Genomic DNA, 72089 nt, shown 5'->3' with positions numbered 1-72089 from the left:
GTGCTGTCGAACCTCCACCCAACCAATTATAGTACACGCGAATGCTTTTAGCTAATGCCACCACGATATATTTCTCAATAAAAGTTTTCATATTTAATATCATTATTAAATTATTTTTTTGATAAAAATGTGAACATGCCATTTTGCCATTCGGTATATTAAAATTACATTAGTTTAACAAAAAATAAGCGAATTCAGTCTTCAGAATCTTATGAATTTCTATAATAAAATCACTTTGGATTTTTTTTTTTGTATGAATGAAAGATTTATGTTGTTATATTAAAATTGTACACAATTTTGCTATAATTTTTGCAAGGATTTGATGGTGAATTTAAGCAACTTTAAATTTAAAAAACTCTTTGTAATTTATCATAATCGTGAAAAGTTGCTACTGAAGTCCCAATAAGACTTAGCTTAAAGTGCTGAAAAAATTATCACATTCATTAAACATTTTAACCAAAATAAAACAATTTTAAAACTGTATGTCAATCTTAAAACATTTGTCAAAATCTTTTCTTGATTTCTTAAGAATTAAATTAGGAAATATAGTTCTGACAAATACTTCATTTCTCATTTGAACATAAAATCAACAAATGTTCATGAAATTAGTCAAACATCTTCTAATCGCTTGAATAGGATCCGGTGAATTTTGAAAAGGCCATAGATTAAATTCTAGCATAATTAGACAAAATTTAGATTTTTTTATGTTCGTTTAAATTGCAGTATGAAAAAAATTTTGCTTAAAAAATCAATTTTTTTTTTTGGAAATTTATCAACAAACGTGTAAAAAATACGAGAATAGATGATTGAGAATAATCGAATAAATAACAAAAAAGTGCTTCACGAATTGCATATTAAAGCGGAAGAAACTTCTGCATAAACTGCTATTCGGTCAATGTTTTTGTTAGTAATGATTTGTTGGCTTGACAAACCGACGTTGTTTTCTGTATACTGCTGAATGAAATTTTTTATATCGGTTTTTCTTACACATATCTGGTATTTTGCATTAAAACTTCTATACACCTTTTCAAATTTGTCGAGAAAAATAGATAAAGCCTTATATCCTTAAATCTAATAATTACCAAACTGTTATTTTTTGTTCCTTCAAAAATAAAAATTCATTCATATGTAAAATCCATGTAAAGGTCAATTAATCTGAGCCTATATAAAGGAAATATCGGTCTACTTCTTGGCTCAACCCTTGAATCTGAAAATTTATATAATTTTAGCTAAACTAATTCTTCTACTCAATTTCTTTATCACAAGATTGGATATAACTCAAAGAAATTAAAAAAAAAAATCTTTCTTTCTTCAATATTTTGTGCGATTTTTTTGTCCCTTTTTACGAAAAAGATAGGAAAAGATTATAACCATTTTCATTTACTCGCCGTAACTTATACGTTAAAAGCCTTTGTATTTTCTTCAGTAGAAAACGTTGCATGTTCAGGTGTCGTTCAAAATAAACTTTATAAGATTACTCTGTAATTAGCTAAATTACATGACCAATAATGGCACTAATTATAGGTAATTATTAGAACTCGTGACACTTGGAGAAAAACCGTTTGATAAATGTTGAGTCAGAATTGATACTTTTTTAGCTTTTGATATGAAATATTTACCTTATGAGGTGAGTAGTATTGTAAACATAATTAGATATTATATGTTTAAGAATGAGAAACCATAACAAAACAAAAATCTTTCTTATTTTCTACAAAGTGTTTAAGATTTCCAATGAAGAACAACAAAATTTTGTAAGCTCTATCTCACTTTAAAAAACAAGCTTACATGGCTTCGAACAGTACAATTGCAAATTTTTATAAAACTTTACCAACTTGGCTTTAATAATTTTGTTAATCATTGTACATCACACATCTGTCTCATATTTTCTTAGGAAAGGAATTTTCTTCTCTAACACAAAATAGGGAAAAATTTAAACTTTCATTTTTCTCGTTTTCAGCGTACTCAAAATAAGAAAACATAATATGTTACTCTGGCACCACACTCGGTTTTCCCGCGATGTCATCTCGCTACAACGACGCTCCAAATCTCTTATTACTCTTTAGCAATGTTGAACATTCGTGACTGTCCGTTGTGCAGATGATTATTTATTAAATTATCCCAACTTGTAATTACAACTTTTTCTACAAAAAAGTAATGTCTCTATCAAACTTAAATAAAATTGTTGTTTTATTTATTTCACAACATTAGGTATTTGTGATTCAAAAGAAAAAGTAATGGGTTGTATTTTTTCGCTTTACAAAAATATTTATATATTTCGTAGTCATGTATTTTGCAACAACTAAGAGTCCGAAATAAATTTTTGCGAAAGGCCACGAAATCTTTTCAGCTTTTTGGCAAGAAGCCTTTCTGTCGGCGCCTAAATTCTAAATCTTGCCGATTATTATTAAAGTCTTTTGAAAAGACCGAGATAAAGTAAAACCATTTTAATAAAAAAATGTGGTTCACTTCGCAAACTTAAGGAAAAAGAAAACAGACATCTGTTAGCTCTGCGGAGTTTAAAGTATATCTTTTCTGCAAAATTGTTTACAAAATATCTGAGAGCAGAGTAAATTTAATTGAAGTTTAATTTTACTCTGATAATATTCTCTTTATCATAAAATGGATGTTTTAAGTTTTAGGTACAGTGAATATGAAATATTTTTAATGTACGAGTGACTGAACGCCCACTCAGCTGAATGTTCTGTATCGCTCTTCGGTTTATGTTCACTTCGATGAATGGGTCCAATGCTGTTTTTAATTAAATGTTCTCAGTACACAAATAGTTATTTTTTGTTACTTACTTTATGATGTAAAACATTTTTCATGACTCGAAATTATTGATAATAAATTAAGGGAAATTGAATTTAATATTTAAATTTAAAAATTGATGTTTACTAACAGTAAAACATTTTTTTTTTATTAAATGTAACATTAAAGAAAAAACTAAATTTGTAGAATACAAAAAAGTTTCCAATAATATTGTTTAAGTTTATCAAACATAGAATAAAACAGTCAAATAAAAAACTAGGACTACTTTTGATGTAAAAACAAGGACACATTAAGATAGCTTTCAAATTTCTTCAGAACTATGTCAAATATTAAATTAAATTTTTACATATAATTTAATCGGTCATGAGTTCCTTTCTTATAAACAAAGTGTATTAAAGACAAAAACATTTAGACTTCTGCACATTTTAATTTTTTACAAATTAAAGAACATAGAGACAAAATAAGGGTTAAAATGTGTTGCAAATATAAAGACATTTACACCTTTGTTATATACAAACCTACTATATATATCTCTCTTTCCATTTATATACATATATGTGTATACATTTATATATGTAGAGAGATGAAGTGAGATGGCGCAACTGTCAGTGTCACCCATCAGGATGCCTTAAAAATGTGAACAGTTAGCGAAGCGTAGTACCATGTATGGAGGTTGGTAAGGGTATTGAACTGGATTTCACTTATTGTGATTTGGATGGCGTCACCCACCGGGCTTGTGTGGAATAGCTTTCAATTTGTGATTTATTACTAATTAATAAGAAGGAATTGTGATTTTTTTATCCACACCTAACTGCACATATATCTTTTACTAAATGAATATTTTCCCGTATAAATATTCGAGTATATACCTATGATAATCATTTATACATTCAAAAGAATAAGTTTACACTCTCGTAACTTCAACTCAATATATAGCTGAGTGAATAAAGCCTGGAGCAAGAAATGAGATGTTATACAAGTTATTCCCGTGCACGACATGTAAGAAGCCGGACGCGGCTTATTGCACCAATTCATATTTCTGGTTTGTGAGGACGAATCTTTTTCTTATTATTATCACAAATAAAAACCAATAGAAATCACCAACAACTTCTACAGTTAGTCATATAAATTATTATTATTATTAGATCCATTGTTGTATTGAAAAATAATTTGCATACTAAAAACAACTTGGACAGAATTTTCTTCAATCTCTTAACTCAATATTTAAGTTATGTTTAAAGACGTCGGACATTTTTAAAGTTAACGTAGAAAATTACAAGGGGTGCGATTGAAGTGCAAAATCTTGCATTGGGTTCAATTTTAATTTGGTATTGAAATAAAATGGCCCATAAATATATCAAAACTTCAAACAAGATTAGTTGTTACTGTATTCAAAATAGAATTTACATACTAAGTTTAATCATGAAACTAAAGTGGACCAGAAACCATAGTGGCATCTGTTCTCAAACATGACTTACGTCCGCCATCGCCTAACCTGAACATATGACAGGGAATATAAGTCGCCCTAGAATGCAATCACCTCAGCGATATTTCACAATATAATCGCTAAGGAGCCAAAGAACAAAAAACAGTTAACTAATGAAAGTGTATTAAAAACGAATCCTTGTAGTATTAATTTAACGGCTTCCAAGATTATTCTTGAAAACTCAATTGCGATAAAACTAAGCACTATTAGAAGTAAATTTTCTATTTTTACAATTTTGTTTTTAGCTGAATGGTCTAATAGACAATCATTCAGTACTTATTTACTATTAAGTGATAAACATGTTATATCATGTATTTACCTTTTCATTTCTGATAAAATAAGTATTTGAATCCATAAGCATCGAGCAATATCTTTTATTATATCCGTACCTAATTGTATTTTCTGCTCCCAGCACCTCAAATATTCCGTTTTTGCTTACCGCTCAAACTTAATAGCATAATGTTACATATACTTTAATATAATATGTAAGTAAATGATCATCAACACTTGAGAAAACACGTTTTCTTTTTAGTCGTAATTATATCCTTTAACATTTACAGAACAGTATGTTAAATTTGAATCATTTTTTTACTTAGAGTCAATATTTTATACATTGAAAATGAAATATTCAATTAATTATTAAAAACAGTGCTAAGAGTTATACTAACGATTTTTTTTCTCGTTTTGAACGAAGATTTCTACCAAATTATAATAATTTTGCCATCTCTTTATTTTTCTGCCGCAGTCTTTATTATCGTCAGATAAAAATGTGTTTTATGTGTTTTCTGAAGCAGAAACGGAACAAACGTATCAGTTCATAATGTATTGTTGGATCAGCTCCACGTGAAGTTCAATGAACCGAATTATTTCCGCATAAAGTCTTTGAGGTTCGATACTAGTTTCGTTACATGTTTCCTAAAAGTTTTTTAATGAAAAATATAAAATATATATAATTTATTTCTCTGGGATTGCTCAATATTTGTTTTAAACTATGTCCACTATTACATTCCATGCTCATAAACATTATTTCCTTTATTTACCTGCTTTTTATTTATTACTTTTACCCGTGTATTATTATTTTTACATATGTATTAGAGGATACAGTACAAAATTTTATTACATAGCAGTGATTGATATAGATGTCAAGCATTGAAATAGTTTTATATAGAAAATGAAGACGAAATAATAGTTAAAGAAAGGTAATAAATACATATAACATTATCGGGATTGTGTCTTATTTTCTGTCTGAATTAAGATGTCACAGTTTGATCTAGGCATTTAATTGAAGAAAAATATAACAATGAGAAACATCACAAAATGTAGGTAGTCGAATATATAGTGAAACGGTCGCAGGTGTAACAATCGCGTTTGTGTACCAAAGTGCTTTATGTTATAAACAAGTGCAGTGCAGTGAGCGATGACTGCAATGAAGCGAAGTGACTGAGATAGAGCAATATTACGTTATACTTTATCGTCTCAATTCATATTATCTACTGTATATTTTGCATGCATTATAAGTATCCTTATAAAATATAATTAACTTCAAAATGATAATATTAATGTTATATTTTTTTTATGTATTCTAACTTTATGTTGTTACACAGAACTGTCTCCAAGTTCAGGTTTTGAATGTTTACATTTTATATGCATTCATATGACATCATCAATATTCTAACTCTCGTAACACAAATTTTAAAGCAAGTTTTTCTTCAGAAGTAAATTAGAATTCCAAACTTAGGGAAATTACCATTTACAATAGGGTTTCCATGTTTGTATATTTAAAAGAAGTGATTATTGTTATAATTGTTATGAATTAAACAGATAAGGCGGTAAAGAAAATAGTTTCTTGTAGTGTAATTAATACCAAGAATATTTTAAATTTGAAATACAAAAAAAACTTCCCTTGATGCTTTATTAGATTACCCGAATACACGGTTTTTTTATTGTAATAAAACTTTTTGTATAACGAAATGTCGAATATAATTAAAACTAACGAATGAACATATTTATAATTTAAATGACCTTTATTTCAAAACAACTTTTATTCGTTTTGTGTTTACAGGTTTCTATTGCAGGAAAAAATTACAAAGCAATTTTTATTCTTATTAAGGAAGTTATTAGAAAACTGCTTTGGTGGTTTCATGTTTTTGGCTATTGGATAAACTAGACAGAATTATTCTGAAATCTTTTCGTACATATGCGATTATTGATAACTACACAAAGTTGGTAGGTAACAAACAAACATATTATACTATGCAACTTTCCGTAGGGATTATTTATACAAAAAATTTAGCCTATCGTATTTGAGAGAAAATTTTAGAAATGTAAAATTGAACAACTTTAAATTAGGCATGATAAATACTTCATTCAACAATTTGAATAAGAATTTGATGAATCTCAGTATTATTGTGACCCTTCCGAAGTATGAACAGAATTTAATTAAATTTAGTATATTACGGAGGTGATATTTCTGACTTCGAATATTTTCTTTTATGTGAATGTAATCTCTTGGTAATGACACTGTTAAAACTCAATACATTTCTTGAATTTGACTCTCATATTTGAAGAAGTTAAACAGAGAGCTGGCAAGTTGGTAAATAGTGATATCCCCCACACGGCGAACTTGGTCAAATAATGCAGTGCAAATTCAGTTTCTAGAGAACTTAAGTGTATGATTTGTAGAACATCTTATAATAATTAAATGTTCTAGTCATTCAAAATTAAATTTCAAAGAACGCTCTTAACAAAATGAGATGTTTGGTTTTTTATGTCGATTATTTTAACATATCGAAACGAATTTGTATTTAGAAAGCTCTTAGTTTAATAAGGATGTTCTCAGTTGTAATGTATGTTTTTAAATTGTATTTTTCTTATTCAAATATTGGCCTAATTATTTTTAAATCAGATATATAGATATCAGTTTGACTCAGGCCACATATAATGTTATTCCTAGGTGTTTGTAAACTTTATGTTCGTTATAAATAATTTAAAGCATCTAATAACGCACAAATTTTTGTGAAGAAATGAACATTTTAGCAGTTTTCATTTTTGAGTTTAAAATATAATGTAAAACACCATGTTAAAGTTATTCCGCACGAAATAAAAGTTATCCACATATTCTTGTAAACACGATTTTCTGTTATAGAATAAGATCGATATAATACATTTTAGTTTTAATTTCATTTGAAAATGAATGAAACTGAAAAAGTACTATATCTTTATTTGGATTCGATGTCAAACCTGGTTAAAACTAGTTCATCCTATATTTACAGGAAAATTTGATTCGAAAATTTTACATTTAACATTAATTTGTTTAAAAACACAACCATTATATAGAAATTTAAATCAAATCATAAGCAAATTTTGATATTTATAATAATATGCCAAATCAGGCCTTTAAAAAGAATACTCATCGATGATTTTGACAGAAAAATACATAAAACATTTTTAAAGAAATTCAATAAATCCATCACTGCCACGATTCATATCTTACAAATGCGATTTAAAAGTGCATGATTTACATTTCGTTAAATAAAAGAGTTTCAGAGCCACGGTATAAGCCTCTGCTCCTTATGTTCGTGTCAGTACCTAACATTTTCTTAACCAAACGACATTGACTTCTAATGTGTTTGAAATATATTTGTCTCTTAATTAGAATTAACAACAGAAAAGAGATATTAAAAAAGTTTGTTATTTATATACTTTGATAAATTAAAATCATAAAACAACGAAGCAAATTGAGTTTAAATTAAAATATAAAAAATTCGATTATTTTTAATTGATTCATAAAAAGATAAAAGAAACAGTGATTTTAATTTACAAATTTATTAAATATTGCTAATTAATAATTAAAAAAATATAGCAAACAAATTCGCTAAAATTACGCTGCTACATTTTTTCTTTTTCTATAAATAAATATACTATAGGTAACCAATAACTAACTAATAAAATTGTGCATTAGGTGTGTGAGTAAAATAAGCTTAAAATTAAAAAGTCCTTTCTATTAACGAGTATTCATATTTCAATTTATAAATATAAAAGCTTTTAAGTTTTGTATGAGGCTTTTAAGACCGTTGCAATATATATCGTACAGTGTCGTGGAATGAATATAAAAGATTGGAGATTAACAATTGGTGCAAGGAACCGTGTCGCTGGCAACCATATCTCCCCTTTTAAGAAAATTGTAATGATTCTATAATGTTCCCCTTCTGTCACCTTTTATATTCTAAGTATTATTTTCATATCGGTTTTGAGGATATTATAGCAAATTTAAATGGAACTATATTTACGAATATAATTTTATTTTAGATTTTACCCGAAGTTTCTATTACTTTACTGAAACTGCAATCATGGACAGACGAGATGAAACTAATGTTAGTTAGTCTTGTTTCTCATCTACCATAAATGATTTCTTAATTTTTATGCGTACTGCCCTGAATAATTATTCGCAACGCAAAGTAAAGTAGATCTGGTGGAGTTGTCAGGGCCGTGGGATTTTATATTTTTGATGAGGTGGTCCCAGGTGTCAGACAATTGCCAGCCATCTTCTCTTCTATATTAATATTAGGATTACATTGTCATTAAAATTCTTAACAATACTACTGTCTATAGGAAATCCATACATACAGACGGGTACCTTTTTTGTAAACCATACTACCATCCTATCCAGTTGAGATGTTGAGAAATCTTTAAATCAAAGAACCTAGCACAATGGAATTCTTAAAACGTTTTTGGAACCTCTCGCCACTGTCTGGTTGGATCTGTATCGATATATCCCCCGAGTAATTACAAGACCCGGGGTGAAAATGTAAAGGTACAAGTCAAGAGAGTTTCCAGTGGTCCAACTCAGCAGATTATGATGAGACACAACATTTCTTTACATCTCATTCTTGGCGGCCGGTTTTCTTCTCTACTGGAGATCTACGAAATACGCGTGGACGCTAAAACTAACATGATACTCCAGGCTATGAAATACTTTATTTCCTTCACCGACCAGTGTTTCTTCATCCTTCTGTTCTAGAACTTTTACGGATACGATCAAAAGGTTACTCTTCATAGTGTCCCATGCAAATAGCAAAGTAACGGAATAGTTTGCCCGCGTTTATGTTCCTTCCTACTTACAATCTAGATATTTTCAAGTAAAGAGTTATTTTTATTTTAATGAGATAGCGCTCTTACCTCTTAGGGTAATATTTTAATTAACCATACAAAATTAAAAGGAAATTTTAAAAATTCAATGTTGCGATAGGAGTACTTTATTAAATACATTTTTAAGTTATATTTTTTTTAATTTCTATCATTAGCTACCACCACGACCTTAAGATGAAGACCACAGATAACAAAAACAAGACAAAAAAAGGCTGCAATGATTTGCAGCTGACCTCTACAACTTAATAGAGACATAATGATAAGAATAAATAGTAATTACTATTAACTTTTTATTATTACAGATAATTCATATGAATATAAATGAAACGATCGTCCTACAAAAGCATATTCTTATAATTACAGTTTTCGTCGTGGAAATAATATCATTATGTGAGATTAAATACTATGAAGTAAATTTTTACAAGATATAAAGATTTTTCTTTGTCACAGTAAATTGTTCTTGAACAACAGACAAAACGTGACCGTACACAGTCTCGTGATATTAAAATGAAGAATTTTATCTAAAATCTTTTCTTAAGTGGAAAATAAATCCCGAGTCCAATAAACTAATAATATGTAAAAAAAAAAGAAAATATTTTTAAAGTATATAAATTTAAGAAGTTTCAAAGGCGATCCAGAGAACAATTTAACGTTATATGCATTCCATACAATATATGAAATACCGCAAACGCTGGAAGTATCATCTATTAAATCGTTCAAAGTATTTCATAAACGGCTGGCAATCGAAGTGGTTTGCTTCGTTGGTAACCACGAAATATGGTTTCACTTTATTGTATGTTTCAACCAGTATGACACATATGAGGGCTTATTTTAATTGATACAAAATAAAGTATTTATTAAAATATTTATTTTAATTATTGCGGCTTTTTGGTTGTGGATTGAAAATTAATAACATTTTTCCCTGAATGTGTAATAAGTTATAAAAACGAATAATGGACGCGTGGATAATTATGGACGCATGTACACATAAGATTGAACATGTTTTAAAACAGTGGTTACTTAGAATAAAGCATTTTACTTTTTAAATATATTACTGATTAACAAAATATGTAGCCGTTTTTACGAGCTCCGAGCTTAAATTACCCTAATTTGTGACTTCAGCCTCTGGAACCCCAGATCCGGATCCTTACCATTAAGTTTATTAGTGTTTTTGTCTACACCTAAATTATTCAGCAAAAATATTAAGACCAGATGTGTCAAAAGCATTAGTGTCTTAAATTGGTATCGGAACTTAGCGTTAACATAATATAAAAGGATACCTGACAACACCAAGTTAAGTTCAATAGGAATTTTATTTAAGTTTTGGTTTATATTCCAAATTAAATAATAACTATATATTTTTTTTATAAATTATTTTATTGATATCTTCATACAGGCTAGAAATCATTAAACACTCTCGTTTCGTCTTCCTGGAAATACGGTTTTTGTACTACTAAAGTCTACTAAACTTTGCGTTAATAACAGTAAAAAGTAAAACAAAAATGCAAGTTATGTCAAATAATAATTTTCGTTAAATATAAATTCTTATTTTTTTTACTTTTTGAAGAAGCCTGGATGCTGTTATTTTTTTAATGCAGGTTGTTTTAGTATTTGTAAAATTTTTATTGACAAAATTTTTACGAGGACTAATCGAGGATATAGTCAGAAGCTACTAAAAATGTCAGTGTCATCGTTCGATGTTACCTTTTGGCCCAAAAATTAAAGCCAAAGTAAAAGTAGAAAGGTCTGTCACCGAGCTTCTGCGAACATCTGATCATCAGTTTTATGGTTCTGCCATTGTATCCTTAAATAGTGTGAAGTACTTCTAACGACTAGGACGTACATACGTCATAAGTGCGTTCTCGTTTCCTACATCACCCTCATAGGGGTGGTAATAATATAGTAGTTTCTGCGAAAGCTATCCCAAACGGCTAAAAATATATTTTTTACATTTTAAATTAGTTTACGTTTATTTTACCAAAGATTAAAAAATATTATTCGTATGAGCTACTCAAGACGAGAATCGTCGTGTGCAGTGGACCAAATCCTATGATAATATATTTATATATAGACTGTTGCAAAACTTTTTCGCAATCAATTAGAACACTACAAGAAAATCAATTTTGTTACGATCGGTAGCCGTTCAAGCAGAAATTTGTACTTAACCAGGAAGTCCGCAAGTACCTAGATAGTAAATAGTTTCACTGAAGCGTACTGGCTAGCTGCATCCTCTTGTCAGGCAGAAGTTTGGGATGTCTAGTAATTTTATAGTAATTTGCCATGGGTTCCGGATAATAAGACTAAAAACTGCGAGCATGTATAAATTTAGGAGTTTAGCCTGACACAAATGACACCTCGTATTTCCTAACCGAAGGTAGGGTACATATATACATACTTAAAGATGAATATGTAAGGACTTCGTCTTTTTTCCTCCATGTCATGGTAGACACATTTGGGGGAGTAGGTTCCAGATAAACTTGATTCAGCATTATACGATCAAACGAAGTCTCTTCACTACTCTGAATTCATTAAAGTTCATTGGTAAACTGTGATGTTGACTTTTTTCCTATGTAGCATATGATTGAAAATTAAAATAGATTTTACTATACAAGTGTAATAGTATTACCGTGTTGTTTAGAAAACTTTTAAATTATTTTAACACTACAAATAACTGTTTTCAAATCTATTATAAACATTTAGGTACTTTAAGTATTTTAAAAATCATAGTTATATAGAACTGAGTTTGTAATACTTTAAAAAAGCACAATATTTACAAATTTTCTGGAATTAAAGCCTAGAGACCCATCATTTGGGCTGAATGGAAATACAGATGAAAAATTATAGATTGAAGTTTAAAACCAAAAAGTTAGTCTTTAAGCTATCCAAAAGATTCTATTTATAATAAAAACTTCACAACGAACGAATTGATATTCTAAAAGTAAGAATGTATTTTTGATCATGATTATCATTAAAACGTTAGCAAAACACAAAAGTTTATATTATTTATTATACAATATTCAGTTACTGCCAACCTGTGATTACGAAAGGAATAAGAATATGCCGCAAAAATATCTAGGCCAAGTAAATACAGATGTATGTCGTGTAAAGAACGCTGAGGACCAGCGCTACAATCAGACGTTTGCATTATGCATGAAACCAAGCTTAGGGCGACAGATGTATACAATATTCCCTTATATTTTTAATATTCAAAGACTTAATTTAATGTTTTTTTTATTAACAGTTATTACCATATGGACTTATTGCTCCTTTATCCGTAAAGCGATTATAAATTTTTTATATTATTTTCTAAGACATGAAAGGAGTTTAACCGTTCCAAATGGCACGTAGTCGTCTCTTATCGTTCCATTGTGTCCGGTGCTGTCGAACCTCCACCCAACCAATTATAGTACACGCGAATGCTTTTAGCTAATGCCACCACGATATATTTCTCAATAAAAGTTTTCATATTTTGTTTTACTATAAATCTTGTATTTCATAAGTGTAACAGAAACATGTATACTATTTGTTATACTAATTAAAGTATAGGTATAGTTATATATGGTAATGGGTTTTAGAAGTTTTTTTTTTTAACTAACTGTATAATGTTTAATTTGAATTAAAAGTTGAACAATTATAACACCAAAATAAGCATGTCTATGTAGCTTAAATGCCATAAAACTTTAAATTTCTTTGGATATATCTACTGCTGTATTTTTCTTAACATTATGTTCGATTTCTTTAAGCCCAGAAAATATTTTTTCATCTCTGCAAACTATTCTTGAACAATAAAAAAACGTGACCATTCACAATCTCGGGATGTTAAAAAATATTAAAATTCAGTAAAGTGTAGAATATTTGTTGAAAATCGATATTTCATTGGACTCTTTGTCACTTGAAATAAGTCTACGTTTCTATTGAAAAATTGCCTCTACATAAAAAATATTCTCTACAATTCAAAACGCGAGTAGACTATATGAAAAAACCATTTAGGATTTAATACTATATTGTGAAATAGTCTTTAAGCGAAATAAGAGTAAAATATATTCAAAATACAATTAGATATCAAAATTAGCACGAAATCTAATTACCCATAAAATAAGTCTTATTTTCAGAGGTTTTGTAAGTACAAAGCTAGTTTTTCTTGTTTATTAATAAACAAAATGTTGAGCAAATTATACAAAAATTAAAACTGAAACTGTGTTATAGGCAAAGAGAAATAGAGAATTCATTATTAGAGAATTGAAATTGCTTTAGTTTCTTTGAGTTGCAAATAATATGTGCTCCGAACGTCTTCTCTGTTCTACTGAGTCTTTTTGCACTTTTTTATCACATAAGCTAAGCTCCGACCGTACCCAAAAATATTGACAGATCTAGATCCAGCGAATCTAAGATTATGGAGCGTGTGACTGATATGAACCTGCTAAGACACCTAGAACGAAATTCTATTTTATCTCATTCGCCGCAAAAGTTCCGCTATTGAGACTTTGGCAGGCAGCCGTGGCGAATGAGTTTGATCGGGTCCCGCATCAAGACCTTTTTTGAATATAATACATAATACAGATTAAGATGCTCAAAGATTCCAAGCCAGCTAGACTTTCGAAGATGTCAAAGCTAAGTGCTGCCGGCAATGAATTTTTACTCCATATCGTGTTGTCTATTGTGTTTAAACGACAGCACCCATGGTAGCTGCTATGAAGTTTATGATAATATCTTTTGTCATTTTGTGAAAAAAAGAAAAAGAAATGTAATCTGAAATCGTGAGTAGCTACTTTCATCGCACTACTTACATTTTGAGACGACTCCGTCCGATTTAACTCCAGCAACTACATACCTTGATCACGGTTGCTGCAAAGTAACCGAGACGACAGGAGTATGTAGTTTATACAATAATAAAATAAGCGTAGTAATCCAAAAAACATTAGTTTCATTTAAAATGATAAATTCCTTTCGTGGCGTATCCGAGTATTCCGATAGGTGTTTGTGTAATAAATAAAAGATTGTATTACTTCAGTCTCTTATTTAATTATGCTAATTATTTTGGAATCCGCAAAAGATTTTTCAGAGATTTTGTCATTTGAAATAGGCTAATACTTTTAAATTGAAATTCACCTTTAAATTCCATGAAATTAGAAGTTGAATCAATTCATAGTAGTTCATTAAATTGAAAAGATTAGAAACTAAATATAGGTAGTAATAATTTTTCTATTTGATATTTGTAATAAATCTTTCTCTTCAAAAAGATTTGTCTACTTTTGCTTATTTAAGGGATGGCTTTCACTAATGCTGTCCAACGAGACTCGGGTTTATCTTCCATTCTTTTTTGCTAGTTGGGAAAGTCGGCTATAGTTTGAAGTATGATAAACTTTATTCACAATTGTTTCATAAATAACGTATGTTTAAAAAAAATTCAAAAAACATTATTTTTTTATAAACCCTCCATAGAACAGGGTACATTTCTAAAAGATAACAAAAGGCAGGCACCCTACGCCTTTTATTTATTTATTTTTTTGAAAATAATGTCATATGCATATATATTTATTTTAACCTAATTTCAATGGTATGTTTATCCACAGCACACACTTGCTAATTATGACTTAATCAATTTTATAATAATATCGAGCACCCCACACGGCTTAACAATCAATTAATTTGTTTTGTTTATCACTCTATCTTTCATTTCAATGATTAAATAAAATCTAATTTTGAGTTTAGAAAAGCTTGTTTTATATCAAGCTATTTTATTTATTTTTAGTGCTTGTTTATAATATGTTATCAAAAAAAAATCTACGTATAAAGACGTTAAGGAATAAATACAATCATACCAGTGCTTATATACAGTGACTAAACGTCACATGATATTTATTTGTATTTTTATCCAGTTCGATTGTTTTAAATATGTAGGAAAATCTGAAATTAATTTGACGAAAAACATATGGCACCAACGCCGTTAATGCTCATCACTAAGTAAATGAATTATTTTGCAGTAAAGATTTTGAAACTATTGCCTATTTTAAGACGGGTGATATAACTATAACTATATTTTTAATAGAATATTGAAACTTCCTACTACTTTTACTAGAATCAAGTTTCAAATAAACAACAGAAAAATTCTTCGACCTCGGCTTGTAGGTCGGCCTACAACCCCTAAACTATGTTCATGTTGCTTTTAAATAATCATGAGATAATTGTAACTACATGTACTTTGTTGACGTTAGAATATGTTACTTCAAAGCAACATGATTGGAACATATTCTAATTATGCAAATAGATAAATAGAATAGATTAATAAATTAGTCCTGATTAGTTTTGTAATTAATATCGTTCAGTGACTGGTGATGACAATGTCCTGTATTCATGACTGGCACATTTATCTCACTCACCGGACGAAAACAAAGGTACGATCTATTTAATGATTATCAAATACAGCACCCAATATACATAATTATCAACTTTTTTCTTTTGAACATTTCTTAACAAATTTAGAGAAATATCTTCCAGTTTCTTTTTCATAAAAAAATAAATTTTTCCTTAATATGATAAGACTCCTTGATTGCATTGTTCAGCCTGGTGCTAGAACATCGGTGGTACGAGGGCAGTGGATGTGTGCCACCTGCAAGAATAAATCTCCTTGTGCGGTACCCGAAAGCAACGACACAAATATATTTAAAAGCACCGAAGAAACTGCGGCAACAAATAGCGATTGGCTATCAGCCATAAGGAGAGAGGTGCAGGAAGTTTTTTCTCGAACAATAAGTGTGGAACTACAAAAAATTCGGGAAGAACTGAGCGTTTTTAAAAATATAACATCCTCATTAGAACACCTATCGGGCCTCATTGAAACTGTTAAACAAGAATTAGACGGTGTAAAGAAGGAAAACCAGTCGTTAATTAAAGAAAACAGTGAACTTAGGGAAACCCTAAAAAATCAAACAAATACAATCAATATTTTAGATAGGGAGTCAAGGGCAAGTAACATTGAATTGCACTGCATTCCGGAAAAAAGAAGCGAAAACCTGCTAAAAACGGTAGAACAGATTGGTAAGATTACCAACGTTAATATACCTGAAGGAAGCGTAGTAAAGTGCACCCGTGTTGCGAAAATAAATAGAAATTCCTTGCGCCCAAGATCTATTATAGTAAAATTTAATTCTCCCCTAATAAGAGATACATTTTTGGCTGGCGTAATAAACTTTAATAAGTTGAATAAAAAAGACAGGTTAAATACATCACATCTTGGAGTACCTGGTGAGAAGAGACCAGTATTTATTTCGGAGCACTTATCCTCCACGGCTAAAGACACCTACGCCGCAGCTCGTATTTTCGCCAAGCAAAAACAATATCGTTTCGTCTGGACGCGTAACGGTAAAATATTCCTGCGAAAAACTGAATCCAGTGACGCAATTGTAGTTAAACCAAAGGACGACTTACTCACTTTAACTTAAAGTTTATTTAATTGTTTTTTTTTTTTTTTTTCTTCTTTGTAGTTGTATTGTAACAGTTAATCTTCTTGTATTATTATTTTTGCTATATTTTTTTTTTAAGTTAAGAAGATATTACGCAGTGCTTTTTTTTGAAAATTAAAATCAAAATGGCTAATGCCATAAAAATATTCTATCAGAATGTTAGGGGACTAAAAACGAAAACCAAAGACGTTTACTTAGCAACGCTTAAGTCTGATTTTGATGTATTAGTTTTCACTGAAACGTGGCTCAATAGCGGAATATCGGACAACGAGTTGTTCGATGCGCGATATAATATATTTCGCAGAGATCGTGAATCATGCGATTCTAAGAAAAAGGAGGGCGGAGGAGTTTTGATAGCAGTATTAAAAAAATATAAATCTTACAGGGTTAATTCTTGGGAAACTAATTGTGAAGATATTTGGGTTAATTTAGTACTGGAGTCGGAAACTATTTCACTATGTGCAGTATATATCCCATCACCACTACAATACGACATTCTTGAACGTTTCACAATAAATGTTGAGAGAATAACAAATAACAAGCAATCACGAACCCTAGTATTAGGGGATTTCAATATTCCGTCCATAGAATGGAGTCTAGATCTTAACAATAATAAAATGTTTCCATGCAATAGTGGTCCAGTTATATCTCTAATTAAGGATTTTATGGGGCTAACGTCTCTTTCGCAATATAACTCTGTAACTAATGCATACGGGAAGATATTAGATCTTATTTTCAGTTCAAATAAAAGGGTTGAAGTAACAGAAAGCAACTTCTCAGCATGCTCGGTTGACAAGTTTCATCCTCCTCTACAGATTAAGCTTGAACTAGAATACAAACCATCGACGCTGGAGGTGAATACTAATGTTAGGTATAACTTTAGAAAGGGTGATTATGAAAAAATTAATGAACTCCTTGCCGGCATTGACTGGGAAACTTTGCTTATTAATTGCGACAACGTAGATGAAATGACCGAAATATTTTATTCACACCTGGGCAACTTAGTCCAGCAATGTATTCCAAAAGGGCAACCGAAGAATAATAGTAATTATCCGGTATGGTACACGAGTAATTTAAAGAAAAGATTAAGAGAGAAGAATAAGTACAGATTGCTGTTTAAGAAATATCACAATCCCATGGATAAAATTGAATACGAAATACTAAGACACAGATGTGAAATTTTAATTGACACTGATTATAGAAATTATTTAAATGAGATGGAAGACAATATTAAATTAAACACTAAACACTTTTACTCGTACGTCAAAAATCTGCGCGGTAACAGATGTGAGTACCCGGCATTGATGACAATGAATGGTTGCTCTTTCACAAATGGGTCTGATATATGTAACCAATTTGCAAAACATTTTTCTAATATTTACGCTACGAACGATTTAAAAACCACTTCATCAACCCCCATTACAAGATCAATGTTTAACACACATTTGAACAATACGCACATCCTTGAGAGTGACATTGTAAAAGAGCTGAAAAGTCTCGATATTGCTAAAGGAACTGGTCCTGATGACATACCTCCATTATTCATTAAAAGATGTGCTGTTTCTTTAGCAAAGCCTTTATATGTAATTTTTAACAAATCGCTATCTCTTGGTGAATTCCCCTCCTTGTGGAAAAAGGCAAGAGTGGTACCAATTTTTAAAAGTGGTGATAAAAATGACATTAAGAATTACAGACCAATCTGTTTACTATCTGTCTTCTCAAAAATTTTTGAATCGTTTATCAGCCCTCTACTTACGTGGCACATGAAGTCTACAATGATAGATAATCAACACGGCTTTACTAAAAAAAGGTCTACTATGTCTAATTTAGCAATTTTTGTGGACGATATATCAAAGGCTATGGACAACTCGGAGAGAATAGATTGCATTTACACGGACCTGGAAAAGGCCTTTGATTTGGTGGACCATCATATTTTACTTCAAAAACTTAGCGACTATGGCATCGATGATTATCTTTTAAGGTGGTTGGAATCTTATTTAACAGGGCGTACTTCGAACGTTGTCGTTGGAGGTTACCAATCAGATGCATTTACTGCGACCTCGGGTGTTCCTCAGGGTTCTATTCTTGGTCCTATTTTATTTGGAATTTTCGTCAATGATATAGCTAAGTGTTTTAAGCATTGTGAGTTTCAATTGTATGCCGATGACCTCAAACTCTATAAGACGATAAACGACATTAAAGACGCTAGGAATATGCAGATGGATGTCGATAGGCTTGGATTATGGTGTGACCAGAATAAATTAAAATTAAACCATTTAAAATGCTACGCTATTACCTTTAGCAGAAAGGAATCAAATTTCATATTTGATTATAATATTAAAGAAAACGTACTGAAGAGGTTACATCAAATATCCGACCTAGGAGTTACACTGGACCACAAACTGACCTTTATTCCGCATATTGATAATATTATTACAAACGCATTCAAAGTATTAGGTTTTATCATAAGAATCACAAAGGAATTTAAAAAATCTTCAACTAAAATTGCACTCTTTAACTCATTGATACGCAGTAAACTGGAATATTGTTCTGTTGTATGGAATCCGCAATATCAAACACATAGAGACAGAATCGAGAGAGTACAGAAGAAGTTCTTACGTCACCTGGCCTACAAAGATAAAGTCTTAAGACAGAATGACAGATACGAAGATTTGTTAAATCTTTACCATACGCCTTCCCTGTGTAATCGTAGAAAATTAATAGATTTATGTTTTCTTCACAGAATTGTGAAGGGTGATCTTGATAGTGCAAATTTGTTAGAGAGAGTTGGATTGGCGATACCAAAATATAACTCAAGGAGCCACATAAGGAATAAACATACGTTCAGGGAAAGGTTTGCTAGGACTAACATCGGCCGTAATGCTCCCATCAACAGAATGATTCTAACTTATAATAACGTATTTAAAGGAGCTGGGTTAGATATTTTCAAGCATTCTCTGTTACCTTTCAAAAGACTAGCAAAAGGCTATCTGACTACTTGAGGTTAGTCTCAGTAATTCTACGAAGTAAGGTCTCTGTGGAATATACTGCGCAAGAATGTCTTGGTTTTTGGGCTTAGTATTATCATAATTTTTTATTACTACTCTATTATCAGCCCAGTATTATTATTGCGTTTTGATTATGATTTGTGATCACACTTTTTCTTTTTTTGGTTCTCGTTACTTTTTCCTTAAGTCAGTGCTTGTAATTGTTTTACTTTATTTGTACCTCATTTTTTATCAGTTATTATTTTTAAATGTTTTACATTTGCTATTGTTTAAGATTATTATTAGATTATTATTATTATTATTATTTGTTTGAGAGTGAACAGGCAAAGAATGTTATTTTATTACATATCATGTACATGCGAATGTCGAGTTAGCCTATAAGTGGGGTGTACAATTAATGCATGTAACAAATTAAATAATTTAGTGTTAATTAAGACTAAGAACTAAAATTGTATACAACGTTGGCTTCCTATTTAAATAAATAAATAAATAAATAAATAAATAAATAAGACATGTTATTAGAATTAAAATTAATGTTAACAGATTGGTAGTTTAATTAGTTAGTTAAACCCAAATACTGTCTACAGCTCAAAAGTAGATAGTGGAAAACATTTACAAAGCTTCTTTTCACGCAAACGAAATCGGGAAGATTACTTGTTTAAAAAAATATTGTAAAAAATATATGGAAACAGTTCAAGAAGGCCATTAATTTTAAATAAACTTACTTATTATATTCAGTTAGCAATAAACAAATTAAAGACAAAGAATAAAGAGTAGCATAAAAAATATATATATGTTGTTAGTTTTTGAAACTTTACATAATATTCTGTTTCAAAAGGTGGCGGTTACTGAAGATTAAAAGAAATGACCCAAAATACGATCTTTTATTTAAATATTTTATTCTAAATTCTTTCAGGATAATGTTTATATACAGTTTAATAATCTGATAATATTACATTGACAACTTTATTCTCTGTAGACATAAATCATAAAACGTGCCATAATTTTCCTTTATTACTTAAAATAGATTACAACTTTATTTTATCTAAATTAATAAATCTTACCAAACAATTCCAAAGACAACTGTTTTATTAAAATTATTTATAAACACATTACGCTATATTAATTAATAAAAATTAAGTGTCGTATACTCAACGAAGCCAGTACAAACACAAACATTTTAATTAAATTCAATACCATGGTTATTAAGTTGAAAATTGAAATATATGTTAACGGTATTTGATATATTCAGATTCGTTACACCATTAAATGTTTATTATTTCATTGTTATTGATGAGTGATTTGGGAATAATGAATATGAGGTCCCTCGTTGCTTTAACGATTATTGAGGGGCATATAATAATTCATATATTGATATTTTATGTAATAATCCCATCAAGAAAAATTTACAAATATAACATTTAAGTTATAGCATTTTTTTTTAAAATAGAATAAAAAAAAAACTACATTGAACTAAGTCGACGTGTACGTTCTTTACGTACTGTACATTTGATAGAATTAACATAAAAACATTGATAATAATCAGTAAAATATTTTTAATTGTGTCACATGTCCACTTAGTGCCATAGACACATTCATAAAAACATTCCCATATACATTTCACATAAAGAAACCCTGCGAATTATTGAATATTATTTTCATATTTTCTTCTGTTAATTTCTTATTCAAAGGTTATTGTTACTCTTTGAACAAAATTTATGTTATGGCTTGTCTAAACTGTTTTTGCTTAGTGATAAAAATAACATGGTCTAATCTATATTTAAATCAAATAAATAAAAATATTCCTTACAAGAACAAACTATCAGAAGTTTATTAAAGAGCAATTGAACAGGCATTTTCAAAAATAGCTGCAGGACATTTAAAATGACGCTACAAAAATTTCAATGAAATTATAATATATTTTATATTTACAAGCTTATATATACAAAAATAATTTAATCCAAACATATTCAATGTTATAACGGCGAACGGAACGTTACAGTTTCCATTTTATTTACTTATACTAAATTCACTACATTTGGAAAAAATAAACCTCAATTATCTAATCTAATAATATCAATATATTGATTGTGTATTTAGCTTTATATAGCTCAAAAATAATAAAAAAAAAAACGTAATAAAATACTTCTTTAAATTCAATCAACTCATAGAAAATAATAAACCATTTAGAAAGTAAAAAGTGAAAACTATCCTTTTAGGATAAAATGCTGCAAGTTCATCGCGTCTTTTCAGTACCTCACTACATCACTGGTAATTCGAGCGAAGTTCTGAGTCTGTTTTTTGTAATTAAACCTTTGTAAGTTGTGGACACGTAGAGCTTTGATAATATTGACATAGTTTAACTTAAAATAGGAAATAAATGTCTATTAAGAATTATAATATTGTTCAAATTAAATAGTAAACGCAACTAAATTTATCGATGCAAAATTTTATAAGAATTTATGGATGTCTATTGCTCTTTCACGCGATGATCCCAACTGATTTTGTTAAAAGTTAACATAAGAACAGTTTAAACATCAGAATAAGGCATAGTATAAAATTGATCATGAAATCCCAATAAGTTCCCGAGGCATTAGAGCGTAATAGATGTAATTTACATGATCTCGCTGCCAGTTGTTTAACATTTCTATTGTTTTAAAACACTTCATACATTTTTCTCTGGGTCCAATATCAAAATCCTCACGGACAAGGTCGTGAGCAAAAACTAGTGAAAAGTAATTCTGTCGGATTTTCATGAGTGCATTTAATTTTAGAATTAAATTCTACAATATTTTGTTGAAGAAACGACTTTTCTGCCATTGAAACGTTTAATGATTTATCATAAATAGCTGTAGAAAATTTTTCTTAAAGATAAAATTTTCTTCAGATAACATAAATAGGTATTGAGTTATTAAAAAAGTCGACGAAGACAGAGTTTCTTAAAAATTTATCCGAGTTTCTGTCAAGACGAGACAAAGAACAGTTTAATTCAGAAAGTTTCATTTCTACTTGCGAAGATTGGCAATCGAGATATTTAGTCGCTCAACTCACTTTCAGTAAAATAGCACATATTTGAATTCTTAAAAATTAAAAGTCAGCCATTTCAATAAAAAATAATGGAATGGTGTAAACTAAGAGTTTTGCTATCATAAATAGATAGGTTGAGATAAGAAAACTAAGTTTAATTTTTTATTTCAACAGTTATGGGTTGTTTCTTTGACTTTTTTCTTATCTTTCTTATCTCGCAAGTAACGTTTGGAATTATAAAACATCTCCCAAATATAAATAACGATTTAATTGAAATTTATAAAATGGAAGAAAAACTTGTACACACGAGCATGATTTGCAACCAGGATTTCCGGGATGCCGAGTCACAGGCGCTTTGGAAAGTTTGCTGTAAATTACGTTGCCAATAAGAAACAGAAATCACATTTTATTTTATTTCCTACGAAATTTTTAATCGATTACTACTTACAAGTCGACAACAGCGTGTTAAGATGCCATAACAATTTTTAAATATGTAAATATTTTAAACACAAACAATAGAATTTGCCCGTAGTATAAATAATATTCTAATTTGAACATGTTGAATAAAAACTATTGTTAGATTTGGGTTACTTTGCATCAACCGTGATCAGGTTGGGAGTATGTTATTAAAAAAATGATTATAAAAGCGTAGTAATTCCGAAAAATATTAGTTTTATATCAATGAACACTCGCAAAATCTTAGACCTCATTAAATTTCCTTATATACATACAGAAAGATACAGGACGTATATAGGATATTTTAATTTTAATTACATAAATGGCAAGCGACGAAAAAAGTTTTATCTAGAATCTCGAAGTAATATTTGCGTTACTGGTAAAAGGCGTGTTGACAGTCTGATTACTTCCAGAGAGTATGGAACCATTTTAATGAACGAACGAATGAATAACCGTTCAACTGAATGACTCAAACCGTGATGAAACCGACGATCATTTACAGTTAATTTAATTTTATATGTTTTCTTTAATAATTTACATCTCGCTAACTTTTTTTAATCGTTTCTCTTATTTCAAGATTCATTTAGAATCCATATTTTTAATATTTATAGTTATCCCTGATATACAAGAGCGGCAAACTTTTCATAAAACATTGAAATAAATAACTCTTTTAAAATTTCTAATATAATAAGTACCTATTCATGTTATTTCCTTTACGAAATACGTAAACAGTAAAATCTTTTATTATTTGGCCCGCACATCAATAATAATCTTCTTAGCAATAACTTTCAAAACGAGTTCAAAAGCTCTTTTCTGACTATTATGAGAAAAGAGTTAATAATATGTTTGTTGTGCTAACGAAAATTTAATTATTTTAGTGACCTTGCATTAAATAATTTAATGTTTTCTTGGGATAAAGCTATTTTCAATGCTAGAAACAAATATTTCAACGTTCGGAATTTATTTTACAGCTCCACATCAAAATCAATGACTATTGCATTTCATAAAGTGTCTTTGAGGTCCACTGCTCGTTGCAATTACCGAATTTCTGATTCAAACCATATTTTATTACAGACTAACCGTCACCAAAACCCTTTCATCACTAAAAATAGTTCAAATAGTATAACATTAGTACACTATAATAATTTCCTATGATTTTTTTTTTATATTGTCATACAAAAAATTTGTTATTTACATGTTGAACAATGTTATAATTACATAATGAACCTCATATTGCAAAATATTTTCAAGTCAACTTATTATATAGAATATTTTAGTTTTAGTCTCATCATTAACAAAGTAAATAAACATTCGAATTTCAAAAGAATAAAATTCACAACAGATTTGTATAAAAGCAGGTAATTAATTTTGAAGACTATGTTATAAAAAAAATATTTAATTTTAGATATTTTTTCGAAACCCGTCGCTTTTTAATGTTAAGAAAAACAACAAAAGATTCCTCTTTTTGGGAGAATAACATAAATATAATCGAATATTTCAAGATATATGAAATCAACAATTTTATATTACGATATCAAAATTAACACTGGTTCGGGCGATACTGTTTTTTTTTCCATTATCTTTCAAATTAAACCAGCCTATACTATAATCTTATCAATTGTGAAGGAAATTATATAATCTGTTAATTTTAATGAAGCCATACATATACATCTCATGCATAAGAATAACATATAAATCTCAATGTATCCCGAAATTTCGTGTTGTTCCCACGAGACTATAGCATTATAATTCTATTTTGTATGAGTCACCGGTTGCTTACCATATCTATTTAGGGAAATTTTTATTCATTTCTTTATGAAACAAATTTATAATTCAATCGAAGATGCAGGCCAGATCTAGAAATAAATATTATGCAGTAATTTTATACCTCCGTTTATGATTTGACGTAATCAATTACAACTGTTTGTCTGTATTTTATCCTATATTCAGTTCTGACTGGTGCTTTTGCAATAGTTTGTCGGTTACAAAGTGATTTTCTGATGGTACACAGAATATTAAATGATCTATCACCGCGCATGGAGATGACTAAGAAGTGAACGAATTCTCTGTAGGCCAAAAGTGCACGAACATCAATTTTACATACACGTCAATACAATGTTAATTTATATCTTTTTGAGTGATTTTTTTGCTTTTACATATATCATTAATCGGATTATTATTTGTGTTGAATGTTTTTTGTAAAAAATATTAAAGAAACTAGTGTTATTCGGATTTACTACCTGGTGTGACCTCGTCTGCCCGTGATCACGGTTGCTGCAAAGTAACCGAAACGTCGGGATTATGTAGTTTTTAAATAATAAAATCCGCGTAGTAAATCCGAATAACACTAGTTTCATTTAAATGAATACTCGCGAAAATCTTAGATCTCAATATTAAAGAAAGTTTATTAAGATATAAAAATGTATTTGTTGAGTCATCTAAAGCCATAAGAGCTTTTAATTAGCCTCCATCACTTTATTCTCTATCCCCGTATACCATCAGTGCAATAGTTGAGTTGGTACGTGTCTAAGCCCTACCAAAGTCAAACCAGTTATTAATTATAATCTAATAACATATACAGTCTTGGAAGTATGTTTAAATAAATAAGCCTGGTATTTACAGAAACGGTTTGTGTAACTGTTTCTTTGAATCATAATACAAAACTATTATATATTTAACTATAATTATCTACTCTGATATTCGTGTTATTTATTTCATGTAATTTCCGTGTGTCTATTTGTTGTAAAGCCCCTTTTTTGGTTTTAATCTCCAACCTACCTAAATTCTATAGAACCTGTTACGAATTTCATAGATATTAAAAACCAGAGACCTTTTAAGTGTTACGAAGTAATATGAACATGGATTTATAAATAAAACTTGGTTATCTGTGACAATAATGCTACCATTTAATGTACAAAATATATAAAATAAAACAGAAGAAAGATTTTCTTTATGTCCTGTTTACAGTTATTTCTTGTTTGCTGAATTTTTGCTGCAATTACTGATTATTGGCTTTATACTAAATCTTCCAAAAAAAAAACTGTAATAAGCAATAAATTTCAATATACGAAAAATTATAACAAATAAAAATATCGAATAGTAAAATTTTTGCCAAATTTATGCATCCTAAACAAATGGTTACAAAAAAACCACAAGGACTTGATAAGTTGTTTGTAAGTAATATTATATAATCTTAAATTAGTTTTGTTTGTCTGGTCAAGTTTAAAGTAAAAGTATCATTTTATTAATTAAATTAACTTAGTTTAAACAAAAAAGAAAAAGCTTAGTTTAATACGCAGCTGTGAATTGCCTGATATACTATAATTATAAGAAGACATACTATTATGAGCATTTCCATTATATTTCGGATTTCTGACGGAAACACACGATAATAATAATGTATTATTAGATCCAACCTTTAGCGATCCGCTCTGTTTGCACGCAACCTGTCTTTGAGGTCCAGTAACTACCACCTTTGTGTTGTCAAAACAATATATATGTTATTAGTTTAAATGTAATTGGTATTTTTCATTTCAATATATCATATTAAAAACCACCACTGAACGTTTCTTTTAATATCCTATCACAGTATCATATGTATATTAGATCTGGAACAGATCCAAAATTGCCTTCACATAAGTTCTGATAATCACTTTCAAGAAAGGAATTATAAGTTTTGTTTTAAGAACTTCATGTTCCTTAAATATTTATGCGAAGCCGTACTTAAAGGTCACGATAAGGTGAACAAAGAGTCTAATTCAGTACAATTGGAAATGTATTTTAATATGCATACACGCAAAGGGCGTTGTACTAAAATTACATCGTTAATGTATTGCTTTAGAAGACGCATTTGATGGAATACCAAAATAATGTAAATAAAAAATATTTCTTTGTTTGTAATTTTTTTTATTGATTTCCACTCATTATAGATAAGATTTTATTATTTTTTTATTTTTTTGGAAACACACTTTCTAACGATTGTCTTTTCATTATCCAAAGAGAATCTCAAGTATCTCCAAAAAGGATGAAAGTTATAAAGACCAGGAGCTAATTTGCATGATTTACACTGAGCTGTTATTTTATATATAAATATAGATTTATTTTAAATAGCAGTTAGAATGATGGTGGGACTTTAACCATGTAAAGCAAATTCAATATTTTTATTTAAAAATAAGAACTCATTGAATGAGCTTATAATATTATAATTAGTAAAAGTAAAAAATATGTTTTTTTTTTTTTTATTGAAAAACATGCCGTCATTACGTTATTTGAAGAATAAAAATGTTAGATATAATAAGTCTTATATTCTAAAAACATAAAAATACTTAAGTTAAGTTAAGTAAGTTAAGTAAATTATTACAGATACCTACTAAATTACAGATTTTTTGTAATAATGAGCTTTTGAAAATCATGTGTTTTTTTGTAAAAATGAAAATATTTCTATCGAAAGTGAAAAAAAAAATATCGAATGATATTAGGCGAAATGATAGTTACGTAATTTTTGCACACTAAAATAAAAAGATAAAAATTTCGCTATAATAATAAACTTTTTAAAGAATTCCGTTTCGACTGTTTTATGTTACAGCATTGTTTTCCGTCCTCGGAAACCAAAAAGAGACAAATAAAGCTCTAAATTTCATCACAATTCAATTTATTTTGATGCATTAAACTGATAATAACCGAATTAATAATAAAAAGAGAGATCCCTTAAGAGAGAAATCATTTATAACAATCATTTCACGTTTATAAATGTATTTAAATGTCACTATTTGTATGAAAACCAGATTAATAGATTTTTATAAATTATACAATCGCTGAAGTGTCGACATTTCTAAACATTGTTTAATCATTGAAAACTCTGTTTTTTTAATAGAAACGGAATAATTTATACGTAAATATTTATAATACATGAACTGGTCAAAACCCACGAGTTTGAATCAAACTAAAACATTCCTTTAAAATAAAAAAGAAGATAAATATATTATCACAATATATATCACAAATAAATCGGTTAACTACGACTTAATAAAATGGGTGTAAAATCTAATATATATGAATAAAGTACTACGAGCAATAAGATTCCAAGAATTTTAATTAATTTCTTGACTTGGATTGTTTTAATTTTTACTCTTTTGTTAGCAAAGTTTTTTTTTATCGGTTGCAGGAAGAAAGGAAACTTTGTATAACGTTTATTTTATTTTATTTTTATTACTAAATGTTACTAAAAATATGAATTACTAAATATGTCTTCACCTTAAATATTAACTGTCTAGAAATAAGTATCAATAATAAATTATTATCAAATTCATAACTTTGTTGTGAATTCAATACAAAGCTACACTATACATATAGAGACACTATTCATATAAAGTAGGCAATGTACCAAAAAGCAATAAACATTCATACACACATGTGTACAACCATCCTTCTTTGCTTTCGCACTTGTAACATGAGTAAGATATTAGCGAGATTTAATATAAAAATTGCTTCGAAAGGATTTCCAGGAATTATAGAAACCAAATATACTTAGACGTCGTCCTCGTAACGATTTTACTCTTTGCTTATTTTGTCGAAGCATATTTTGTTGAATATACTTTTATACGCTATTATCATTGTTTTATTGGAGGTAATCCATTATAGGGTATTGCAAAGCGTTGATTTAAAATATGCTTATTTTTCATATTTCTGCATTTTTATTTCAGAATTTCCAATACTACCCCATACAATAGATGTGGACTACCAAATACTGCCATTCATAATGCTATGTAAAAAAAGCTGTATAAATTTTTTACGATAGTTTTATTATAAAATACTGTCTTTGTTTCAAAAATAACATATTTTTTTTATATTATACGTGTCTGATTAATATTAAAGATTCCTTGAGATTTGTATTTACGTATCTAAAATTTGTAAAATCGGTAATAGTTTTGACCAAAATTTTTTTATCACACCAAATAATGGAAGTAAAGATAGAATACATTGTTTTTATAACAACAATTTTTGTAACTTTCTAATTCTAGATATCATATATATTGGAAACCTGACAGTCTCATAGTAAAGAATTTATTAATTTGCTTAGACATGTACATACATTACAAAATGTTAATATAAACTTTACAGTATTCTTACTCAGTAATTCAAGCAGCCAAAATTCATCATACAACTCCAAGAAGCACTAAATAGTAGAAACGTATTTGAATTTCAAATGCAGCGAAACTTTAGGTGTACGTTTCAAGCTCCTTCGTTTTTGCTGTCTAATAGGCATTGCAAATTCTCTACGTGTAGAGGAAATGGTTATTACGAAACTATTCCGAAACTAATTGGAACTGAATTTCACCTTAAAATAAATGATTCACTACTGAAATTATACGTTTGAAATACGTAACTGTTTATTCCTAACAAAACATTAATTAATCTGTACTCCGATTTTTGTATATTTTACAACCAATATAATATTTCCTGTAGATAGTATTTTTACTATTAAAGCATTTGAAATGCCTTGTGCTTTGTAATCATGATCCACTGCAAGGAATATCGAACATGAGAATAGTTTAATACCGTTGGGTGTAGAACATTGGCGAAGTAACATTATATTTCAATAAAATTCACTTGAACTGTTTTGGAAGCGTCTTTAAAGATGGTTTTTTAAAATGAATAAGAAATTTTCAAAGAATATTAAATCATTCTTTTCGATCCTCATCGTGTTGGATTAACAAAACAAAAAGTTTTGTAAAATATACTTACTGATATAATGTGTTATAAAAAATATATATATTATATCTCTATAAATTAATTTTAGGTCATACTAAAAAATCTAAGAAAGTAATGTAACAGTTAGTTTTTGATCAAGAAATATAAATAAAAAAAAAATGTCTGTCTACTTCAAATAATAATTGTTATGTAATGTTATTGCCATTTACATCGTACCAAGTCATGTGTATACTTTGTATTTGTAATCTTTAAATAGCTGGACCGATATAGATGGAATTTTAGAAGCATGATAGATACTTTTGTAGAGTGATACATATCGCTTACAAATGGCGAACAGTCGTCGTGATTTGCATTAGAAAAAACGATAAAAATAACGAAAACGATAATTTGCAAAAACTCTTCATTTTATTATAATTATAAAAAGATGTGTTATGTGTTATACATATGTATATCAGAAGGCATGGGGATTATGCTACATTTCATAGTTAATAGTTCATTTATTTATAATATAATTTTTTATACATTAAAATCGACCCAACCTAGTAATGTTGAATGAGCCCGCATTTGAGTTTGAATTTATCATATCAATGTAAACAATAACGCTTGAAACTAATTTTAAAGGATTTCTATGTCTATACAGAGTTGACAGTATGGTCGTTACGACATGAAACTAAATTGGATGCATTACCATTGAAACTATATTCATATTTAATACGCAAATATGATGATAAAGTATTCAAATTGTGGTACTTATATATCACTTACTAAATATAAAAAATGCGTCATGAATTACGGTAGATAAAAGTGGAGTATCTCCTTTTCCATGATATGGGAAGTACCCAACTGTATGTATGTAAAAATAAAAATCATATAATCAGACAGCAGTTAAATTAAACAGGTATTAATTCACAATATTTAAATTTTCTTGATAATTGTGTTTTTGCTATAGTCATATCCTCAGTACGTTACATTATTCTATAAATTATAAACAAGCATCACGGTTTTTCAAAATGTGAACTCCCTTTGTGTTAAATCGCAAAATGCTCGTTTGTACTAATTAATTATCTTAGTTTCCAGTCTGTGTCTGTTTGAGTAAAATTTTCACAGTTGGTGGAACCTAGCTAAACCATTGGGTTGCAAATCTCACCTGTTCTAGCTCTGTCGGGCCAGTGCTATATACTATTATACTACCCTCTATCCGTACACTGGGTAGCACTTGCTACTACAGGTTTATTTCAGCTGATGAGTGTGAATGCCGGAAGCCCCAATTCTCCTTGAATCTTTCAGTTTAAGCCCCTTAATACCTACCCAATTTCCTATAGGTCCAAAGGCGACAGCTTACCTCAAAAGGATTCAGATGTCTTTGGACAGTAATAGCTTACTGTAGGTAGACTTCCACTATCAAGCATCTATTTGCTTATCAGCAATTAGTATAAATACTCAAATGTTTATTTTCAGTTTAGAATTATCAAGTTTTCTGTGATTAAAAAAAAAAAATTAAGCTCTCGAAAATATTATTTTTTTTAACCTAAAGAGGAAAAAAAATATGTTTCTTCTGAAATACTTATAAATATATCTAACGTTCATAATAGGTACTTCTAAATTCTCGTTACCAATTTGATTAAGTGTTTTTTTTCTTTTATTAAAAATATGTGAAACATCTCATGTTTAAAATGAAGTCACGTCTACATATCAAAATAAAAATGATATTAACAGGGATTCCGAAACATTTTCCGCTGGATATAAAGTGAGTATTTAAATTGTAATTTGTTCATTGACAACGAAAATTAAACAAAAAAGCGACATTATCTTTAGAAGTGATAGCAATCTTTTGTAATTATAATAAATTACGAAATTGTTATATTAATTTAGACATTTTTAATCTACTCGTCGTTACTAAGTCGTTAGATTTTAATGAGATGTGTTTCAACATTCGCAAGGTGTTGTACGAAAAACATGCCTTTTGTCTCTTTACTTTACTTTATCTGCCTTTTGGATGAACCAAACTATCAATAATATATTAGTGAAATTAAAAGAATTTTTTTCTTTATTTACAATTCTTTATTAAGAATATGCAATATATAAAGTTCATTTATTAATGCATCGAATTTAATTTTCAATATTTTTAAATTCAATGTTTTGTTATTCAAAAGCAATTCTTACTAAATCTGTTGTTGATGAATAGGAGAAGGTCTTTCTTACCTATTTATTAGTAAAGTAATTTCCAATGCTGATCATCATGAGCAATGATAGTGTATATATAATTACTCTTTATTATATATATTTTTTCAACTTCTATGATGGTTCCTAGTATATTTTAATTTATTATTCCATTACAAAATATAACGAAGGAATCATAAATAAAATTCTAATGTTCTGAGAGCAATAACAGGTACGCAATATTGTAATATTATAAAATCTTCGCCAAGAAAAATGCCACTGATGTGACCAAAGCTAAGCAATCTTGTTTTAAAATTGGCAAAGAAACTTGTTATTACGTAAAACGAAGAATTTGTCCAAGCTATTGTGGCTGCAGCGAGATGAGGTATCATAATATATTGTTGTTGTGAGACATTTATATTACAATGGTCTATTCATGTGAATTTAATATTTGATATTCTAAAGAAATTTAAAAAAAGTTGATCTCGATATAATTTACATAAATTTTCAAGGGATTTCATGCCTGTGATAAAATATGTTACTTTAAAAAAAGCTTTAAAAATAAACACAAATTCTCTACATATCTGTATAATAAAAATATATATGCTAGTCTAAAAGAAACGAAACTTCTAAGCACTTCATGGATTCATCGTGCGGATGTCCAGTCCATCGCGATGCAGGGAGAAGAATTTCAACAGTGTCTGGGACCTGCGACCTAGGTGTAGGTTTAAGAGGCCCTTGTCTAACGCGCTGATAATAGATTATATATATATAAGCACATTTTTAACATTAGAAAATAAAATCAGATGTACAACTTAACATATAACGCCCTCATAATATAAATCGATTTTAATATCTATTGGTGATAGTAAAAATATAACTTATTGTACGCAAAATTATTATTCTTTCAACAAAGAAAAAACGTTGGAGTTATCAAAATATTCCAGTTTCAGTGTGAATAAAGCTATAGCATAAAAAAAGATCTATTAGATATAGATTGTCCGAAATATTACCATAAGCCAGGTCACTGGTGTAATATTTTAAATTAATACAAAAACCTATGAAAGAAACCAGGCAATTAGGAATCAAATCTCGTAAAGATAATGAAAACTCTTAAACAATAAAGGAAATACAGAATAAAAGTAAATTTCATGACGACGTTTATATTTATAAGACCTCACCTTTAAAATTAATTAATTTCAGTAATAATTGCAATTGATTGTCATTGTTACAGCTTAAAAAATGACACGTGTGTAAACCAGATTGGTAATAAGGTTAGATTTGACGGGTATGTGATAAACCATATTTAATTAAACTAGAAATAGAAAGCACGCGGGTAAAATGAATTGAGAGTGAGCTCAGTGAGTCGCATATCAGACCTCAAAGATATATCGCGTTCAAAAACAACGGTTCATTGATCAGAACTCGAGCCCGATCTAATTATAGATTATAAACATTGATTGATATTTTAAACATTATATAAACCCACGAGCCAAAATTAGATTTGCGTGAAGAGAGCTCCTTTAATGTTCGACTATATAAATAGTGCCTGTAAAATGACAGAGACCTTGTATAACTTTTTGTTGAATATTCTTCTTACATGATTATTCGAGCCTGCTAATAATAACACTAATTTTAAAAATAGGAAGTGTAATAAAAAAAAATTAGACTTGACACATGTTATATACTTTTTTTTTCAACAAATATTATATCATATACAAAAATTGCCACATAAGAATGTATATATTTCCAACATCTTAAATAATTCTTTTAGTTGTAAAGTGTCTTCCGGTATTGTAAAATAAAAAAAAAACTGCAAGTTTTATTTACTGCAACACAGTTTTTTTTTTGCAAAACCAACATGTTATTAAAATATGTATTCTAAGTCATTATACATTAAAGTAGAAAACAAAACAACCCATGTAATCTAATATTGTTTCTTATCATCAACACGCTTTTTTCACAATCGTATTTCATTTAATTTTATGCTGTTATTAATAACAAAAAATTAGTAAAATATAAACTGGATAATATTTAAATGAAATTAGTATTTTTCGGAAAAACTTACTTTTCAGCAACCGAAACGTCGGGAGTATGTAGTTTTTTACAAAAATAAATTACGCGTAGTTTATCCGAAAAATACTAGTTTCATTTAAATTAATAAAACTCGCGAAAATCTTAGATCTCATTAACTGGATAATATTATTTATAACAACGTTATCATTTTTTTCTCGCAAAAAAATTATACTTACGAAAAAAGTAATAAGAACAAAAAAGTTTCTCGAACACTTCATTTGTATGAAAAGTCAATTTGAATGAATATCTGAAATCTTGCTTCGGCTTAGCTAACAAATGGTCTACGAGATAAGGATCCGTGTCACTTAAGAAATTGATTCATATTCTTTTGCTATTAAAATATATCTAAAGATTTATTTTTATCGCAGCGATATTAAAAATGGTCTATAGTTTAAAATGTAGATGATAAAGAGAATGATATTTTTTTATATTAAATATTCCGAGGAATATAAAGGTGTGGATATATATAAAGAGAGACAGAAAAGTATGTGGGTTCCGAAGTCATTTTATTTTGAATCGATGTAAAGAATACAAAGCTGCATTTGTCACCTGAACGGGGGAACGCTCCGTTCATTGTGAAGTACTATCATTGAGATATCAATGCAATACTTTTAAAAACCATTTTCAAGATACGGTATTTTCATTTATATTGTAAACTCATGAAATGTCATTAAATATTGTTAGGAAAAAAAAAAACAAAATAAATTACTTTATACTTTCATTTTATCTAGTGAAGCTTAGAGCTATTATTTCTAGTCAATTTATTTCCAATTATATATGTACACTTGTGATTACTGTTATATAATATATAACGTCACTATAATAATTTCATACAAGTTTTGATTATATTTCACTAAACATAATCCTCTTGTAAATTAAATTCCGAGTGTCGTGTTCAAAACGGCTTTACGAGTAATTTAACCATGTTGTCAATAATTGCCCGAGTGCTTTTCGATTTGCCAAACGTTCTCGAAGCACTTTGTATATTGTCGGGCAATCAAAACAGCATTCTGAAGATGCTGTACTGAATACGTCGGACGCTAGAGGCCATATACAGCTAACTTCTAAGCGGTAAGCATAATATGGAATGCAATAAGCCTTAAAAAGATCCGATTTCACTTGACTGGGTAATCTATTCAAACATATGAGAACCTACCATTAATATCAAAAGTTGGTGAATCGTCAGAATCTTCTTCATGTCTCTGTTAAGCTCTATGGAAGGTAGTGCCAGATATAACAAAGTTAATTAATAATACTTTTCAAAGCAACAGACAACTGAGATTTTACTTGTTTTATATGTAGCTCAAGAATTTGTGTCAAAAATGTGAGTTTGGTCTATATTCAATTTAAATATACATTTTAGTGAAAATAATATAGTACTTATTTCAATATGAAGGTTAAAATAAAACTGTGAATAAATTAAACAAATTCTAATCCAAACAAGATAAATCTGCCGCGCTATGCCAAACTGTCGCCTTATATAATAGCAAAATAAATTTCAGCTCGTATTTAGGCCACCATTTTAAACATGACACGTTTCAAAATTCCTAAATGGGTATTCCAAGCTCCGGAACAATGATATTAAAATAAAGAGGAAATTAAATCTTCAACGTTATATAAAATTTTCATTTGAGACGGTTGAAACTCATCGCCTATTACACAAGTCTATTGAATTAAGTATGTACGCTAGCACATTCACAGGCATAATTCTCGTTTACGTAATGGAATGTTATTATCTAGATGTTGTTGGATTTCCATCAAACAGAAATTACACCAACTTATTCAGCAATTAACTCTCAATAAAGGTCATAGAATATATCACTTGAGTGAAATAAAAATATATTTTATGATACAAAAAGTAACTATAAATCACTCGGCGTTTGTAGTTCAATTTTTTAATGTGAAAATATATAGATACACATAAATTTATTTCGGAATAAACTTAATTGTATTAAAAGAAAAATTTGAAGTTTCTGTTTTTTAACATTTTATAAATACAAAAATAATTAATTTAATATGTAAAAAAATAACGTCGACATCGATCTGTTGCGTTGCCCGTTTCTTCTCATGATTTTTTACCCTTTACGTTTTCTTTATGTTCTGTGATATATTTGAAAGTAGCTAGAACAAAGGTATTAAAGATAAAACTTTGACGGACGTACATCATTTATTTAGAATGATATTATTATCGGAATAAAATATTATTATTTTTTAAATCTCTAACAAAATAACTCAATTTTGCACTGATTTTACTTTAATTTTTAATATCATAATCTATAACTATTTCATCGTAGATAAATATTGGGACATATTTTTTTTATCTGTATGATCTTGGTGCCTGTAGCATGAATTATAAAATTTCTAAATTAATAATTCGCGAAAGTATAAACTTCTTCCAAGGTATTGTATGAATTATTAGAAAGCGCGGTCAATACATTCTCTTTAATTTTTCGAGACGGGAATCCTGCAAAAAAATAAGTCTAGAAATAGCATAAATTACTCTAATATCAGATTAAAACCGATCTACTGCTGTTATATGGTTCACTCTTCTTTCAGATGTCTATCACTATCACTCTCACTCTCTTTATTCACAACTGTTCACTCTCACTCATTTCATTCTATGTTTTCGTTTACATCATAAGATTGCAACCTTACGTCCTACTAACTCCATATTACTAAGTTCATATTTATCTACATATGAAAAAGAAAATAAATTGCTTTTCACCGTCGATAAGGTTATCAACAGTCTATACGATGGCATGGCTGTTTTGTCTTTATTAAGTTCATAATAATCTTCTTACATCTTTCAAGAACCGTTTTCTTCTTTTACTTATTGCTAGTACTTAAAATTTTCTTCTTTTTCTTTAACTGTTTCCGTATTTTCTCCAACCAGTACCACGTACGTTTTTAGACGAATATTTCATTGACTGTCCTTAGAATATCTTTCTATTATTATTATTACAACTTGTATCATTGAAAAAAGTTTGTTTGTGAAGCATTTGATCAATTTAAGTAGATATATTGTTAAGTTGTATAATTAACCTGTCTGTAGAAAATTATTCAAAGAAAATACCTACTTTATCGTACAAAATTTCACACAAAATATTGTCTCGGTAAATTTTATTATAGCTGCACTTTTCACAAACTGAAAGACGATGACATTTTTGTAATTCATATGCAATGGTAATCAATATTTATGTATAAACACACATATATATCGGGGCAATTCCTATTATTTAAATAATCAATATTGAGGGTAGTTGAAATTGTCAGGTCTCACCCGCATATCCACCTGCGTAGCCACCTGTGCAAGTGTAGTCACAACAATGTGTGTCGGTTGATATAAATAGAAGCGAGAGTACAGATTACCGATGGTCTCACTCGAGCTGTTGCAGGGATCGGACATCTTCGAAGTAAGGTATTCATCAAACCGTCTTAGAGCGAAGTAAGGTATTCATCAAACCGTCTTAGAGGTTACCTTCAAGAGTCTGAGATCCTGACGACATTCAAGAATATAGGCATGGGTGATGTCAGTTATGCGGACGTCACTTTTTAAAAAACCGCGGTTTGGACCCTACTCCAACATATATAATTAGAACCGTCTTCTCATTAGCGGTCCTAAAATAGAAAGTGATAACAAAATTCTAATCCAAGATTCCTTACGACGGAAAATGTAAGAATGACCGAAAATCTAGACTCAAACAAAAAAACTTTAATTAAAACACACCAAGGAAAATATAAACGTAAATATGCACGACTAACAAATAGTTTATACATATTCTTTAATAAAACATTAATCTAAAAACAATTACTACCACAAACATTATTTTAAATAAGTAATATTAGTTAATGTTAACAAAAGCAATTAAGAAGATGGCATTAAAATGAATGTTTTAATTGGTTTTTTATATCCACTTTTAGATTACTGCATTAGGAGAAGAGCTATTAAATTCTTAATAATTTAAATGTACTTGTAGCGATTAAATCTTGTAGTTTTGTAACTACAGAACGTCTGTACAACACTTCATTAATTTTCTATTTGATACTATAGTGGAAGAGTGACTTCTTGTAAAAAGAAATAATATCTATTGATTTTGACGTACTTGTTTTTAGTCTTCTATATCATTTAATATTCAAACTTAATGGTCAGGCAGCGTTCCCAATCAGAAGGATACCAAATAACAAATAAAATACTTTGTAAAATCAATTAAAATTTATTATTTAACATAGCCGATACTTCGACTTCACGCGTCATTTATTTTTATAATGAAAAAATTTTTATGAATCAATTGTATAAAATATACATATATTTTTGTTTAGAATATGAAAGAAAATAAAATAATATTATCCACCCGAACGGATGACCGATTCTTTCATGTCGAGATACCATGCATGACATAAAACCACAAAACTCAGATATAATAGGAATCTTCAAGTGATTTCACTCATTTTTGTATAGCGATCCCACTGGAACGAAACTTTTAATGGTCTCGATTGATAGAAAATATAAAAAGCGAATAACTTACAATAATAATATACCAATGTTGGCAAATAAACATGTTTCAAAACTGTCCGAGTACTTGTTTTTCTTTACTTATTATAAATCATTATCTTACAAAATATTTAACTGTGTTAAAATCAGAGGAAATTTAAAATATTGCTGGATCAAATGAAATAATAAAGTTTTTATTCAGTAATTGCCAGACTAACGGTAAGAAAAGTTACTTATAAACTCAGCACTCGATTCGAGTAAGTCATGAAAAAAACTTTTAAAATTTAATTCGAATCATCTATAATGTAATACATTGTTGGGGCAATTTTAAAGAAAAGTCAGGCTAATTGTATTGACTTAGAAATGTAACCTATTTTTTATTAGGATTTAATTATAGAAGTAAAAGAAAATAATTCCTTAAAGCTATCATTGCCTTCGACCTTATATACATTTAATATTTACCAAGAACAAAAAGATCATAATAATATAAAAATTTACGAAAACGAATTATTTCGTTATTAGATTTGTGAAGTGAAAAATATTCTGGTAAAAAAATACGAAATAAAAATGATAGTCGTTTGGTTGTTAATTTAATTGATCCTTAAGAAAAATATTTATAAAATTAAGTTCAAATTGTTTTCAACTTGCGTTGTAAATATCTTTATAAAAACTCTTCACATTAAACCATTATGAAATTAGATTTAAAAAAAATTTAATCGTTACTTCCTCGACTACAGAATTTAATTAATAATTTTTAAAATCTCGTTAGTTTAAAACCAGTTCATAAATTAGTTCCTTTTATTCCCTGAGATCCCTGTATTTAAAAACTAGACATGTAATTTAGTGTTACAAGCCTGTAATTTCGAAGTCTGTAATATTCTCTATACTTGATTACTAACTATACAAATTAAGTCTGGGATATTCTATGAACCTTAATAATTCTTTTTAGCCTTGATTCTTTTTTAATGAAAAAATAACTTTTCCATTGTACACACGAATAGACTTCCTTTCATCAATCGTCAATAAGAACCAAGCTAACTTGATCGATTGCTTACGTGTAGTAATTGACGTAAGTAAAAATATTTTTTAATACACTTTCTGGCCTTCCCATTAATTCTTTTATTTTAGTATCAGCCAGGCTGTTATAATAATGAAGATAAAATTGTACTATGTAAAACCATTTAATCCATTGTTATAAGTCTTAAATTCTCTTCACTAATATAATATTAAGACCAATATACATAAATAAAATATCCTTTTCTGTTTAAGACCACGAAAAATTATGTTCATTAAAGAGAGCTAGAACATAAGAAACATTAATGTAACATGTCATGATCTCGTACTATTGAAACAAGATGTTTTTATTGCGTTGACTCATTCTTTATCTTCGACCCCCACGTCACAACCGCGCCCACTTACGATAAGCTATTAACGATAATGTACTCGTAGTCCCGGTAACAAGGTTACCTACGCAGTATATTTCCATAGAAACTTTGTCATATGGAACTTAAAATTTACTCCCTTATATAATATTTTATCTGGCAACAAAAGAGATTACTGATTAAAGAGCTCGCAAGCAATTTCATTTTACACTACTATTCATTGTCCTGTGTGCAGCCGTTGTGAAAACACAACAACTGCACATTTCGTATTATTTTCATGCAGAGCTCAGTCAATGAAAAAGCCGCACATACATTTATTATTACATAAATATTGTTTTAATAACGTATCTCTGATATTATAACAAATTTTATATTGTTTGCGGTTATATTTTAACTTTGTAATAATATTGCCTTTGTCGAGACTTCTTTCTCCATATTAAGAATTAACAACGCAATCGAAATGAGGTAACCATCTGTTCAAATTTCAATATGTCACACTGATTACTTTCAAAATAACGAAAATAAAATATCTTCGGCGTTTGTCTTCTCATTCTGAGAATAATAATGTCTGAGTTATTTCTAACCAAAATATATTTCGCAAATATATATACTTCAATATTTAAAAAAACATTTTGAATCTTCAAGCGTCCTAATATTCTTTTATTATAAAAATTAAAACGTAAAATTTATATTCCATTTTATTAATCTGAACCTTAATATGTATGCTATTTCAGTAACGGCTGTCAAATATGGTGTTAGACATCATATCATTCAAGATATTCTCCATAAAGCTTTTAAAATATAGATAATTATACGTTCCGCGGTCATCTGACCATTGTCATGTAGTAACCACAAATTATTATTTATTATTTAGAACGCACCGCAAACTCCATTATATCTTAAATGACAAACGACATAGTGTTGCCCCATTGTTATAGTGTAATGTTTCTTTTCTTTTTAATAGTATAATTGACAAGTAATTCTCTGTTGTAGCTTTAAAAATATATTATACAAGTAAGTTTTATATTATCTACTATAAATAGAATGTTCCAGAAAAAAAATTTAGGATTACATTAGTTTAAAGAGATTGAAACATAAATTTGAAATATCAAATACTTTACAATCAATACAGTCAATAACGGTTTTTTTATCATTCAATTATTTATCATTTTTGAATAAGGTCATTTATTGCGTGGTACCTACGCTCTGTGTTTTACTATGAATTATTTTTATAAATAATATAAGTTTGATAAGAATTAATTAGTTTTGCGGCCAACGTACTTTCAATTTTATAGACGACCTTAAATTAAAAATCTAAATGATATTATCTTTATAAGTGCTTTAGTTTCCACTTATAGTCTATACAGATAGCTTTTTAGAAAGTTCATCGTGATTTCCAATTTATCTACGAATTATTATCTAATTTACTTATTCATTAAATCATTACTTGAACTGCAACTATGGCATAAAAAATAAATGCATTTTTTCAAAAACACTCTTTTTTTATAAATCGAATTTACATAATATGTAGTTTATTTCGTGTCGAATATTAATTAAAGAAGAAATTATAGTGAGGCAATTTTTAATTTTATAACTCTTTCTTCGTGTATATTTAAAGTCACATAGGAACTTTTTAAAACTTTCATTTTAAATATTGCAGCAATTGATTCTTACAGCCATTTTAATACTACCAGATAATCTGTAAAGTACTTTGCACATTTGTTTTTGTTAAAAAAATTAATATATGTATCCTATTGTTTGTTATTTTATGTGCTTTTTATAGCTGAACTTTTTAAAATACACTTTAAAATTTCTGTTTTTAATATATTATTATCTGTTATATATTTTTAGTTTAATCTGTACTTTTAACACATCTTTCAGAATTTCCACATAGTTTTAAAGAAGGATTGCGTCGTATATTAAAAATTTAATTGTTGTCTACTCAAATTTGTCTTTTATAATATAATATAATGTAACATTACGTCTTATTAGTGTGAAGCCGTTGAAATCAACATCGATTAACGATCAATCGACCGAAAGAAGGCAGTTGAATGTTTATTTCATGTCAATGTTCGATTCGCTGTAACGAGACAGTCTGGTTACGTAGGGAAAGAATAAATAATGTGTAATCTATAATATGATAGTTGCATGATAACTATTAATAAAACAGATAAAATCTTTGCATACGAATCTTTACATATTACGTAAAACATTAAATTTAAATTGCTTTTCAGCGTAACTCGTTAACCGTATTTTAATTCTGAAAACAAAATAAAGTCTCCGTCTTAGGCTCATCATAAATAAGATGATAATTTTTAATCCGGGAAATGATACTCAAATTGAATTCTATATATTTTATTTGGGTTAACAAATGGTAATGGTAATTTCTTAACGCAAATTGGTTTATTGATTTAACTGGGGTGTACACAGAAATAGAATATTTAGTAGAAATGGCTGTCATATTTTAGGTCATGGCTTCCTATTAATTAGGATTGATAATTAATTTATTCTCACAGGTAGAAATTATTAAATGGTATAGCTTTGTTGTAATGCGGATGGTGTCTACATCCATCAATTGCCAGTTGAAGTTTTTTGGTATACCATTACAAACATGTTTTTAAGCCATATATTTTACCGTCAACGTAGTGGGTTCATAAATAAAATCATTTTTATTGTTGGGAAGAATTGATTGACGTGTTATGAAATGTAGTTCAATGGATCGACAGATAGACAATTAATGTACATATATATTATATATATATATGCATTCCTATATTTAAAAAATGGCTTTGTTTTTCCCATATGCTCGAATAGTATAAAATCTGACAGTTATATAAATTCTTAAGAGGAAATTCGATTGACAAATAGAGCAGTAAAGGATGAAAGAGAAACGTTCGGAGTAAAGCGACTTGTCTAAATGTCGTTTTTTATTTATCTTAAATCTGTTACAATGTTATTTCTTGTTATTTACAGTTATATTTATAGGCATGTTCAGGATAAAATTTTCCGATTTTGAAAGAGAGCCAAAAAAACTTTCATGTGTCGGTACATTTTAGACACCTCGGATAAAAATTTCCGCGTAAATAAGGGCTCCAGTGACTAATCATTATTTGGTAGACAATAACGCTTAGTTAATATTTACCTCGAAAATTCTACAAAATAGAAAAGATGTGAAATTTTGTAGTATCCATAATATCAAGGGGAAGTCGTGGTGGCCTGGAGGTTAAAGGCCCGTCTCTCATACGTGAGGGCGCGGCTTCGAAACCTGGCAAGTACCAATGTGATCTTTTCCGAGTCATATGTACTTTCTAAGAGTATTTAGACACCACTGACGGACGGTGAAGGAAAACATCGTGAGGAAAACTGGTCTTATAATTAAAAATTATTAGATTGAAATCGCCAACCCGTCTTGAGCAAGCGTGGTGAGTAATGCTCTAACCTTCTCCATGTGAGAAGAGGCCTTTGCTCAGCGGTGGACTCCGATAGGCTGATGATGATGATGATGATGATAATAACAGGTATAATGTTTTTAAATGTTTTGGTTTTTGCTATTGGATTTACGTGACTCAGGTAGAGCAATTACCGCTTTTCTTTTCATGAAGCCATTTTTTACTAGTAAGTGTATGAAAAAGCTTACAATTAATCCTATCTTTTAATCCTTTACTCAGATGTAAGATACAACGGCACAGCGAAAAGTAAATGCCGACTACATCTAAGCGACTTGAATAGCTGCTGTTCAAAGGAGTTATGATAAAACTCACATAGAAAGTTTTTTAACATTATCTAGCCATGTTAGTGATAATGAATAACATACGTACTCTAAGATATATTATGAATTTGTTTTAATTGAAATCACATTATAAGTTGAGTTTTGTATAGAATAATCCTAAAAGGACTTTTATGCCTTGACATGTATACTTTAATAGAACAATTTTTTTAAACTATTCATTTATAAATAAGCACGCGGATTATAAAAAAAGTTACACATTTATCACCTCTTCACTTTTCACTTAAAGTTGAGATGTTACTATGGCGGTATGGCAGACACCATTTGGACAAGGTCTTATATAACTTTATTTTGCTTAACGTCCTATCTTGGAATGGGATAGTATTGAAGACAGAGATCTCTGTCCCAGTCAACATCCGGTTTCCATCTTGACCTGGGCTAATATTTGCATATTACAAAAAGGTTTGCATTTTATATAAAACGCTTAGCTATGACTTAGGTCAAAGTGTGCAAGAATTTAAGATCGAAGGCTAGGTATATAATATTTGGAGTCGGACTCAAGTGATAAATATAGAAACTATTTTTATAATATTTGGTCTATTTTTTTTATTTTTTTCTGAGTAATTTAACTATATTTGCTACAACTATTTTCACTGATTTTAATTTTAAAATAAAACTAATCATCATCATCATCATCATCAGCCTATAAGATCCCACTGCTGAGCAAAGGCCTCTTCTCACATGGAGTAGGTTAGAGCATTAATCACCACGCTTGCTCAAGACGGGTTGGCGATTTCAAGCTCATAATTTGAAATTATAAGACCAGGTTTCCTCACGATGTTTTCCTTCACCGTCCGTCAGTGGTGCCTAAATACTCTTAGAAAGTACATATGATTCGGAAAAGATCACATTGGTACTTGCCAGGTTTCGAACCCGCGCCCTCACGTGTGAGAAGCGGGCCTTTTAACCTCCAGGCCACCACGACTAATAAAAAAACTAATATTTTTCGGATTTACTACGCGTTTATTATTATTTTTAACAAAATACTCCCGACATTTCGGTTACTTTGCACCAACCGTAACCACGAGACGAAGAGATGAGAATGTCTGATGATTGTAATATTCTTTATGACAACGAATATTTAAAAGAATTAAATACCTACTTATAGACCATATTTCTGCAATATGGTTACGTAGATGGTTTACATCTAATTATAATTAATTATATTGGCTTGTTATATAACATTTTTTTATATAGAGAGGAAAAAACACTGTTGTTATTTGTTTGCTTATAGTAAGCCCTGATATCAGGCAATTAAATTCCGGGTAGTATTATCGTAAATTGTAAACACATTTATTTAATAATTTATATGCTAAAAAAATTTTACAAGATTAACAAAAAGATTACTAATTATCTGATTTTAGATTAATAAATCTTACAAGGCATTATCAAAAAAATACCTATATTTATAAATTCTCTTGTTGATAGTTTCTTAAGTGAATTGTTTTTGTTCCGCACTGCATGTTATTCTTTTTCTACTTTACATAGAATATAACGGTCAATGGCACGGAATTAACTTAAAAACTTCAAACTTTTCATTTATTTTATGGACAAATGCTTCTAAACCTACGACTTTGATAGAATGATGGTGAATACATATACGAGTTTAAATAATACTATTATATTTTTGTATTACGCCATAATTAGGTAATCAAACTCCAACCACTTAAATATAAAATACAGTTTCGACATTTTTCTATCATTTCTAAATTAGACTTTTGCTTCCCATGTTTGTACACGTTTGGTTTTTTGAAATATAAGACCTTGACGTTGACGTTTAACATAAAACTTTTTACCATTGACACCTCATATATACAATCTTGAATCTCCTAATTTTTACTTTCGACAGTGTTAATTGTTAGTATTGGTTATTCAGAATTAATCAACTCTTAACTCGATTATATTCAGTGCACGAAAATTTAAGGCAAGTTATTTTTATCCTCCGAATTATTTTTATTCATTGCGTTGTTTAGGTTATCAAAGGCCAATACCGTCACAACTCATGTCTGTCGATCACTTTGATATTTCAATATAATGTTTATGACGTTTAAAATTCTTTGTTTTATTTTCAAAACAAATATTAATATCGAACATTCCATATATCAATTATGAAAGTGTTTGTCCATCAGGAAATTGTCATGTGTAACACAGAAATTAACAGTATTAAATCAGTTGTTTATATTAAAATATTGTTATATTTATATGTGAAGGAGAACTAGAGCAAACGTATAAAATATTTGTTAAAATCCTGTTCACACCAATTTTACCTAGATTCATCGATAAAATTTGAACTCGATAACCCTACAAACAAATTTTATTAGTGCTAACTGTTAAAAAGTAGTTTTAACTGATTTATTTGGAATAACTGGTTTGGATATGACAAATAAGATATCTAATTATACATTGTAACCTAATGACCTCTGTACGTCAACAGTAGGTGATGAGGCAAATCATTCGATTGAATGTTCTCAGTACAATTCTGAATTCCAAAATGAGAAGTCACACATACAATGAATCTTTGGGCACAGCCAGGTAATATTTATTAGAAATACCTAGGTGTTTTTTACATTGTGTTATTGTGTTAATGGCAACAAGTTTCCCCATGCACTCTTTGTATGCTGTCCGTGGCTTCTAATATAATATAATTATTAGGAGTTTGTCTTGTTATTACCTGTATAATATTCTATAGTGATTTTATTGTAGTTGAAATTCTTCTGTAGTGTGTTTTTGAATATTGCATTCATATTTGTAATGTCTGCTAATGTTATGTATTAGGATCATGGCAAGAATCCTGGACGGAAAAGCACTGGCCAAAGAAATAAAGGATGAAGTAAAGATAGAAATCAACAATTGGATCAGGAATGGCAACCCTGCACCAACTCTACGCTGCATTATAGTGGGAGAAGACCCTGCCAGTCATACTTATGTTAGAAACAAAATACAGGCAGCACGTGAAGTTGGCATTGAAGCGGAAACAATAAGATATGATGCTAATTTAACGGAAGAGGCATTGATGTCTATAATAGATTCATTGAATAAGGATAAAAATATTAACGGGATATTAGTGCAGCTGCCTTTACCAAACTCTATTGATGAGAGGAGAGTGTGTAATGCTTTGGCTCCGGAGAAGGATGTCGATGGTTTTCATATAACAAATGTTGGTCAGTTGTGTCTGGACATGCCCACCATTGTACCAGCCACTGCCCTCGCTGTGGTTGAAATGCTGAGAAGGTTAGTTCTTCGACCTTTTTCCTTAAAAATATATATATGTATATATATATATACCGTCATGTCAGTGTCAATAAAAGAAAATAAAACATTAAAAGTGTATATTATGAAATGTTTTTATGAGATTCTATGTAATTTTTTTGTCTGTTACTATCAATGTTGTTTATCCAAGATTTCCAAGACGAATTATTAATTGAATTTATTGCATTTAAAATCATTTACAGCCCTTGAACACATTAATGAATTTATAGTATTTATCATTTATAGTATCTCTCTTTAGATAGCAATTTCTCAATGTGTAGTTCTTATCACAATGTGATGACATATAGCAATAAATATTTATTTATTATGACATATACAGGTCAAGTTCAAATACTTTATGGTTCATTGTCACAGCTGAAGGATTGCTTTATAAAATCAATACTATTTCTGTAAAACTTCCCTTTTTCATAGTTGTAGTAGGTATAGAGAAAAAGAGTGTATTTGGGCTATACAATTTTGTTACTAGTTGTGATTAAATTTTAATGTTAGAATAATTTGAGTTCTTTTTAAATCATAATAGTTTTGAATGATAGTTAAAATACTTCCTGTAATTTTTTTTAATAATAAGCTTTTCTCACTTAAGTTATTTCAATTTTATATTATAAATAAACTTTATATGAATAAAAATATATTTTATTCATGTACTTTGAATTAGCTGTCATACAAAATTGATGAATATTCTTTTTTTTTATTTAGATTCAAAATTGATACATTCGGTCGCAACACGGTGGTTATAGGACGATCTAAGAACGTTGGCATGCCAATAGCCATGATGCTACATTCTGACGGCCGCCATGACAGTGGTCTCGGTATGGACTCAACTGTCACTATCTGTCACAGACACACGCCTGCTGATCAATTGGAGTTTTATTGTCGACACGCTGATATTATTGTTAGCGCAACCGGTACGATTGTTATTTTATATTTTTTATCTGTATTTCTTTTTGTTTTGATATAAAATTATAATTCCCATAATTCAATCTCCGTTTTATATTGTGATTGAATAGTTACGTACAGGTTCTTATATGAATGAAGCAGTCGACAAAATGCGTTGTAAACAATTTAGTTCTGAATGAAAATATAGATGATGTAATGTTTTGAAGGCATTATTGTTATTGCTTTTTTGTTGCTTATCCGCCATGTTCTTCCGAATGCCTGATCGGATTTTGGTGGAACTTTTTCTGGACGATAGAATAGTTTGTTATGAGTTGGTCAGGTACATCATATCCCGCGACGTAGTTTAGGGAGCAAATGCCTTTGAAAGGCGTGATAATTAGTTCAATACACAAAAAGTATTCTTTTATTACTGACTAGTTATTTAAGGCCCAATAATTACGTATTTCTGTTCACGTGTGATAATTATATTTTATCGGAATAGGTCTACCAAAGCTTATTAAGGCTGATATGGTGAAGCCAGGAGCCACGATCATAGACGTCGGCATCACCAGAGTAACTGATGAAAGCGGAAAGACAAAACTTGTTGGCGATGTTGATTATGACGGTAGGTTGATATTACTCGCATCGGCCCATCCTTACTTACTCACTTAGTTTATTTTAATTTACTCGTTGTGAATGCATTAATTTAATTAAATATTTTTATTCAATAACACGATATTAATAAATATTTAATTGTACATATTATTTAAATCATGCATCATTGATTTTATCTTCGATTTAAAAGTTTTGTGCGTCTATCGAAACTAAAAAATTTTTTCTTCTCAGAGGTAGTTAAAGTGGCCGGTGCTATAACCCCCGTCCCTGGTGGAGTGGGTCCCATGACAGTCGCCATGTTAATGAAGAACACTCTTCAAGCTGCGCAGCATAACTCATTTAAATGATAGCTCTGAATTATTACTTTTTTAACAGAAAAAAATACGCTATTGTACGTATAATGCCAATGTCTAAGTTATTTAAACTATATAGAACTTTTTGAATCCTCAACTTACTTAAAAGACCACGGTGCCTTATAAAATATTTAATGAATATAAGTGATTAGATATAAGGACTGACATAGTATTATAAATGTGTAAGGATTGATATATTGTTATAATTTTAACGGTTTTAAGTAACATTCCATTGGAATATGCATTTTACGTTTGAAACATTGTTCATTGTTTTGTAATGTATTATTACTATATATTAAATAAATATGAGATGTTTAAATTTTGTGTTTCATTGTCGTTGTTTATTTGTTTTCAATTAAAAATATTTTTTAAATTGGATCGTTCGATATACACAATTAATGTTCGTATTCAATATAACCCGATTGGAATTTGATCCGAAAGTCATATAAATCCAGAATAGAATCCAACGAGTCCTTATTAAACCGGCACGTATAAAGAGAGGGTTTGTACGTGGTTACATTTGGTAACGAAATTACGTTATTTTGGGACTCAAATTGTCTGTTCCACGGCTTTAGGCTTAATAGCATAAAGTAGAACTATACAATGTTAGACTATATTGGACTACATTACATGATTTTACGGACTAGAATTCAATAATTCGTTCTAGTGTCATACAGACTTTAATTATCTCATTAGTTCTATTGTGACGTTAACGTTATTATATAAATTGTGACAACAAAGCTGTCACCGCTGTTTAGTTACAAATAATCTGTGTTGAAATTAATCGTCCATCAATAGCCTTTGACTCGGCGCGGTTATGTTATTTTTAATTAAATATAAAATAATAATTGAAGCGAAAACTATGCATCTTTAACACTGTAAAAGTTTATTTTGAAAAGTTAAAAGAACTCTTAATTCATAGAAAATGTATTAGACATATATTAAATTATTTAAAATAAAATTACACAATACTGTGACTTTTCCACAACACGCACATAGGTATAATACCTACATCAATTCGTGAAGATCCTTTATGTCTGTATTTCTACTGAATGACAAACTTAATGACATTTCCATTATAACTAACTTGAAATAATCGATGAATTGTGGTCAATAGTCGACTGTACGGCGATGTATAGTTAATATGATTTTTTTTAAATCTCTTATGGATTTAAACGAGTAGTGTACCTAATACATGTACTAGTATGTATTGAAGCAATTTTATCTCTTACAAGGTTTTCGACCATGACATATTCAAAGCAGCCTTTGAGACGTTTAGTATTAAAGTTGATATATTCTTAACAGAAAACAACTGGCAGAATATACTATGAACGTCTTTGCAAGGATGAAGGCCATATTTTAAACAAACAACAAAGGGTTAGGTCAGGTTACCATACCCGTATGTTAATATATGTAACTTCACACACGTATGTACGTGTGTAAATATTCAGCTATTTTAATGTCAAATATATAAAATGAAAATGAGTAATAGGCAACAATAATACATTCGATTTGAGGAACTCTTACGTCACTCGCAAAGACAGAATTATTTATTCCTTTCAAGGCGGTTTCAACGTCTTTAAGTGGACTAGTTTTCAAATGATAGCTTACGTAGTGTTTTACTTGGGTTTCTAGGATAGAGTTTATAGATTGAGTGTAGTTTTAATTATATTAAAAGTCCTTAAATCATCTTCCGCATTCAACTTAGGGGATCAAAAAAGTATTAGATTTCTTTGTCAACAATGTTGTTGACAAACTAATTGACTAACTCGATATGAATTATCAAAGCAGAATCATCATTAGTAAACTTAAGGGTCCATAGTAAGGTTTAATATACCTAGTTTAATGTTAAATCAAAATGTTAACTCTAAACAATATATAATATATAAAAATCCAAATCTAATCTTTCGTTTATAATAAATAACCAATACTCAATCAATTCAATTTATGTATATTAACGTATTGCAATAAAAAAGCTAGAAGAATGAGTTCTATGCATGTATGTATTCTATAGAAACCCGAGGAATATAGGGATTATTAATAAGTAACATTTCACGGAACCGCGGAGTTCATAGAATGAAGGGTGCATATAAAATGAGAGGTAATGAAAAGCCTCTGCTAGGTATTAATGTACAATTGTTTTATATTCTACCACAATAAACATTAATAATTTATCAAGTGCTAAAAATACTACATCTCCGTTGTTTTGAAATTTGTGCTTTAATTGACGTTTAATCTGTAGGATCGACGTTTTCGTCTAAACTGCTTTTTATATCGAATAGTAAAGGGACATATATAATGGAAAAAACAACCAACTGCCTATTATATAAAAATATTGATTTGTGAAAAACTAAGCATAATATTTATTGGAACCACTGACGAAAGTACACAAAAATTGTGGAGATCTGACAGGAATGTTTGAAAATATTAATGACAACCCTGGTGCCACAATTTTTTTATGGAATATGGCGATCTCTTTCACTTTATCCCTGCGATCAGCTATGCTTAATATCTTGAGAAAAATTGTCGAATTATTTTGGTGACAAAAGATATTAGTGCTACCTTAATATTAAAAAAGTTATAAGGTAATTTTTTCATATAAAAATAAAATTACAAGATTACAATGTCATGCTCCTCTATGGACGAAGATCCTAAAGACCGATTTTGCTCTAATTTTTTCTTTACGGTAATATTCGTTTACCATAGTCATGCGCATACTTCCGATCTGTAATTATTTATAAAATTAAAATGAATATAGATATGCTAGGATTTAATAACATTATAATATTTCTCTTTAGGTTCGTTGAAGTTAGATTTACGTTTCTTATGCTACTTTAAATTATCCTAGATATTTTTTACTATGTTACGTAAGTATTGACGTCTAAAATTTTCGCGTGTATTCATTTAAATGAAACTAAGCTTTTTGGAAAGTAAAAGTCAGACACTTTCATCTCGTCTGCCCCGTGATTACGATTATATCAGATAATATCAAAATGATTGATAAAAAGTACCTATAATATTCAATACTTAAAACATAATTTAACAAAGAACTTTCCAAAACACATAATCTTCATAACTTTGTGATAAACATTAAACATGTTAAGACAAATCCTGAATTTCATTGTTGCTGAACTTCTTGACGTGCCCTTATCGTTTTGGTAAGATTCAAGGGTCTTTTTCACAAGAAACAGTAATTTCCTCAAAAGTAATTTATTTAAAGTAATACTGATAATACCTTAACTTGACAGCTTCCCTTAGAAGTGAAGGAAAATCACGTTTGAATGAAAAATAATTAGGATTCTTTAAAGAGGATGGATAACTTTTGTAATATTCTCCTAAAATAACTTCCATTTAGCAATGTCGATGAAATATGAATACGTGAGGTATGTGTCGAATATTGGAGTGACATATTGCTCATAATTTTATAGGAACTAATAAATATAAGTAAGAAGATATAGTTGTGAATGTAAAGAAAAACTAGTGGCGTGCACAGAGATTTGCGCTACGGTAATGAGACTATGTTTGAAAAAAAAATACCAATTTTCATCATAATTTCTTCCTCTAAAACATTGATAACGATGAGATCTTTCGCAATTTATTATTTTTAACGGGCAAAACGAGATCTCTGCCGTGATCACAGTTGCTGAAAGTAACCGAAACGTCGGGAGTAGTCATTTTTAAACATAATAAAATACGCGAAGTAATCCGAAAATATTAGTTTCATTTAAACATTGATAATATTAGCTCATGAAGGTACAGCAGTCCGATCGGAACGAACATCTATGTATTTTATGAATCTATCAATTACCTCTGAGCCATGAAATTACCTTAAAACGATTACGATCTATTCATCACCGCTTTATAAAAGTTATTTAAATCGGAATATTCAGTGAAGATCCAAACATTATTATTATTTGAAAAACACAACAAGCAAAGAAAACAAAATAACTTATTTGTGTGTACGCAACCTGCTAGCTTATTAAACTATCAAAATACTTTTTATTAAAACGAATAACATTACCTTTCTTTTAGTTCACTCTCAACTAGTCACACACCTTCCCTTTGTAATTATTTTAATTTTATCATCAAACAACAACAACAAATTCACAATTGAAACAACAATAGAAAATGTACTCGTAATTAATTTAGTTAAACACACATCACCAGTTATTATTTCCATATTTCGTTAGTAAATTTATTCACTATTTACTAATTAGCTACTTAAAACTTATTCACTCGCGTTTAGAAAGACAATGACAATATTCAATAATAACAAAATGGCGAACAAAATATATGAACAGTTTATCGACCAATCAGAGCCCCGTTTCAATTGACAATTAACGGACTTTCAATGACATTTTAAATGAAAAAAAAGAAAGTAGTGCCTCTCGAACACAACAAATGCATAGGTTTTACACACACATATGCAAACATTTTCTGCATACAATACCATATTTGTAGAACATCCTTCAGATTATTTGTATGGAAAATAAGCACCGAGTAGGTAGTTGTGCCTACCGCAGCCCTGGCTGCATAGCGGCGCTAGCAGTTAGCAGCGGCCGATCGAAGATGTTTGGTTTTCTGTTTATAGACGGCACTTTTAAAAAATCGTGAATCAAATGTCGTTTTAAATGTCTGTAAACATTTGTATTTCGTAATGTATGATTAAAAGGATGCAAATAAGAGTTAAACAATGTAGGTTTAGTTGTTATATGGGTAGGGTATGCAGTGCTTATTTGCATCTATGATGTGCACGCCACTAAGAATAAACTCTGGATAATATTACGTTTAGCAAAGTAACGAATATAAATAAAATAAAAACTGAAACACTTGACTGCTTTACAAACTTACTAAAAAGTCAAAAATAATGTTAAATTGAAATAGAAAAAGGCCTAGACTACCTTAACTTTTTACATGACCTTTTACATATCTATTTTTTGTCCTCTGACTTAAAACGCAGACGAGCTTAATAAATTTAATTAGATACTGTACGATTTATTTACTCTTTTCAAACTTGTTATAATGAAATTAGTTAGTTAAGAGTGAATTTAAAAAAATGTGCTTACATGTAAGCAAGTATGAAAAGAATTTATGACTATCTAGTTCGCTGTATTCGGGTAAACAGTGTCTTTAAATATCTTAGACAATCGAAATGAATACAGATGTATAGTGAATATGTAACTTTGTTCAGTAGTCATTTAATGGCACATTATTTTTTTGAAAAAAAAAATTAGACATATGCCACCGCGGACTTTTCTGTAGACCTATATAAGATATACAATTCCACCATATATTATTTTGTTATATCTCAAAGACTTTAGACAGCGTTTTCGTTAAAAGCTCTCAGACGGCTCATGTTTTCCCGACATTTTCAACAAATATCGTTACAAGTAAATACAAAAACTTAACAAATTATATACTAAAACCTTCCTCGAGAATCACGCTATTGAGTGGTGATAACTGTTTGATTATTTGCACTAGTTTCTCCGTTCATCGCAAACAGACAGACAAACAGACGCGGCGAGGGACTTTGTTTTATAATATGTATTGATAATGATTGATGACGCTAAGTAAATAAACAATACTGGATTTAGCTACTTGTAACTTCATCGCTACAGCGTAATCAGGTGATGGTTGTGAAAAATAATTTCTGGATACAATTGGGTGGCTTATTTTTTTATAGGTTTATATACCACCGAACACAGATCTGAGCTTTGATTGATCTGAAGAAACTATAATTTTAATTTTATAAAGAAAGTATTATTTTTTCATACAGGAGAAACATTGGAAACTTTCAAATTTGATTTATAAGGATATTTTGAATGATCAAACCAAATTTCAGCTTGTTGTAAATTTATGTAACTATTTAATTTATGTAAATGTTTAAATTGACCTTACTATAATATGGTATACAAAGGTAAGTCGCTATGAATGCTGTTATGCTGAGATGTGTGTTACCATAAAAGATGTTTCTTATTTTTCCAGCTGATACAGTGCTACATAAACAAAATAACTTTTGGTGAGCAACGCCGTTTCTCACTTGCAGTAAAATTTTCATGCCCATAATAAAATCTTGGAAACAGTCTTAACTCATCAAAAAGATGATTTTAAATAATAAAAGTTGGATAATGTTGCCTCTGTGACATTTATACAACCTTGGTTTTAACAATCATAATAAGACGATTACAGGTTACATTTTAAATGTGTTAAAAGTTTTCATAATATTTTAACCAAATTTAATTGTGTTCAATTAAAAAACAATATAGATATAAATCTTTTCAAATATCTGACCTGAAAATTTAATGGTAACTTGTCGTAAATTTTTAACTACACAAATAAATACAGTTGATAAAATATTTTTCGGAAAATATGAATATACATCCCAAAATTACTAATAGAACAAGGAAGTGCCATAAACCTACCTCTTACCTAAGATTTTTTATTTGAAGGAAAAAGCTTGCAAACCTGATAAGAATAATCTTCCAAATAAATCGATTTAAGTGTGACCTTATAATAATACAAAACAGCGATTTCGTTTTAATTATGAATTAGTTCAAAATTACCATTGAGAACTAACAATTCTGGCTTTAGTTATTACATCTACTTAAGTTTGCTTGCAGGCACGTTAAGTATCTTCCTATTATATTTATTACTGTAAAACTGTAACTGTAATGAACAGTTTCACCGATGAGTCCGTTTTTAAATTATGTTATAGGACCGATTCTTGTCATGCTAATTAAGTGAAATTAATTGCATGCCTTCCCGGATACGAAACAAAAATTGTGCCAAATTACGCAAATTGTGAAACAGCTTGTATTCATGGTGGCATTTAAAAGTTTAACTCGTTTTCAGTTTCATTAACGGGTATGCCTCAAATTAACGACGCTGTGTTATCGCGTAATTTGGCTCAGATTTAAGTAAAAGCCTATTTAAAGTTTGCAGACATTATATGCAAGCATACATTCAACAGACACCTCAAATGTCGAAAAGGACATTTTCTTAGAGAGATCCAATGAGTTGAGTTAACTTCGCAATTACTTTAAAAACAATATAATAAGATCCGTGTAAAAATGCTCATACTCTTCTTTATTACAAGTTTTACATATGAAATTAATTTTCAATGTCTGTCATTAAAATAAATTGATACCAAGCAATTTCAAACAAAAACAATTCACCTTGTGGTATAGAATCATCCATAGAGCAATGTATGATTATATAGAGTGGGTTTGACGGCATACAAGTCGTAACAAAATAATTATGTTATCTGTGACTCAAATTTCCCAACTGCCCCGAGTACTACGAATTTATTGCTTAAACTAAATAGATGTACAGACCAACTACTGTACAGCAATACGGGACTATAATGTATGAAATTTACATTTGAAATTCATACTGTCGCGATGTAGATTATAATTACGACTTTCAAGTTAATTATACCACTAAAAATGTAATGATTGTGACGTTATTGTTTGAAAATTGAAGTTGTTGCAGTAATGATTACTCTTCTTTTTTTTATTAAAGGTACAAAATTCTTATAAACAAAATTTTAAGAGAATATACATCATGCGGTCATGATGGTATTCTGAGACTGAATTTGTACTTGGACATGTACAGGTTTTTGTTTTCAAAATAAGTATTAAAAAGAATGACACTTGTCGAGGACAATAATGTGAGGCATATTTCATGAACATTCGACGCAAAAGATAATTTAAATTTAATAAATGGAATGTAAATAAATAACAGTGAAAGTTAATTACAAATATTGATAACAGTTTTATGATAACTTACATTTTGGGTGTAAAATTTAACATATAAGTACAGAAAAAAAATGTAATTTAAAAACCGAAGTCCCACTGACCAATCCTTATTTTTCTAACATAAAATACAGTTCCCGTTATGCGGATGACATATGATGGGAAATAAACTCGTGACATGCAAGTAATTCGATTCCGTCTTGTAATAAAATTTTCACGTTTCTAATAAAATCTTTCATTCTTAGCTCTCCAAACGGAATGATATTTGAGAATAAAAACGAATTACATTCAAAAAATATACACGAGAAATAATCTTCAATAACATCATCGCAACGATTACTGCTAGCGACGCCACAGTTGCACGAAAATTTAAGAAATTACATAAAACGGCAAATAGCGTTTCATGGACTTGCATAAGAGCTTTTAAATGAAAAGATTTGTTTTAATTTACACAACGGACATTCAACTCAGATACGATATAATTATAAGAGTGATTTTGAATAAAATTAAGGATTAAATAAATGAATTTTAAAAACAAGCTTAAAACCCATATTTTAAATATATTTCAAAGGTAATCATCATAAAGAGGCTGAGATAAGCTGATTAGCCATTAAATAAACTGTATTTTATATATCATAAACAATTGCAATAACAAAATAAACTCGTGAGAGGATGAGAATCAAATGCAAACGTTTAGAATTTAACTCATCTCCTCTAACCGGATAAATAAGATGAATGATTTCATGTTAAATTATGGATATTTATAGAAAATTAACCCTATTTACCTTGAATATTCAAAATAGTATTCTCTTATTATTATATAAATGGTTTTGATGGCTACTTATACAATATACGTTTTGGATTTCACCGTACGGTTTTATAGAATGAAGTCTATAGAACACCGGCTTTATGACGAGAAGAACTAATTCCATTTATTCTCAAAATGGTTTAATCTATAGAATCATCTATTCAGAGAACCCAATTATAGACAATGATCCAAACCTCAATGACTCTGTCATCAATTAGACATAGATTATAGATTAAAGATGGCCGCATATAATCGAGTAGTTTGTGGTCATTATGTTTGGCAAGTGTAATGTTACTTAAACCTAATGGTCTTGTAATTGGAATATTATGGATGTTAAATGTTGATACCCACAAAACGATGCATATATTTCTATTAATATATCAAACGCAAATAAGTTATTGATTTTAGCTGAAAGAAATATTGATAGTCCTGTAAATGTGAGCATTGTGAGCAATATTGTTTTATTTTAACTGTTTCTTAAAAATCTTTTGTCACGGTATCTAACGGACTTATATCTAAATGTTTACTCCCAACGAAGAATCGCTGCTTAGAAGATATCAACGTATGATTTTAAAAATTAAACGAAGAATATTAGATAAGGATTTTTACTAGCTCCAGACTGGGTCTTTAGTGAGATTTAAAAATAATCAATGCATTAAATAAGCTATTTATACAATTAAGGATTTTAAAGCGTATTAATTCTTTTGATCACTCATAATCAGTCCAATGCTGGACATAAATCTCTCTCATAGCCGATCTCTGAGCCTAATCTTCAGTTATCCTCTCCCTGTCAAACCTCATTTATGGTATATTTTCCTTAAATCGAATGTCGCATTTTTCCCTTTTCTGTAAAAATTTGTATTTAGTTAGGGAGCTGACGTGACATTACATAACAAAGTGGTGTCGTGCAAGAAACGTCGCTACTCACTTGCAGTAAAATTTTCATATCCCTAATAAAATTCTCGAGACGGTCTTAGTTCGTCAAAGGCATAATTCGTGGAATAAATTCCGTAAAGGATTGTAAATTATATACGGAAATTACGTACGCCCCAATCTAATTTCGAGATTTGCTAGAAAATGTATTTCATTTAAGGTATTAAGTTTTAACGATAATCGTTTTGAAAATATATTAACATTAATATTAACTTGACTTTTCATATCGTAATAATGTAAACGGCGTGCAAAAATATTATGATAATTAATTTTATTACAATTAACTTATTTAAAAAGCAGGATCTAAAAAAGTGTTCGATTTTTTAATAAGTGAAAAGAAATATTAAAAGAAACGAATTAAGTGTGATTAAAATCATACAAAACATCTCATATAAGCTTTAAGGAAAACATTTTTATGTTTTGTCTGAACTATTTTTTTTAATTTCGTATCAATTATTTTATCACTGCTATTTCTTCTCTTCTCTACAGATAGCTTTTTAATTCATTAACTTACATAACATAAAAATCTCAACAATATGACAGACATTCTAGTAAAATTAAGAGTAACCAAAGTTTTTTCTATGGATTTACTAATGTTATTTTTGCTCAAGTGACAGAAAAGTAATACAAAAATTTCTTGTATATTTCGACGTTCATACAAAACGTCGATTTGATATCGGGTTTGTGTAACTGGTCTAACTTGAGGCGAAAAATATAATTGAGTAACTTTTTTCAACCGCCTCTACATTAAAAAAACTAAATTTAAGTAAAATTTTTCTCATATCTCTGAGGTTGTAAGCAATTAAAAGTTATTTAATTCCTAATAACCAATCTATTTTAACTGTTGTGTTTATTAACAACCAGTCGTATAGCATTACGTTTTAGAAATTACTCTAATTTAGATTTATACCAGTTTGTTTTATTTTCATTAATATTTCGGAATTGGTTAAAGCGCGTCATGGGGAATTTTATTATTGTTAATTATTGGCTATAGTCCGGAATCGAGGGTGCATAGAGAATGAGGAGAAATAGAAAAAACCCATAGCTAAACGCTCCAGCGAATAAATGTTCGAATGTTCAAGAACTAACAGTAAATCATAGGAATATAAATTTCAACGTTGCACTCTATAATACAATATGATTTTATGTTTTGTAAAATCTATTTAAAACAAACTAACAATTTAAATTATTAACCATTCTGTAACATTACAGTGAACATTTCTGTTTTGAATATTTATTATGAAATATTTTTTTTATTTAATTTTAAAAATTAAATGCACCGAATACATTCAATTGTAACGAAGACACGTCAGGTACATTGCTACCATCGAATGGCTTAAATCATAGAAAAAAGGGGTCCCTCTGATATTCTAGTAGTAATATTTCATAAATATAATATAACAAAGAATTAGTTGAAAGTGTTATGTAAATTGAATTTATTAATTACATTCTGAAAGAAATATACCTTAACATAAATATTCCACTGTATTGCATAATTTAAATTTATGGCTATTTTTATAGTGAAATAAGTTTAAAACAACTTTATTCAATGTGATCATTCTAAGACAAATGTTCACTCAACGAAATGTACTGTGCAGTTGACTTCAAATACTAGCCAATAGGATAACAAACAAAATATTCTATATTGACATTTTAAACAAGTTGTGTCTTAGACCTGTAACATTTTTCTTGTATTTGTGCATTGAAAGTTTAAAAGAAAAATTAATTCCAATAGTTTCACTTGTATTACTTTATGTTGGTTAAAACTTTGACTTTTAATCCTAATATGATGACTTTGCCTTAATGCTATTAAGGGGAAGTCTAAATGGAATTGTCGCTTAAAACAACTATCACTCACAAGTTGGAATCTAGATATATAATTTTATGTAAGTGATAAGAAATTTTTTACGACATTAATAAAATAATTTTGCAATGGTAAAAATATGTTCAAAACGATATACTCGAATGTATGATATATATTATATAAAACCAAAAACGATAATGGAAGGAAAAATTCTATCTAATCGTAAAAATGTTAATTGACAGTCTTTAATATGACTATTTCCTAAACTTAGATACAATTATAGTGTCAAACTGTTTTCATATATTTAAAAAAGGATATATATTTGCCGATCTCATTTTCTCAGACATATACGATTTCTTTGTTTGTTATAAATTAGTAAGTTATCTTTTTCTATGAAAGTTTCAGTCGTTTTGAAAGTAAATTGAACTGTATTAATATTTAAAAAGTAATTAATAATTTCAAACTAACTCGCCATTCCATATATATATTGTAGATTATAGCTCGCACTGCTACGTATCATATCACACAGACTTGAGTCTATTATGTTTGACAATTAAATCGTTAGTTAGTACTTGTGGTATCGATAGTGATTTATGAAATGACGGACGGCTTAAATGCCTTCCGAGGTTCCTAAGGATTATTACCATCTCTATAAATTGTTGGAAATTAGTCAACAAGGGCGATTTGATGTTATATATGAATTTATTTATCTTAAGCGGTGAATTCCAAGAAAATCAATCTCGTATTCTTACGTACCAATTATTCGTCTTCATGACTGGGATCTCCTTACACATTATTATGACTTAAAATCATGTATTAGATATTTACCATGGAAGAAAAAATGCTAATGGCAAAAAAAATATTTTCGATAGGTTGCATTTAAGTAGTTTGTAAGTAAGTTGTACTGTTATTCTAAGAGTTTGGTGCTACGGAAGAGTTGCGATGGAAACGGTGTTGATAAAAAAAAGTGAAAAAGGTTATAATATAAATAAAACCGTTACATTTTCACCTAACGTACATTACAACACTAAAAAATTTATCTGAAAGCATTGATAATCCAAAACTCCTTTACGATGTTCAAAGGCATTGATAGAAAGTTCCTGATAACAAAATAAAATAACCACGTAACTACAACCCTCGTAGTCAATATCTTAAGGGGCACGTACGATACGACACATTTGTAGGCTATTATCAGCGAGTTTCCGTTAATATAAGGAGACGTGACGCTCTGAGATACGCACATAAAAAGGTTCTAATCAATGCCAATAGGACCATACTGGTTAGTTATGTTAGTGATTATTTTTTTTGAAACATAATCATTATTCTCGTTACCAAAAACGCGTATTTAAGCCTGATAAATTCTATCTATAAATATAGTGTAGTAAATCATCCTTCCTTTATTTATGAACACAATTTTGAACAATAATCTGAGCCCTCAATATATCATTACGACATCAATTAGAGGCAGAATATTGGTTAGGGAATTAGATCATATCGAATGATAGACTTGAGACCATTGTATTTGGAGATTACGATGTTAGTCACCCTTGTTATTTCAATAGTGATTTAAATTGCGAAATGTTTATTATTTAGTAGCACGTAGATGTATAAAATACAGACAACAAAATAAGGACTTATAAATAATTATAAGTCCCAGAACCGAACTGTTGAACATTATTTATTTAGAAACCTTATTCAATTAGGACTCAAGCTTTTGTCTAATGTAATGTAAATGTTCTTGAAATCTTATTTTGACTAAAAGTATTTCAAGAAAAGCTATTATCGATAAAATTTTCTATAAATAATAAAGTATCACTTATGCTTATTAAAACGTAAAGTAAAAGTACTTATCTGACTTTTTTTCGGGTTCATTATCCACCAGTCTAAGCTTGTTCTAAGTATCGATTACTTCTTTTCAGGGATTTATTTAAAAAAAAATATTTTTCTTAATTATTCTAAATATAAGTTACAACTAAATTCACAACGTTATTAATGTATCTTATGTAAAAAGCCTTTTCGTGAACTAATGAGTCTCTGAATACAGTCTCTACGACCTTTCTCGTCTGTTTTTGACTGGTAAGCCGTGTATATATTTTCTCAGGAATGATATAATCATTAAAGTTATAGGTACTCGGAATATTATTGTGACTTAAAAATTAAATAACGACTGCAAACCAAAAATATAAATACAAAATCAAATGAAATTAAAGGATAATTTTTATAAAACCGTCTTTTAAATCTAGAATTTAAACTCATAAAACGATACAAAATTACACATTACTGCTAGAAATATTTGAATTTTTCCTTTATTAAAATCGACTTGGGTTACGAATATACATGAACATTAAACGTTGTTAGCATAATATCTACTTGTGATAAAAGCGATGAGGATCATTCATCAACTTATTACATCACAGTGTGATATCCTATGTCATCTAGGTGTCTCATGTAGCGTTGATATATAAAATTTGGGTATCTCCACATTGAAAGCGGCGTTAATATAAATTTATATAAAGTGTTTTTAAATAATGAGAATGTAATATTATTATAGGTATACCTTTTAAGGTATTTACCTTTTAAAGTTTACTTTACCTTAAAGAAATACATGATTATTTGAAAATAAAATTGATATGATGTAGTATTAAAAGTAGCCCCATCCGTGCTGTTCTACTTATAATATATTATAGTCCTTGGAATCATTTTTATCACTGATTTTAATTGATTATAACACTGACTATTGTAATTTTGTAATGGCAACATTTAAGTATCAACCTGTATTTGAAAACGATACATACTGGCTTCAGCCATATTGTAGGGCATTACTGGAAGTGACACTGAACATTAAAAAACAAATCTGATACTGTACCTCCAAGAGCAGCTTAAAATAACGAAGTCGAGGTTGAAAGATCGCCATTGCGTTTTATTATGATAAATGTTTACTTTATGACACTTATTTTTCTGAATATAAAACGCTGAGTTTTGTAACCGCAGTGTGAAGAGTCCTAACGTCACAGTTCGTAAAGACAGAAAGATTGATTGCTTCTACAGCTGCAAACTATTTTAGCGCTTTTAGCTAAACCAATATTTAAAAGCAAAGTTGTAGTGTAAAATCCGATCACGGGACAGGCCATTGTGAGTAATTATATGTTTATTATACTACCGGTAAACTATCTATCTACACAACTGTTAAAATCTTAGTAAAACATTTAAAACATAACAGTTCCATATCATTAATAAAACCACAAAATAAATTCAAAATTAAAATGTAAAATTTATCTTAAATATTTTTCTATTCAGATAAAAGATACGTTTGAAATGCTTTCCTATCATAAATTAAAGAGCAGTTAGATTTAAGTCTGGAAATCTTTTGAAATGATTAATTAGTAGCCTTTTCCGCCGACGATAGTGAGATGGGTATTGTTTCGAATTGTAGATGCAGATGAATAAGGTCAAATGATAACTGGAGAAATGAAATGTAAACGGAGGTAGGAAAAAATATCTCTAAATAATTTCTTATTTCTATTATATCTAGCTTTTAAATCGTAGTTAAAATATTTTTTGTTTTTGAAACCAAGATGTATGACAACCAAACACACACACATATATATTTATATATGAGAATAGTTTACACTTTAAAGTCGAATTTTAAGGAAATTTAAAATATTTACTTATTGAAACAGGGCTGGAGTGATTGCAATGATTTTAAAATGCATAAATGTATAGAAAAGGTCTTTTGTCACAAAATTTCCTCAGCTTGATTTATGGGTTTTCTGAGGTACCTGTTTCCAATAAAGTCTGAAATTAAGATAAATCATTGTATAGGTTGGGAAGCACTACACAATATTATGAAACATTCTGGAAAAACCTTTCAATAGTTTAAAAAAAATCGTTACAAAAAATATGTCATAGTTAATAATAGACGATAATTATAAAGTTCTTCTGATTCTACTAATCTATGATTGTCTTTTTAATATCAAAAATATTCCAACCAATTCGTGTTGGTCCTGTTGTAATAAACAGGAAGAACTCAAATTCAAATAAAATTATTATTTTAATTGAGAGTAAAGTGATTAAATATGAATGAAGTTGTGTGAAAAACATAGCTGTACTTATAAAGTAACAAAAAAGTTTATTAAATATATATATATTTTTCAGTGGTCACCAGTTTCAAATATCTCATGAAGGATCGTTGGCAGTTGTAACACTAAATGAATTGATCGATACGAACAAATAAATAAGACACCAAATGCTCTATTTTGAACCAAACTACTAAATAGTATAAACATTATGTTTGTACATTGAACATTAATAACAACATGTTAATATATAAAAAAATTTGAACTTCAACAGACCGTAACGCTTATGTAAACGATCTGTTTTGAATATATACGTATGTGTAACTGACAACACATTGAATCAAGGGATCAAAAAATGACATTTTGATTTTTGTTCACAATTATTTATAATTCTTTTAAAATCTTAAAACTTAATTAACATTTGACCCCACGGGTTTGTTTGCAAGTGTTTATAAGTCCTGCATTTAAAACTACATAACATTCCATTCGCATTTTTGATATCTGTTTTTTAATGGTAAGTAAGTTTTTGATAAAGTATGAGGAGAAGTCTTCAAACCTTCACGTGAATACCATCATCGCAAGATGATTATCGGTTAGACCAAATAAAAATAAATATGGCTAAGTTTTTAAAATAGGATGGTTATCGCAATAGTTTTATCATATCTATAATATTCTACTCTTTTTTAAAAGAATATTTTTAGGTTTTCAACAGTTATATGATAAACAAAATAATTTAGTTACAGTGAGCAATTCAGTCTCGAATTATCAATGAGATTATTAATGATTCATAGCCAATTTAGCAGAGTAAAAATTAAAGTTTTTAACTCATGTTTCATCGGTAATAAAAAGTTACCCGAAGATTTATAAATGTAAAACTTTGAAACTGTTGAAGGTATATGATGCAAACTAAAGGTACGAGCGGATAATGAGAGGGTATGTACGTGGTTTCATTTCCCAACGAAATGATTACGCAATTTTGGATGCCAACTCTCCCGCTGTCCCATGGTTTAAGGTTTTATGTTGTGAAACTAACGTTATTCTCCCTTTAATTATCTCATTAAAACTGTTACGTTGATAATTTGAACGTGTAAAGTTACATATGGATAATGATTTGACTTTATGGTACATACATCTAATATATATATATATATATTGTTCCTAGACAAATATATCCGTCTCTTTATTACTGGTGATATAAATGTATATATGACAATGTACAATGATAATTTTAATAATGTAGTGACTGAAAGTTTTAAATAAATGTAAAGTGGTCAGCAAAATTTGCCATCATACAGCATAGAGGTAATTCCGAACAGCGCTTGCAAATTCAGCACATTATTACGAAAAGTATGGAGAATTCCGTCCAGAAATTTCAAGCGCTGTGTTTATTTTACGGTCGATTATATAACCGTCTATCCTAGTTGTTCCATGACCATGGATCTCTTTTACATTCCCACCTCTTTAGTTCTACTACTTCTTCCACAAGAACACGTAGATAATTTGCCACATAAGGAATTATTTTTACTGTTGGTGTAGAACAGTAAAAATAACTCCTTATATGGGCGATAGATTTAAGAGAACTCCATCAACACTTTTGAAGGTTTGACAGAAATATTTGGTTAACAACATTCAATCGGTGCGTGAGTTGAAATGAAATATATTCGGTGAATAAGAAAATATTGCTTTTCCAGTATTTTTAGTGTAAAAAATTAAAAATTATTTTAAAGCAAAATTGTATTATAACAACATCCTTATTATAAAAAAGTGTTATAATACTTAACGATAGAGAAAAATCTGTACAGTTGTAGACGATTAGGTTTTAATCCACTGAGCAGGGTAGTATCACAAAATATTGTATTATGTACCTAGAGTCATGGCATACCACATTATTGACGTTAATGGGCCAGAATGAATCACTAATAACTTATTCCTGTTATATCACAATTGTTAACGATATGACTGTCAAACAATCGTATCATGCCCATCAATCAATATAATATAAATTCATAACCTGTAATAATCTACAGCTAATTGATGGCATAGACACTCATGATATATGATTATTAACCAACGTCCTACAATCCTAGAAATTTTGTAAATATGTGAGTTTAAATTGGAAACTAATTCTGATGAAATCTTACAATTTCGAAAGCCATAATAACATATAATATCATGTCTTTTTTGTAAATTAATTTTGTAATATCATTCATCTTAGCTTAGATTAGTGACTGTAAAGCAGCAATTGATATTGTTAATATTTCTTACGATGTCTGCTGGCTATTGGTTAGCTATTTTTCCATTCGACAGTAGGTGGAATTGAAGCCATAATTTAGGAATGCGATATTTCAAAAAAAGTCTATTCGCTCGTGTCTTAAGAACATCCAAATTGGAAGTGGAAGGAAATACAGATGCAGGTAAACTGTTCCATGTCATTTGGCTGCTCCCATGAAGAAAAAAAATACAAGTTGATCCAGATCTAAGGGAGATCTACGGCGAAAGCACGCGATTCCTGCTTACGCTCTCCTAAATGTATCCTATAGAATACTGAGAAACTGACTAGATAATGCATGCGCTGATTAGATTGAGTTTAACCAAATCGTTATAAGCAATGAGCCTTTTTGCACACCTCGCCATGGAGTAACCTAGTAAACCTGTAAGATGTCAATTTACAGCACCTGCCCAAATGTAAAAACGGTATTCTACCCCCGATCATACCTGTGGTCATAAGAAACACAAAAGTTGCGTTGCTTGAATTGCTCTTGTACATTTACTTTCCTACCTTATCCTTGGAATCAAAGAACCATCCAGAATTGAGGTTCGAGAACGTCACAACACTTAATAAGTAAAAAAAAGCCATTGGTGTCTTCCAAGGAATCTTTCTGAAAGTCAAACTACTCGTCTTTGCAGTGAAAACACGTAGGTTTTGACGATATTAAATTTTACGAAATTGATTTCAACTCATTCAGAGTATGCTTAAAAGATGGAAAAAATATTAAGTGAGAGGTAAAATCTTACAATTATTATGAAATTGAATCATATTAATTTTCTGTAAATAAATGGAACCTTCAATTTCTTTAAATAGTATGGTTTCACAGATTACAGAAACTTATCAAAAGTAAATTTTAATGAAATATTCATATAATAATCCCGTAAAAGTAATAAAAATGAAAATTTAATTTGATTTCAATTTTACAACATAAAAACATAAAAGACATAAAAAACAGAAGGTAGAAAAATGTATGCATTTTTCACGTTCGAAAATGTTGGTATCCGACATATTGTTCTGTGGCTTATTGTGTTGGTAATGCTTGTTAGCTATCAGGTTCACTGTTTATCGGGGTTGGTGTAATATAAAGCTGTTCATATTTCATTAAAATTAATGTCATTTTGTGTAATAATAAAGATTGTTTAAAAATATATGTTCCTTCCTGTAAAATAAAATAAAGTAGTATTATGATTTTTTTTTAATAATATGAATTAAATAATTCAAATACGATTGTTATTGGTAAGATATTCCATGAGAGAGACAGATTTATATCAACTAGAGACTCGGCCATATGAAAAATGCTGTCTACAGTTTAGACATGTTGGTACACGCATTTTAACCGCCTGAACGATCGTTGCAAAAGTTATTTTTTTCTACCAATTTTAATTAATAATACTATATTTTTTACTCATATGAAACGATTTCGTAAATAAATCGTTATTCTTCTAAAAAATTAAAAAAAAAATCATTGAAATACATTAAAATACTACCGCTTTTAACTTAAGCTCGTAATAAAGCCCTAGGCGACAATACTACACAATACAGTAGCGAAGCATTTGTTTGGTCTCCGCAATTGTCGCCGTTCATCGACACTATTTATATATTTTCTAATATAAAGCGTATTTTAAAACTAATATCTGTTACCTAAACATGTACAGATCAATCTCCTTCGTCTTCAATTACATTATATAAAATGAGAGAGAGAGACTATGAGAAGAAACTTCTCAGCATTCCATGGATGTACCGTGCGAGTGCCGGGTCCATAGCTTTGGAGGGAGAGGAGCTTTAACAGTGTCTGGGACCCAGGTGTACGTTTAACAGGTCCTTATCTAACGCGTTTAAACTTATTGAGATGTCTGTGAAATAAATGTGAATTTCAGTTCTTTAAAAAGTATTGTTAACTTTCCAGATGTTGCTTCCAGTAAATTTAATTGAATGTAAATTCTTTGAAACTGTCGGATCACTTATATAAGTATGACGAATGTGATGAAAATTAAAAAATTAAATTGTTTTAAGATAATAGTTAAAAATCTGTCCCCATTACTACTATACATATATGAATAAGGAACTGGTATTAGAAATAAATATAGTATTTTTTATAAAGAAATTGTTCATTTAATCTAATAATCGCATTATTTGCTTGTAATGCGAAACGCAATTTCAATAAACTTATCAAAGGACACTTGAAACTTATTTTTATTTTTTAAAAATACTGTAAAATACGCATTTTTGTAAGCGGAATAAAAATGAACCAATTTAAGTTATTCTTTATTCTTACGGATAAAGTCTATTAGATTCAAACGGCTTCTGAAGAGCTCAATATCGTGTAGGAAATGTCACTGGTATTTTTCTAATAAAACTTAACCTATTATACTATTTAATTAACAAAATAACGGAATTATTTCGTAACCAAATGTAACCTTATACAAAACCTCTACTAATTACAAGCGGTTGTACTAAGGATCCTGAGAAACTGTTTCTTCATTTATGTAACAAGCTTTTTGATATACGTAATTTAAATCAAGTTGAATTTAACTAAATAATTATATTAGAATATATAATAACGGGTATTTTGAGCTTAATATCGTTTAAAGTGTAGTGACTCAAAATATTTAAATCGGTAAGTGGATTTAGGTCAAAAAAGTGATAAAAAACGTAATATAATCTCCCAGACTTCACAACAATGTTTGACTCTGTGTCAATAAAGAACTAAAATAAACCACTACTTTGCAAGTTTTGACAACAACAGTAGCAGCACGAAAATATGTAAGATTAAATTTCAACAAAAAAATCACGTGCGCGATTTCAATTTTGCAATTGCGATTTGCAAAACGGCAAACGGTTTTCAGGTTTCTGGCTTTAGAAAAGTTTCAATAGGATTGTATTGCACAATGTTTTAAAAATAATTTATTTTCTTTTACTCATTTGCTTTTTAGACACAACAATTTTATCAATTGCTATTATTTCACCGATTCGCTAATTCAACTGCATTTCTTTAAAAATCTCGTTGAGGAGCTAAAATTACATTGACTGGAGGTCGTGTGCTTTAGTTTATTGATATCCAATAGTAAGAACCCTACCTACAATACCGTTGCGATAAAATCCTACTCTAGATTGAATCCTTGAAATCTTAATTATATTGTCAAATATTAATAAAAAGTCATGAATTTTAATTTCATTTAAACAAAATTTTACTAGCAAACAAAGCGAACAAATAAAAAACTTGCTCTTCCTATTTTTTCTATTTGCTCGACTTCATACAAGGACAGGATCAGGAACAAGTTCTATTTCACGTTTATTAAATAAGCATCTTGAAATTTCTTGAATCTTCAAATAAACGGCATAATAGCACTTAAGAGATTACAGGTAAGATAAATATGAATAAATTTAATATTCTAACATACTTTGGAAGATAACATTTTTAACGAAGGTAAATAATTAAATACATTCAGAGTTTTGTTGTTTCATACGGAAGAAAATGAAAACAACAATATCGCAAAAGGGTAAACTTGCTTCGTCATATTAAATAGTAATAGCTGAACTTCATCCCGCTTCTGCAATTGAAACTAAAGAGCTAGGCATATTTCGTGTTTACAAAACCCAACATATTGTTCGGTAGCTGAATGTGTGTTAATTTTTGTTAGCTTTCTTCTTGACTCAGTTCACATATCATGTATTGTTTTGTACATTGAAAGTAGTCCTTAGAACCAGATATGAGATTTCATGTTTGGGTCATATTTTGACGACATGACCCGCCTTATTGAATAAAATTACTATTAAATGATTACTCGTAAGATATTTTTAAAATAATATTTGTAAAGAACTGCAGCACTTTTAATAGTCTTAAGCTATTGCTTGACGCTATGTCTAAACAAGCTGTTATCACAATAAAAGACAGGAAGGCGCTGATATCTAAAATTGCTTTTATTTCTTTAATATATCAGTGATGAATTTAAGAACATATTTATAAATATAATTTATTTAACAGCTTGGTTTGTGTAAAAAAAAAGATATTTAGACAACTAGTAAGAATGGGACGATGTAGAGTATTGATATACTCAAGGTAAGTGTGAAGAGGCCGTTAATACAATAATGCGCTCATCTCTTCCGACCTCATTTCCATCTATCATTCGTTAGAATGATATTCTAGAACTATACAGTCGATATCAAAAGGAAACCACTTATATGCTAATATTTTACTCCTTTCTCATCAAGACCAAAACGAAAAATTTAACAAGCGATGAAAGTATGGTATTCAAAATTTCTCGTTCAAAGTCTACAGCCCCAAAAACTATAACTTTATTTATTTATTTTTTAAGTGAAATATAGTAGTATATCTTCACTCTTACATCCATCCTTTTAATTAAGAAACATATTTTACGGAATTATGTTGTTTTATATTAATACGTAACTCACGTTTATCTCTAAAACTGTTATTGTATTATAGAAACAGGCGAAACTTACAAAGTCATGTCAAAAAGCTCATGTAATAAATGGCGATCTATTCAGCTGAACACACCAATTTAAAGCAAGGTGTCGATACTGTAACACCAAGGCTCAACTGAAATCCTGCAATCTTGAGAAAGGATTGTAGCAATTGATCCTTTCTCCCCGCATATGTGCGGTAAATTGATGTTGAAATTGTTGAAAACCTTGTATAGCACTATGTTGGCCAAAACCAATCGTACAATTTGATTAAATACTTAGCAACGTCTATGTATATATTTGTATATTTAAAGAAATATTATTGAGCGAAACTATTTATTTTTCGTTTTAATAATAACCATCAATCAATCAATGCCGCTACCATGAATCGGTCTATAATTGCCTTTATTAAAGTTATTTCTGTATTTAAACGAAAAGAGGAAATTTTTATTGACATATGTTCAATTTTGGTATAAAAATTGATATTTTAAAGTTAAACTTTTATATTACGAGTCTTATAAATCATTATTAGCTATTTAAAGATTAAACTTATATAATTTAAATAAATCATATTATCATCAAATCTTCATTACCCACGCTGGATGCACGTGCCAGTCTCCTTAGCGTCCCAACATGAAAAGGGCGACTAAAGAATGCACTCACTATGTGAGCATAAATTATTTTCACACTCCAACCAATCGTATTTTTTATATTAACGCTTGAATATTTGTTTTGCTTAAGTAAATAATATAACAATGAAATTAATAAGCAGAAAATCCCAATAAGGTTGAGTACTTAACAGTTTCACAAACTTCTTTAGATAACTCCTAATTTACTATTCATATGTCATTCGGAGAAAAGTTATTCCTTTTGAACAAACCTAAGACGAAATTCTTACGCATTAAAGAAAATATAACTTGTTCCTGATGTTACTATTTTATACA

At 29.2% G+C, this 72089-nt stretch overlaps 2 protein-coding genes across 4 annotated transcripts; both read left to right on the top strand.

Moving 5' to 3' along the window:
• The first annotated feature begins 15936 nt into the window (after nucleotides 1-15936).
• LOC133319395 (uncharacterized) lies at nucleotides 15937-19868 on the top strand. The gene is made up of 3 exons (XM_061523619.1): nucleotides 15937-16806; nucleotides 17022-17968; nucleotides 18152-19868. Exons 1-3 carry the CDS (start codon nucleotides 15937-15939, stop codon nucleotides 19866-19868), a joined length of 3534 nt encoding a protein of 1177 aa, XP_061379603.1.
• Nucleotides 19869-45738: 25870 nt separating this feature from the next.
• On the top strand, nucleotides 45739-49398 carry LOC133318703 (bifunctional methylenetetrahydrofolate dehydrogenase/cyclohydrolase 2, mitochondrial-like). Of its 3 annotated transcripts, XM_061523604.1 has the most exons (6): nucleotides 45766-45889; nucleotides 46400-46497; nucleotides 46741-47196; nucleotides 47932-48140; nucleotides 48614-48736; nucleotides 48958-49398. In XM_061523604.1, exons 2-6 carry the CDS (start codon nucleotides 46406-46408, stop codon nucleotides 49071-49073), a joined length of 996 nt encoding a protein of 331 aa, XP_061379588.1. In that variant the 5' UTR covers nucleotides 45766-45889; nucleotides 46400-46405; the 3' UTR covers nucleotides 49074-49398. The 3 variants fall into 3 exon arrangements, with proteins under 3 accessions (XP_061379589.1, XP_061379588.1, XP_061379587.1); XM_061523605.1 differs by lacking the exon at nucleotides 46400-46497 and having other exon boundaries at nucleotides 45739-45889; XM_061523603.1 differs by lacking the exon at nucleotides 45766-45889 and having other exon boundaries at nucleotides 46179-46497.
• The last annotated feature ends 22691 nt before the right edge of the window (nucleotides 49399-72089 follow it).

This window comes from Danaus plexippus, chromosome 19, assembly GCF_018135715.1.
Source record: "Danaus plexippus chromosome 19, MEX_DaPlex, whole genome shotgun sequence".
Lineage (NCBI taxonomy): Eukaryota > Metazoa > Arthropoda > Insecta > Lepidoptera > Nymphalidae > Danaus > Danaus plexippus.
Note: the sequence above shows the minus strand (reverse complement) of the source record. Positions and strands in the feature narration are given on the sequence as shown.

Excerpts from the sequence above, each read along its gene's own strand:
- LOC133319395 (XM_061523619.1), top strand. The coding sequence starts at position 15,937 with ATGATAAGACTCCTTGATTGCATTGTTCAGCCTGGTGCTAGAACATCG. Across the intron at positions 16,807-17,021 it reads CTGAATCCAGTGACGCAATT|AATGTTAGGGGACTAAAAAC; the intron begins GTAGTTAAACCA and ends ATATTCTATCAG. Across the intron at positions 17,969-18,151 it reads AGATTAAGAGAGAAGAATAA|ATGTGAGTACCCGGCATTGA; the intron begins GTACAGATTGCT and ends GCGCGGTAACAG.
- LOC133318703 (XM_061523604.1), top strand. The coding sequence starts at position 46,406 with ATGAGGCAAATCATTCGATTGAATGTTCTCAGTACAATTCTGAATTCC. Across the intron at positions 46,498-46,740 it reads GAATCTTTGGGCACAGCCAG|GATCATGGCAAGAATCCTGG; the intron begins GTAATATTTATT and ends GTTATGTATTAG. Across the intron at positions 48,141-48,613 it reads TATTATTGTTAGCGCAACCG|GTCTACCAAAGCTTATTAAG; the intron begins GTACGATTGTTA and ends TTATCGGAATAG.